General features: G+C 35.2%; 3 protein-coding genes across 10 annotated transcripts; 2 read left to right on the top strand and 1 right to left on the bottom strand.

Annotated features, from left to right (window-relative positions):
* The first annotated feature begins 16,438 nt into the window (after positions 1-16,438).
* Positions 16,439-40,957, top strand: LOC123538654 (proprotein convertase subtilisin/kexin type 5-like). 8 transcript variants are annotated; one of them, XM_053530790.1, is made up of 9 exons: positions 16,439-16,580; positions 18,134-18,390; positions 34,753-34,792; positions 36,997-37,095; positions 38,142-38,259; positions 39,017-39,108; positions 39,272-39,328; positions 40,067-40,114; positions 40,618-40,957. In XM_053530790.1, the coding sequence occupies exons 2-9, from the start codon at positions 18,313-18,315 to the stop codon at positions 40,689-40,691; spliced, it is 606 nt and encodes a 201-aa protein (XP_053386765.1). In that variant the 5' UTR covers positions 16,439-16,580; positions 18,134-18,312; the 3' UTR covers positions 40,692-40,957. The 8 variants fall into 8 exon arrangements, 7 of the variants coding, with proteins under 7 accessions (XP_053386765.1, XP_053386761.1, XP_053386764.1 ...); XM_053530786.1 differs by having other exon boundaries at positions 36,997-37,611; XM_053530788.1 differs by lacking the exons at positions 16,439-16,580; positions 18,134-18,390 and adding exons at positions 29,871-29,938; positions 30,384-30,657 and having other exon boundaries at positions 36,997-37,611.
* LOC128550861 (uncharacterized) lies at positions 19,230-21,518 on the bottom strand. The gene is made up of 2 exons (XM_053530793.1): positions 20,729-21,518; positions 19,230-20,531 (listed from the first exon to the last, which is right to left on the bottom strand). Exon 2 carries the CDS (start codon positions 20,103-20,105, stop codon positions 19,245-19,247), a length of 861 nt encoding a protein of 286 aa, XP_053386768.1. The 5' UTR covers positions 20,106-20,531; positions 20,729-21,518; the 3' UTR covers positions 19,230-19,244.
* An 854-nt stretch (positions 40,958-41,811) lies between the features above and the next one.
* On the top strand, positions 41,812-51,351 carry LOC123538950 (multiple epidermal growth factor-like domains protein 6). Its single transcript, XM_053529768.1, has 8 exons — positions 41,812-44,012; positions 45,162-45,207; positions 47,221-48,330; positions 48,596-48,713; positions 49,542-49,633; positions 49,797-49,853; positions 50,576-50,623; positions 51,124-51,351. The coding sequence occupies exons 1-8, from the start codon at positions 43,995-43,997 to the stop codon at positions 51,141-51,143; spliced, it is 1,509 nt and encodes a 502-aa protein (XP_053385743.1). The 5' UTR covers positions 41,812-43,994; the 3' UTR covers positions 51,144-51,351.
* Positions 51,352-72,089: the final 20,738 nt, after the last annotated feature.

Here is a 72,089-nt window from a genome sequence, read left to right as displayed (position 1 = left end):
CCTAAATGAACTGCCTAAATGAACAGCTGAGAACGTGTATACGTTAACTGCCCAAATGAACTGCCGAGAACGTGTAAACATTAACTGCCCAAATGAACTGCCGACAACGTGTATACGTTAACTGCCCAAATGAACTGCCGAGAACGTGTAAACATTAACTGCCTAAATGAACAGCCGACAACGTGTATACGTTAACTGCCCAAATGAACTGCCGAGAACGTGTAAACATTAACTGCCCAAATGAACAGCCGAGAACGTGTAAACATTTACTGCCTAAATGAACAGCCGACAACGTGTATACGTTAACTGCCCAAATGAACTGCCGAGAACGTGTAAACATTAACTGCCCAAATGAACAACCGAGAACGTGTATACATTAACTGCCCAAATGAACTGCCGAGAACGTGTATACGTTAACTGCCCAAATGAACTACCGAGAACGCGTAAACATTAACTGCCTAAATGAACAGCCGACAACGTGTATACATTAACTGCCCAAATGAACAGCCGACAACGTGTATACGTTAACTGCCCAAATGAACAGCCGAGAACGTGTATACTTAACTGCCCAAATGAACAGCCGAACAACGTGTAAACTTAACTGCCCAAATGAACTGCCGAGAACGTGTATACGTTAACTGCCCAAATGAACTGACCGAGAACGTGTAATACTTTAAACTGCCAAAATGAACAGCCGAAACGTGTATACGTTAACTGCCCAAATGAACTACCGAGAACGTGTAAACATATTAACTGCCTAAATGAACAGCCGAGAACGTGTATACGTTAAATGCCCAAATGAACGTACTGAGAAGAACGATGTATACGTTAAACTGCTCCCAAATGAACTACCGAGAACGTGTATAACATTTAACTGCCTAAATGAACAGCCGAGAACGTGTATACGTTAACTGCCCTAAATGAACGCGAGAACGTGTATACGTTAACTGCCTAAATGAACAGCGAGAACGTGTAAATTAACTGCCAAATGAACACCCGACAACGTGTATACGTTAACTGACCCAATATGACAATGACGAGAACGTGTAACATTAACTGCCTAAATGAACAGCCGAGAACGTGTATACGTTAACTGCCCAAATGAACTACGAGAACGTGTATACATTAACTGCCTAAATGAACAGCCGACAACGTGTATACGTTAACTGCCCAAATGAACAGCCGAGAACGTGTATACGTTAACTGCCCTAAATGAACAGCCGAAACGTGTATACGTTAACTGCCAAATGAACATGCGAGAACGTGTAAACATTAACTGCCCAAATGAACAGCCGAGAACGTGTAAACGTTTAACTGCCCAAATGAACGCCGAGAACGTGTATACGTTAACTGCCCAAATGAACTGCCGAGAACGTGTATACTTTACTGCCCAAATGAACTGCGAGAACGTGTAAACATTAACTGACTAAATGAAAAGCTGAGAACGTGTATACATTTACTGCCTAAATGAAACAGAACTGAGCAACATGTATACGTTAACTGCCTAAATGAACAGCTGAGAACGTGTATACGTTAACTGCCTAAATGAACAGCTGAGAAGTGTATACGTTAACTGCCTAAATGAACAGCTGGAACGTGTATACGTTAACTGCCTAAATGAACAGCTGAGAACGTGTATACGTTAACTGCCTAAATGAACAGCTGAGAACGTGTATACGTTAACTGCCAAATGAACAGCTGGAACGTGTATACGTTAACTGCCAAATGAACAGCTGAGAACGTGTATACGTTAACTGCCAAATGAACAGCTGAGAACGTGTATACGTTAACTGCCCAAATGAACTGCGAGAACGTGTATACGTTAACTGCCTAAATGAACAGCTGAGAACGTGTATACGTTAACTGCCCAAATGAACAGCGAGAACGTGTATACGTTAACTGCCTAAATGAACAGCTGAGAACGTGTATACGTTAACTGCCAAATGAACTGCGAGAACGTGTATACTTAACTGCCCAAATGAACTGCGAGAACGTGTATAGTTAACTGCCCAAATGAACTGCCGAGAACGTGTATACATTAACTGCCCAAATGAACAGCGAGAACGTGTATACATTAACTGCCCAAATGAACTGCGAGAAAGTGTATACATTAACTGCCTAAATGAACTGCCTAAATGAACAGCTGAGAACGTGTATACGTTAACTGCCCAAATGAACTACCGAGAACGTGTAAACATTTACTGCCCAAATGAACAGCCGACAACGTGTATACGTTAACTGCCCAAATGAACTACCGAGAACGTGTAAACATTAACTGCCTAAATGAACAGCCGACAACGTGTATACGTTAACTGCCCAAATGAACTACCGAGAACGTGTAAACATTAACTGCCTAAATGAACAGCCGACAACGTGTATACATTAACTGCCCAAATGAACAGCCGACAACGTGTATACGTTAACTGCCCAAATGAACAGCCGACAACGTGTATACATTAACTGCCCAAATGAACTGCCGAGAACGTGTAAACATTAACTGCCCAAATGAACTGCCGAGAACGTGTAAACGTTAACTGCCCAAATGAACTGCCGAGAACGTGTATACGTTAACTGCCCAAATGAACTGCCGAGAACGTGTATACATTTACTGCCCAAATGAACTGCCGAGATCGTGTAAACATTAACTGCCTAAATGAACAGCTGAGAACGTGTATACATTTACTGCCTAAATGAACAGCTGAGAACGTGTATACGTTAACTGCCTAAATGAACAGCTGAGAACGTGTATACGTTAACTGCCTAAATGAACAGCTGAGAACGTGTATACATTAACTGCCTAAATGAACAGCTGAGAACGTGTATACGTTAACTGCCTAAATGAACTGCTGAGAACGTGTATACGTTAACTGCCTAAATGAACAGCTGAGAACGTGTATACGTTAACTGCCTAAATGAACAGCTGAGAACGTGTATACGTTAACTGCCTAAATGAACAGCTGAGAACGTGTATACGTTAACTGCCTAAATGAACAGCTGAGAACGTGTATACGTTAACTGCCCAAATGAACAGCTGAGAACGTGTATACGTTAACTGCCCAAATGAACTGCCGAGAACGTGTATACGTTAACTGCCTAAATGAACAGCTGAGAACGTGTATACGTTAACTGCCTAAATGAACTGCCGAGAACGTGTATACATTTACTGCCTAAATGAACAGCTGAGAACGTGTATACGTTAACTGCCTAAATGAACAGCTGAGAACGTGTATACATTAACTGCCTAAATGAACAGCTGAGAACGTGTATACGTTTACTGCCTAAATGAACAGCCGACAACGTGTATACATTTACTGCCTAAATGAACAGCCGAGAACGTGTATACATTTACTGCCTAAATGAACAGCCGAGAACGTGTATACGTTAACTGCCTAAATGAACAGCTGAGAACGTGTATACATTTACTGCCTAAATGAACAGCTGAGGACGTGTATACATTAACTGCCTAAATGAACTGCTGAGAACGTGTATACCTTTACTGCCTAAATGAACAGCTGAGAACGTGTATACGTTAACTGCCTAAATGAACAGCTGAGAACGTGTATACGTTAACTGCCTAAATGAACAGCTGGAGAACGTGTATACGTTAACTGCCTAAATGAACTGCGAGAACGTGTATACATTAACTGCCAAATGAACTGCCGAGAACGTGTATACATTAACTGCCCAAATGAACTGCCGAGAAAGTGTATACGTTAACTGCCTAAATGAACTGCCTAAATGAACAGCTGAGAACGTGTATACGTTAACTGCCCAAATGAACTACCGAGAACGTGTAAACATTTACTGCCCAAATGAACAGCCGAGAACGTGTATACAGTTAACTGCCCAAATGAACACCTGAGAACGTGTATAACATTAACTGCCTAAATGAACAGCGAAACGTGTATACATTTAACTGCCCAAATGAACTACCGAGAACGTGTAAACATTAACTGCCTAAATGAACAGCCGAGAACGTGTATACATTAACTGCCCAAATGAACAGCCGAAACGTGTATACTTAACTGCCAAATGAACAGCCGAGAACGTGTATACATTAACTGCCAAATGAACTGCCGAGAAACGTGTATAACATTAACTGCCCAAATGAACTGCCGAGAACGTGTATAACGTTAACTGCCCAAATGAACTGCCGAGAACGTGTAAACATTTACTGCCCAAATGAACTGCCGAGAACGTGTATACGTTAACTGCCCAAATGAACTGCCGAGAACGTGTAAACATTTACTGCCAAAATGAACTGCCGAGAACGTGTATACATTTACTGCCTAAATGAACAGCTGAGAACGTGTATACATTTACTGCCTAAATGAACAGCTGAGAACGTGTATACATTAACTGCCCAAATGAACTGCCGAGAACGTGTAAACATTAACTGCCCAAATGAACTGCCGAGAACGTGTATACGTTAACTGCCCAAATGAACTGCCGAGAACGTGTATACATTTACTGCCTAAATGAACAGCTGAGAACGTGTATACATTTACTGCCTAAATGAACAGCTGAGAACGTGTATACATTTACTGCCTAAATGAACAGCTGAGAACGTGTATACGTTAACTGCCCAAATGAACTGCCGAGAACGTGTATACATTAACTGCCTAAATGAACTGCTAAGAACGTGTATACATTTACTGCCTAAATGAACAGCTGAGAACGTGTATACATTTACTGCCTAAATGAACAGCTGAGAACGTGTATACATTTACTGCCTAAATGAACTGCCGAGAACGTGTATACGTTAACTGCCTAAATGAACTGCCGAGAACGTGTAAACATTTACTGCCTAAATGAACTGCCGAGAACGTGTAAACATTTACTGCCCAAATGAACTGCCGAGAACGTGTATACGTTAACTGCCCAAATGAACTGCCGAGAACGTGTATACATTTACTGCCTAAATGAACAGCTGAGAACGTGTATACGTTAACTGCCCAAATGAACTGCGAGAACGTGTTACATTACGCCTAAATGAACTGCCGAGAACGTGTAGTAACTCCAAATGAACTGCCGACTTATACGTTAATGCAATAACTGCCGAGAACGTGTAAACTTAACTGCCAAATGAGCTGCCGAGAACGTGTATACATTAACTGCCTAAATGAACTGCCGAGAACGTGTATACGTTAACTGCCCAAATGAACTGCCGAGAACGTGTATACCTTAACTGCCAAAATGAACTGCCGAGAACGTGTAAACATTTACTGCCTAAATGAACTGCCGAGAACGTGTATACGTTAACTGCCCAAATGAACTGCCGAGAACGTGTATACGTTAACTGCCCAAATGAACTGCCGAGAGCGTGTATACCTTAACTGCCAAAATGAACTGCCGAGAACGTGTAAACATTTACTGCCTAAATGAACTGCCGAGAACGTGTATACGTTAACTGCCCAAATGAACTGCCGAGAACGTGTATACATTTACTGCCTAAATGAACAGCTGAGAACATGTTAACATTAACTGCTTAAAGGAACTGCCGAGAACGTGTATACGTTAACTGCCCAAAAGAACTGCCGAGAACGTGTATACATTTACTGCCTAAATGAACTGCCGAGAACGTGTAAACATTTACTGCCTAAATGAACAGCTGAGAACGTGTATACGTTAACTGCCCAAATGAACTGCCGAGAACGTGTATACATTAACTGCCCAAATGAACTGCCGAGATCGTGTAAACATTAACTGCCCAAATGAACTGCCGAGAACGTGTATACTTTAACTGCCCAAATGAACAGCCGAGAACGTGTATACGTTAACTGCCCAAATGAACTGCCGAGAACGTGTAAACATTTACTGCCTAAATGAACAGCTGAGAACGTGTAAACGTTAACTGCCTAAATGAACTGCCGAGGAAGTGTATACATTAACTGCCTAAATGAACTACCGAGAACGTGTATACATTAACTGCCTAAATGAACTGCCGAGAAAGTGTATACATTAACTCCCTAAATGAACTACCGAGAAAGTGTATACATTAACTGCCTAAATGAACTGCCGAGAAAGTGTATACGTTAACTGCCTAAATGAAAGCCGAAAACGTGTATACATTTACTGCCTAAATGAACAGCCGAGAACGTGTATACGTTAACTGCCTAAATGAACAGCCGAGAACGTGTATACATTAACTGCCTAAATGAACTGCCTAAAACGTGTATACATTTACTGCCTAAATGAACAGCCGAGAACGTGTATACATTAACTGCCTAAATGAACTACCGAGAAAGTGTATACGTTAACTGCCTAAATGAACAGCCGAGAACGGGTATACATTAACTGCCTAAATGAACTGCCGAAAACGTGTATACATTTACTGCCTAAATGAACTACCGAGAAAGTGTATACGTTAACTGCCTAAATGAACAGCCGAGAACGTGTATACATTAACTGCCTAAATGAACTGCCGAAATCGGTATACATTTACTGCCTAAATGAACAGCCGAGAACGTGTATACATTAACTGCCTAAATGAACTTCCGAGAAAGTGTATACGTTAACTGCCTAAATGAACTGCCGAGAACGTGTATACATTACCTGCCTAAATAAACTGCCGAAAACGTGTATACATTTACTGCCTAAATGAACAGCCGAGAACGTGAATACACTAACTGCCTTAATGAACTGCCGAAAACGTGTAAACGTTAACTGCCTAAATGAACTGCCGAGAACGTGTAAACATTTACTGCCTAAATGAACAGCTGAGAACGTGTAAACGTTAACTGCCTAAATGAACTGCCGAGAACGTGTAAACATTTACTGCCTAAATGAACAGCCTAAAACGTGCAAACGTCAACTGCCTAAATGAACTGCCGAGAACGTGTATACATTTACTGCCTAAATGAACAGCCGAGAACGTGTATACATTAACTGCCTGAATGAACAGCGGAAAACGTGTAAACACTAACTGCCTAAATGGATAGCCGAGAACGTGTATACATTAACTGCCCAAATGAACTGCCGAGAACGTGTATACATTTACTGCCTAAATGAACAGCCGAAAACGTGCAAACGTCAACTACCTAAATGAACAGCCGAGAACGTGTATACATTAACTGCCTGAATGAACAGCGGAAAACGTGTAAACATTAACTGCCTAAATGGACAGCCGAGAACGTGTATACATTAATTGCCTAATGAACTGCCGAGAACGTGTAAACATTAACTGCCTGAATGAACAGCTGAGAACGTGTAAACGTTAACTGCCTAAATGAACTGCCGAGAACGTGTAAACATTTACTGCCTAAATGAACAGCCGAAAACGTGCAAACGTCAACTACCTAAATGAACAGCCGAGAACGTGTATACATTAACTGCCTGAATGAACAGCGAAAAACGTGTAAACATTAACTGCCTAAATGGACAGCCGAGAACGTGTATAAATTAACTGCCTAATGAACTGCCGAGAACGTGTAAACATTAACTGCCTGAATGAACAGCGGAAAACGTTTAAACACTAACTGCCTAAATGGACAGCCGAGAACGTGTATACATTAACTGCCTAAATGAACTGCCGAGAACGTGCATACATTAACTGCCTAAATAAACAGGCAAAAAATGTATACGTTAACTGCCTAAATGAGCTGCCGAGAACGTGTATATATTAACTGCCTAAATGAACTGCCGAAAAAGTGTTTACGTTAACTGCTTAAATGATCTGCCGAGAACGTGTATACCTGAACTGCCTAAATGAACAGCCGAAAACGTGTATACATTAACTGCCTAAATGAACAGCCGAGAACGTGTATACATTAACTGTCCTAATGAACAGCCGAAAACGTGTATATATTAACTGCCTGAATGAACAGCCGAGAACGTGTATACATTAACTGCCTAAATGAACAGCCGAAAACGTGTATACATTAACTGCCTAAATGAACAGCCGAAAACGTGTATACATTTACTGCCTAAATGAACAGCCGAGAACGTGAATACACTAACTGCCTAAATGAACTGCCGAAAACGTGTATACATTTACTGCCTAAATGAACAGCCGAGAACGTGTATACATTAACTGCCTAAATGAACTGCCGTGTACGTGCATACATTTGCTGCCTAAATGAACAGCCGAGAACGTGTATACATTAACTGCCTAAATAAACTGCCGAGTACATACATACATTAACTGCCTAAATGAACAGCCGAGAACGTGTATACATTAACTGCCTAAATGAACAGCCGAAAACGTGTATACATTTACTGCCTAAATGAACAGCCGAGAACGTTTATACATTAACTGCCTTAATGAACAGCCGAAAACGTGTATATATTTACTGCCTGAATGAACAGCCGAGAACGTGTATACATTAACTGCCTAAATGAACTGCCGAAAACGTGTATACATTTACTGCCTAAATGAACAGCCGAGAACGTGAATACACTTACTGCCAAAATGAACAGCCGAAAACGTGTATACATTTACTGCCTAAATGAACAGCCGAGAACGTGTATACATTAACTGCCTAAATGAACTGCCGTGTACGTGCATACATTTACTGCCTAAATGAAGAGCCGAGAACGTGTATACATTTACTGCCTAAATAAACTGCCGAGTACATGCATACATTTACTGCCTAAATGAACAGCCGAAAACGTGTATATATTAACTGCCTAAATGAACAGCCGAAAACGTGTATACATTTACTGCCTAATTGAACAGCCGAGAACGTATATACATTAACTACCTGAATGAACTGCCGAGTACGTGCATACATTTACTGCTTAAATGAACTGCCGAGTACGTGCATACATTTACTGCCTAAATGAACAGCCGAGAACGTGTATACATTAACTGCCTAAATAAACTGCCGAGTACATGCATACATTAACTGCCTAAATGAACAGCCGAAAACGTGTATACATTTACTGCCTAAATGAACAGCCGAAAACGTGCAAACGTTAACTGCCTAAATGAACTGCCGAGAACGCGTATACATTTACTTCCTAAATGAACAGCCGAGAACGTGTATACATTAACTGCCTAAATGAACAGCCGAAAACGTGTAAATACTAACTGCCTAAATGTACAGCCGAGAACGTGTATACATTAACTGCCTCAATGAACAGCCGAAAACGTGTAAACACGAACTGCTTAAATGAACAGCCGAGAACATGTATACATTAAGTGCCTAAATGAACTGCCGAGAACGTGTATACATTAACTGCGTAAATAAACAGCCGAAAACGTGTATACATTAACTGCCTGAATGAACAGCCGAAAACGTGTAAACACTAACTGCCTAAATGAACAGCCGAAAACGTGTATACATATACTGCCTAAATGAACAGCCGAGAACGTGTACACATTAACTGCCTAAATAAACAGCCGAGAACGTGTATACATTAATTGCCTAAATGAACTGCCGAGAACGTGTATAAATTTACTGCCTAAATGAACTGCCGAGAACGTGTATACATTAACTGCCTAAATGAACAACCGAAAACGTGCATACATTAACTGTCTAAATGAACAGCTGAGAACGTGTACACATTAACTGCCTAAATGGACAGCCGAGAACGTTTTTAAATTAACTGCCTGAATGAACTACCAAGAACGTGTATACATTAACTGCCTATTAGTAAATGAACAGCTGAGAACGTGTATACATTAACTGCCTAAATGAACTGCCAAGAACGTGTAAACATTTACTGCCTAAATGAACTGCCATTGCCAAGAACGTGTATACATTAACTGTCTTAATGAACTGTCAAGAACGCGTATACATTTACTGCCTAAATGAACTGCCAAGAACGTGTACACTTTAACTGCCTAAATGAACTTTAATTTGGCAAAATTTCATAAAAGTCCGTTGAAAATCGTTTGATGGGGCATACTACCTTAAGGTAGAGGACCCGTAACGACAGCAGGCCAATTGTATATTCTTCGTATGCGATTTCGGCCATCTTCGGGTTTTACGGAAATCAACGTGCTTACATCCGAAGATTGCCGAATAGCTTAATGAGCATACGTAATCACACGGAAATTGCCGAGTGTCATTTCAGGTCCACTACCTTAGAGTTTTAATTACCTTGGAAAATGAAAAGACTTTCTATCTGACAACGAAATATACATAGAACATGTTGTATCTGCTCTCGCTCGAGACCCAAAACTGAAAAAAATAAGAAAAAAGGCTACTGTAGTTATAGATCTAAATACTGTTTATCAATGACCATTTCGGTATTGTACAGCTAATGTAAACATGGCATTACAATCATTTTACAGTTTTTCGAGACTGAAGCATCGGTATTTCAATTAAGTTTGTTTCTTTATTATTAACTATTAGTATCAATCATTATTATTATTATTATTAGTAGTAGTAGTAGTAGTAGTAGTTAATAGTAGTAGTAGTAGTAGTAGTAGTAGTTAGTAGTAGTAGTAGTAGTTAGTAGTAGTAGTTAGTATAGTAGTAGTAGTAGTAGTAGTAGTATAGTAGTAGTAGTAGAGTATAGTAGTAGTTAGTAGTAAGTTAGCTAGTAGTATAGTAGTAGTAGTAGTAGTAGTAGTAGTAGTAGTAGTAGTAGTAGTAGTAGTAGTAGTAGTAGTAGTAGTAGTAGTAGTAGTTGTAGTAGTAGTAGTAGTCGTAGTAGTAGTAGTAGTAGTAGTTGTAGTAGTAGTAGAAGTAGTAGTAGTAGTTAGTAGTAGTAGTAGTAGTAGTAGTAGTAGTAGTTAGTAGTAGTAGTAGTAGTAGTAGTAGTAGTAGTAGTAGTAGTAGTAGTAGTAGTAGTAGTAGTTAGTAGTAGTAGTAGTAGTAGTAGTAGTAGTAGTTAGTAGTAGTAGTAGTAGTAGTTAGTAGTAGTAGTAGCAGTAGTATTTAGTAGTAGTTAGTAGCATTAGTAGCAGTAGTAGTTAGTAGTAGTTAGTAGTAATAGTAGCAGTAGTTGTTAGTAGTAGTAGTAGTAGTAGTAGTAGTAGTTAGTAGTAGTAGTAGTAGTAGTAGCAGTAGTAGTTAGTAGTAGTAGTAGCAGTAGTAGTTAGTAGTAGTTAGTAGTAGTAGTAGTAGTTAAATAAAAAAACTCTTTTAAATCAGTCTGGTCTGTGGTTCTGATAAACCTACAATAAACAGCCGCAGGATTGTCAATCTGGAATAAATGACATGTCACTCCAGTTTTTATACCTGGCAGCACATAAATACATCAAATATGTATCTGTTTACAGCCAGATTGTTAACGGATACCTAGACAGCCCCATAAGGTAGGACGGGCGTCTGGTTACCGGAATTCTTGAACCGGTTATCAGACGCGGGGCCATTGCCAAATAGCCACTTGAAAGTAAAATATCGCTTCTTCTTTAGACCAGATCGCTGCAAATCTTGCTGACCGCCGAGGCCAGGAACCAGACGGATTCACAGGTACCCATAGAATTCCCCTTAAGGATGAAAATCGGACTGGATCATGTTTCCCGATGACGAGCTCAAGTAAATGACGGTATGTAAACGGAGCATGTGGTGCATGTGGTACTCCTCAGCAGGTAAAAGAGCACGAATTTATACTGGTACATGACCCTTAAATTATAACGGAAAAACATCTTTATTATTCAATGTTATTAATTATTTTGATTGAAATAAGATATCAAATTAAGCGATAATATGTTATGTTTTACAACAAACAAGCAATTAGGCCAAACCAAAGTCTTGGGCGAATGGATATGCGGCTCTTTGAACAGAAAGAAAACATTTTCTAAATGTTAAAAACCAGAAATAAAGTGTATCTTCAGTCCTTTATGCCTTTCATTTAAGAAATGCTTTCTAAGGTTTAAGGAAGTTAAACCCTACTTTTAATTAATTTAGATATCCTTTCTGTGGGTTAATAACCTTTAGCCTGCTGCCGGCAAGTAATTTTGTCTTTGCGACCAGTGTAGACCAAGATCAGCCTGCACATCCTGGTCTGCAGCGTTTGCTTTTCAGTCAGTACATTTTCAGTAGTGAACAACCCTTCGAATAATAAATGGTACTGCCCAAAATGAATGATGGATCAGTCCATTTTAGAAATTTAGCAGGTTAAAGGTTATAAAGCTATCAGAACATTTCAAAGAATGGTCACGCTGAAAAGTTGATAAAAGATCTTTCTCTTTAATTTAGTCATTTACTTTATTATTTTGTTTTTTCGTTTTGTAAATTGGCGTGTTTTCTACGTCTAGTTGTTAAACGTTTTCGTTTGTATCAAGAAAGTTGATAGGAAGACGTTGTAAATGTTTTATCGACTCTTCCTTAATTTTTACTGCCTAGCAAGTATATATGTTTCGAAGACACTCAAATTACATAGATATAATTTTGCTTGGCCTTATTTTACGTGTTTAGACATCGGAATGACTGAGCACATTCATAATAAACAATAACTAAATGAAATGGCTCAATCTTTTCTGTGCAATAACAGTTCCCTCTTTTTTTTGTCTTTTCTTTTAAAAGGAAGTTAATCGTGCAGTTGTGGCGTTTGTTTTTATTATGTCTGCATTCCTTAACCATGTGGTTAAATAAACATATTAATAAAGCTAATGTTGAAAAATAATATCTGAAGATAAATTGTTTATAGTTTATTGTAAGTTGATGAACATTTCTTGAAATATAATGTAAACAAATTAAGGTTACTAACTTTACCTATTTCATGTTCTTACAAAAGATAGCCATTTTAAACCTTTCAAACGATTTTCAGGGGCTTCTTTATAAATAATTCTGGTTGATCTTTTCTGTAGTTTTTTTTAAAATCCTATGTAGGTCAAAATTATTGCTTGTCTTTAGGTACTATAAATGCATCCATATTCAAACGTAGGCATTGCAAAATAATTCCTTCATTTCGGGTTTCTATACTTGCTACAAATAGAAGTTCAAATTCGTTTCACAATGCCTGTGGTCTCTCTTTCGTCTCGGGATCTCTACTGGATGGAAATGGGCACTCATGTCGGGAGCAACAGGCAATTGTAACTTAAACCTTGTTTCGCAAATCAATGACCCAAGATAATTGCAATGTACAATATACAAAAGGGCCCTGAAGTCCTAGCGACCACTATTACCTTACCTTGATCGTTTGACCTTAAATATATAATAATACTTTGTGGCAATAATAAAATATATATCAGTTTCTGGATCATGACAAAATACAATATTTTATGTAAATTACATTTTCTTTCTCTCAAAAAAGAAAATCATATATAGGAAACAATCAATATGATGTTACTTTGTTTATTTCAACCTGAAGTGAATTTTTTTTTTAAAGATAATTTTCTCGTAAGAATGAGATACCAAGCCGTAATAACGAGGTTTCGATATGCGACCGGAAGTCGGAGCACAAAATTCGGGGCTTGTAAACAGAAAACATGTATTGTTTATGGTGTCTAATGAGACACATACAGTTATGTTAATACTGCAATATTTGTATTTTATGTGTGTGGTTACATATTTTTGTGTGGGGTTTTGACAGTCAAGTAGAGAGCTTTTAACACTATTCCAGTCCGTCTCGTTTGGTGTTTTTTTTTGTTTTTTTTTGTAAAAACAAAAACAACGGAAAGACTGACGCTTTGTAAATCCGTTGAGTAGGTCAAATACTAGGACTAAATAGGTAATCGGATAAAGGCAGAAAGAAAATAATCCTCAATATTTTCCCAGTTAATGTGGCATTTTCATGTTTTGTGGAAGCCAGTTCCTGTTTTTATTTCATTGTGGACTTATACTTGACATTTTGGTAGCATTTTCAAGGATTATTTTTGCATTTATAGAAATGTAAACAAACCTTATTACTCATGTGTTCATTACCACATTTGAGCTGTCAGTTTGGAAGATATTCCATAGTGTTGCTAATTTTATATACAACATATAGCAAATTTCAACATATAACATCAACTTTGGCAAAAATTGAGATTTGTCCAGATATGAATATAAATGGGCTACTTTCGTCAGATAGGAAATGAACATTTTATTGCGATTTGCTGAAAAATTTTGAAAAATCACATTTTTACTGTTTTGAGTGTATTATTGTTTTTCAGTAAATGCATATTCAAATTTGATTACAAAACAAAAAAATAGGGGAAAATAAGCTCAAACTAGGAGAAATGGTTAAAAGTAATGTCGCAACAAGTATTTATGAGGAAAATTGCCGCAGTGACACGCGTTACTGAAAATGGCATTAAATATCGAAAAATGATTTTATCAAGCTTTTATGCAAAGAAGCTACTATAAATGAAACTGGCACTTATACATCTAAGGCCACCTATTCTTAAAGGTCAAATAGTACTAACTAGGTAATCAAGCAGCACTTCCGGACTAGTCGCATAATGGCGGAAAGAAAAAATCCTCATTTTTTTTCCAAATTAAAGTGGCATTTTCATGTTTTATGTAACTTAAGCCAGTTCCTTTTTTTATTTCATTGTGGACCTAAACTTGACATTTTAATAGTATTTTCAAGGAGATTTTTTGAATTTATAGAAATGTAAACAAAGCTTTTTACTCATGTGTTCATACCTACATTTTTAGCTGTCAGTGGAAGATTTTGTTTTCTTTTTTTAAGAGCCTGGCTATGTGTTACACCTCTCAGAAGATTGCTAATTTTATGTAGTATAGAACATATAGCAACGTATTTTTCAAATATTTCAGCCTCGATAATGTTGAAGTAGCATATTGCACGAAACCGCCCATGAGATTGGGAAAAGAATTAGTCCAACGGTATCCCTCGCTCACGATTGACCAGGCTGTCGGCCCGGCATACAAAATGTTTTGTGGTTAATAAATTGATTTTAGAACCACGGCGTTTCAAGTTTAATGAAGATCCATCAAGCGGTGTACGACGACTGTGGAAATAGAATATATAGTATAAATATCATTGTATTCAAAAAGGTTTATACATTGTTGAAAAAATCAAAATTTTATTTACATATAATTTCTTTATTACAATATATCTGGTATTTATCATTGGCTTTATATAACATCAACAATTAAATGAAATAATTTATTTATTATGTATTTTATTACCTCCCTTTATTAATACCCAAAACGCAACGGTATCAGATTTTGATCAAGTGGATTTTATACAAATGATCGTTTACACTTTTCTGTGTTAAATGGGTGTTTTATACAAGTTAGATTTTCACTGCAGGTATTTTCTTATCCTGTTTGCCTAACCAAAGTAGGGTTATTTCAGTATAGATCTGTGTATAAATCTAATTAGCAAAATTTGCCAAATGAATTATATCAGTGTACTAGTAAGAACTGTTGTATTATATTTGTCAAAGATTTATATGAGAAATATATATTTAGCCGGAATTCATTAGAAAGGCAAGTTTGTAAAATTATTTGAAACGGTTTGACTTTTATATTTAATATGCTTATTAGAAGAATAGTAACTCAGGCTTAATTCTGGTATTGCATGAATTAATTCCCTTTCATTTTGAACATTTAAATAACATTTTATTTACATTAAATCTTAAATTTGTTAAAATTACAATTAATTCTTAAAGCAATTTAGAGCATCTTTCAGAAAAAAAGGATTTTTGTATTCATTACTACAATGAAAAATTTATTGTTTATAAATTTGTTGATATGCTAATTTTAGACCAGTCTGATTATTATTGAAAGCTTACTTAAATATTTTGTAAATTGTTATTTAACATTCTAATCCAAAGTGCGGGACTTAGTTAATGAGCTATATTAAAACCAAGGTCATAGCTATATAATGAATGGAGGAGTTAGGTTTTACGGCGAATTGACACAAAAAAAATTCATGTATTTCCGAGTAGGTCATAGCTATAACGAAGCGGCCGTTAGCATTAACATGATTAAGTGACATGCATATGGCAGTGTCATCTGCGGATAGACGCACTTTACACTGGTGAGCGTCAGAAGAGACAGCTATTGGCTCTGAGCTTGTACAGTTAAGGATAACGGATGGAAGTCGGTTTTCCAGGAAGCTCTTAATCCATTTTAGTGTTTCGCCATGTATACCATAATCATGCTTTTTTAAACAGGACTTTCTTATGGCTCACTTTATCAGATGCTTTGCTAAAACTCTAATAGTATCGGGCCAACTCGTTGTTTGTTGTACACTGAAGAAGATAGATAGGCAGTTTCGGAAAAAAATTATGTGCGGTTAGAACAGAACCTTACAAAAATATGAAAGGAGTACATGTGGTCTCAGCCCAAATTTCGCTCAAGACGTGAACTTTTCAAAATAGTAATAATTAAGCAATCCAAGCCCATTGCGCTCTGTAGTTTCAGAAATTTAAAAATAAGAAAAAGAGTTTTACAGTATTTGTATCAAGGTACCAAATATATCTTGTTATCTGCCTATTATACATTGTATCTCGCTTATTGTCGATGAAATATATATCAAACACTCACAAACAATATCAGATTGAAACACATCACTTAAACACTTGATCCATTTTGAAGCATACGTTACCATTTACGTCCTGTTGCAATTCATACTTAAAGTAAGTGGTTGAAACTATATGACTTGCTATAAGTACATATTGTATTGTCTTTCGTTTTATTCAAGTGCCGTGCTCGCTCTCTAATTGGACATAGTGCTGTAACCTTGAATAACCCTTTTGGAAGCAGGACTCAAGCTGATGTTATGAGGTATCATTTGGCTTGTTTCAAAGGAAAATCTTGTAAAGAACCTGAAGAAATCAACATTTATTGGACTGAACTGAATGAAAATCAGGAAAAAAATTACTATGAATATCGTCATCTTTTTATATAGTAGTTTCACTCATTCAGTGATCTTTTAGTTTTGAGTATCAATTAAGATCAGTTTAAGTTTCACACATGCATGCTTTTCGAATTTTTGTTTTATGCTGTAAAGGCCTTGTTATTACTGACATATTTAAAGGGACTGTCCTGCAGATCGTTCAAAACAAAAAACTGATATTTTTCAGATATCTGGAAAAAAATGCTATAATTCTTAAGAATGTATTAAAACTTAAATACTTACAAACTATATGTTACGGATACACCTGAGAATTTGCTTTTTTACTACTTTTTACGATGAAAAGCGATAAGCAATTGTAACGCTTTAGTCTAGGTAAACTGTCTAGATTATAAATATCTATATTTTGAAGTCATTATTCACTAATAGTGCTACAGGTTACGACGACGGGAAATGTCTTTATTGCCGCGATGGCTCGGTGTTCGATTCCCGACGCGGTCATCTTTTTCTCTTGATTTGGAAGTTTTAAAACATTTTAGAAACAAAAACTCATATTCTAATGTTAACAATATGACCAAACTTCAATTTGAAAGAAAGATTATTTTTAGTCAAATCTAGTGGTCAGTGCCTTTAAATGACACCGGGATTGTATTTAATCTTTAATTTGTTATTTCGATCATCAATATGCTGTATAAAAGATTGTACGAAAATGTTTATTTCCATCCCAACGAGTAAGTTTTTCAACTTATTTTTAAATATATTTAATCGTTCAATTGTGTCTTTCCTACAATTCAACACGTGTCTTCCTTGTACTAATTGTCCTTACGGACATTTGAAATAGGGATAGGACACCAGTACTTGAGATACATTGTGTTTAAAAGCCATTACTTCCAGTTAGTGATCACGAATACTAAGAAGAAATCAAATTTAGTGGATTGTTTCCAAGAGATAAGAAATGTATTGAACTTATTTATGGATGTATTGGTGAATAATATACTGAATCTTAAGTATTATCTAAGGTCAATAGAGGATTGTTTTCCGTTTAACTGAACAAGGAACATTTTAATCACGTATTGGCTCTTGTGACATCTTAGGCCATACCAAATTGATTAATAGTTCTTCGGAAAATTTTCCAAAAAAATGGGAGCGAGCGAGCAAATTTTTTTTTTCCTCAATTTTGATTTTTTTTTTCAGAGGCGGGTAGCTTTTACATGGAGCGAGCGGGTATTTTTTTTTTTTTTGGGGGGGGGGGCAGTTATGATTATACATGAAGTTAACATTTTGTTTAAGAATAACACAGAACTTAAACATTTACAGTGTGACTAACACAGTAGATAGCTTTTCTATATGTTTTAAAGACTACATGAATGGTTTTGCAAATAAAATCTTGCTAAAACTCACTGAATCACTTTGTTTTTATTTTGTATTTATAATTACTGAAGGATGAATGTCTTACTTTTAATTTTGATTGTTCTACATTAAGCTGAAGGTGTGCCCATTTAACGGCAGAGGATGAGGAATATTTAAGACAAAACGGGCACCCAAGTGGAATAACATATCTTCTGAAACCTAGTTAGATGGCTTCGACACATGAGCAACTTTGTGCCCCTAGTGAAACTACAAATGGTAGAGGTGAGGGGAAAGTAATAAATCACTTGACCTATGAGACCAAACGGAGTTGGGCACACAAATGCTTCGACATTGCTCGAATCTCACTGGAATAATTTCTTAACAGATAAGGTTAGCTTAAGTTTTTGTTGTAGAGGTTCATTTCAGTCAAAAATGATAACAGACGGACAAAAAATGATCCCAATATGGCCACTCTTAAAAGTGTTATTTGTTGTGCTTTGATTGACCAAGAAATTTCGAGTTGGGAAGGCCTGTTTTTTCAGATTCTTTCTTTCAATCAATTCACTGCCAATTAATATCCTAGACTCACCAGTTTCGACGCACTTAACAGGCATCATGGCAGTGCTTTTTCATTCTGTGACATACGTGACTCTCTATGATACTGCATGTGCAGTTACCTTTTATATATTGAAGCATACCATCAATATCTTATTCTAAACAACTGACTGTCAGAAATCAAAAGTAAACAACAGCTAGTGTGGTCAGCCATTTTTTTTCTCACACACCTATTTCAACGCATCTAATATTATATTTGTTACAAAGCATTTGATTGGCTTAGATATTTGTGCAATCACTGTAAGTGATGTGCTACACCATTACTGTCTTGAATGGTGCAATAAAACTTGAAACAACAGTAGATACAAGTAGATAATCAATATTTAGGCCAAATGATAAATGAAAACATTAAAACCTTCCTGAACATAAGTGGTAAAGAACATAAACAATCATTCTGCTTCTTTTTATTACACATTGTCTGAGTTTGTTTTTTTTCATTCTTCTGGACTGCAGTGCTTGCAGAGGAATTTGTCACCCCGCCTAACAACCTTTATTTTAGTACAAAACTTAAGATGTACCCAGTGTTCGCAGCCTACTTGGTCACACTTTACCCACTTCACAAATATAAGAGATGTTCTCTTCCTGACTTCATCTGGACTGAATTTGTTACAGACACAGCACTTGTCATCCTAATCATCATCTGATGATAATGATGCAGCAGGAGACGGGATTTTGCTTTTCTTAGAGGCAGTCTTGTTGGCTCGTTTTGCATGATTCAGTCCAGATGGGCCAGGCAGAGGGGCCTGTGCTGATTTTTTGCGTGGGTTTACTGCCTGTTGGTGTTCTATGATTTTATCTATTATAACTTCCTCAGTAATTGCTTGCCCACTAACAATATATGACACAAGTCTTCTCTTTTTTGTTTGTCTTTTTTTGGTCTTTAGTGGTTTTTCTTTTACACTGAAGAATGCAGCTGATGTATCATCACATGGCATGTCATTTAGCTCCTCTTGATGACAGGAAGTGGCATCTTCTAGATTTTCTTGCTCCTGCACTTCTGCTACTTTAAAGTTAGAGCAATCAACAGCATCTGGATTAAAGGGATATACACCAGACTTTTGGAAAGCAGACTGAAGATTAGCAACAGACAGACCACTTGTGTAAGCTGCACATCCAATAGAACATATATTGTACTTTGTGATGGACTGTCCACAATGTTCACGCATATACCTATGTGATAATTCATTGAAAATTCTCTCATATGGACCAAAGCATCCTACATCTATTGGCTGGAGCACATGGCTAGTGTGTGCGGGTAGTACATATAATATAATATGCTGATTCCTAGCCCATTCAATCAGATTCAAATTCACATGTGACCTGTGTCCGTCAAAGAGCAACAGAACCGGAAGATCATCATTACGTTCAGGTAAGTATTTCATCAAGTGTGTTTCCATGTATTGCTGGAAGACCTCACTATTGCTCCAGCCAGACTCTGAGACAGTACCATTAGCACCAGCAATCTTGCCTTCAAGAAGCTCCTGTCTCATTCGTGTGCCAGGAAATAGAAAAAGAAAGGTGGTACCTGGTATCCCAACGCATTACCACAACCAAGGACTGTCACTGTGACCCGAGAATTGGATGTGATGCTTGGTGGCTTTGTTCCACTTCCAGCAATTACTTGTGGTGGCTTATGGGTTGTTGAGAGACCTTTTTCATCAACATTGTAGATGCGTTCGGGCTTGTCATTGAGATCATACTTGGTAAGTATTCTGCCCAGCTCTTTGTAGTAGTTCCTCACACAGTCAACAGTGGTAGCCTTGGCTCGCTTTATTTCAAGACCTCTGGGCTTAATCAAGTTAAGGTCAGGCCAGCGTGACTTGAACCCCTCATACCAACGGAAACTAAGTGGGTTGCTCTTATCTCTGTGACCAAGAGCAATGGCGTACTCTGCTGCGATATCAAGAACTTCAGATCTGAAATTGAGGTAGGAAGTTTGTAAGATAACAAGAAAAGATGCCACTATTAGCTACCATAATAATTACTATTACTACATACATATTGATTATTGTTATTATTATTATCATTTATTAGATATTATTATATTATTAATTGGGTTCCAAATCATGCATGCATTATTTCATTATTTAGACAAATATGTAACAAAAAATACCTGCTATAACCATATCCAACAGAAGCTGTGAATTTAAGGTGATCTGCAAGCCTAGCCTCTTCTTCTTGCGTGAAAAGTGCTGGAGGACCAGACCTGATATACAAACGGAAAATTGGGGTTACAATACGACAGAAATTATTCTTTATATCTACACTGCTTATTTGAAAAGCTAGACATTTTTTTAAAAATGAATATATGCATTTTGATAGAATATCTGACTGCCGTACTAAAGAAGTTACGTTCAAAACGATTTGGGCCAGAGACAATTAATATGATGGATCAATCGTAGAACGTGCCTACTTCACCACCTACCGGCACAGCGAAGGCCATGTGTGGCACTAGCACAGACATTCTAGATTTAAAACAAATGACGAACAACACCATAACTCCTGACTTTTTGAGTTTGTGTCATCAGCTACATGTATTACGAACGCATGGATTCCGATCAATATCACTTTGACGCATTAAAACGGCGATAAAACCTGTTTTACCGTTATCATTCTGGACCGCGTAATCAGAAAAACAATTTTTTTCGGCGATTTTTATGTACGTGCGGGCGTGTGAATTTTTTTCCTTTTTCTCGGGAATGAAATCATTTATGCGGTAGTTCCGACGAACGACAAATCAATTTGGTATGGCCTTATTGATGTTTTGATATTTTACTTCCTAATAAGAGGTTTGCGGAAGTAAACTAGCTAAAACTACATCATCTCATCAAACATCTAATTTGCAATTTTAGCTGTCAGCACTTACTTATTTGTAATAGAATTCATTTTTCTTTTTCATTCAAACTGTTACGCCCCCTAATATACCATAATTATTTGTATAACAGCGATAAATATTTGTATATTAATGCCACAGAGAGAGAGAGAGAGAGAGAGAGAGAGAGAGACAGAGACAGAGACAGAGAGACAGAGAGATTTCTGTGTAGAAGGTACATGTTTATGGAATACCTAATGACAAACATTTCGAAAGTGCAATATAGAAATTTTACATACTTTGCAATATTACTCGGACATCACTCTTTGAGAACATATTGCTTAAACAATAAATCACATGCTGTCCTTATTTTCGACTTAATAGTGGCTTAAATACTATTATCGCTGAAACCGACTTGTAACCAAACAACCGAGCGTTCAATTACACCAGACAAAGTAATTTGTTAAGAAGTGAGAGGGTAGGACTTATCGAAAGCGCTGGCTTTGCATTTCGTTAAAATATTAATTTGAAATATTGTATAAACTCTATTAGTTTTATCTCTGCAGATTTACACAGTGTGCGTATTATGTCAATGAGTTTTACCGTACCAAAGACGAAAAATTTCCATTCATACGGATATTTCATTCGTAGGGGGCAAATTAATTTACCTTCATTCTGTAATATTTTCTAATGTTATCTGAAAGGATAACAGAGAGCTGTATGACATAATCATTTACAGAATCACGTAGAAATTATAGCATTCTATGTATTTCGGACAGCTGTACATATTTATATGCCATACATGTCATTACTGTTCTGCGGAAATGTTAGGACTATTTCGGGGCGATTGTTTACTGGTTGCTTGTAGAAAGATCATACAATGTATCCGTATTGCTAATTCTGGAGCTAATCGCCCCTAAAAATTGAATGTTTATCTATCTAGTTATTCAGAACGGCAGTCTAAAGACCGATTTTCGACCTACTGTCAAATATATAGATTACGCTGCTACTTTTTCAGCTATGTATATTTCGTGTTTTTTTTTTCATTGACATTAACAGTATAGTACACACCCATCAACAAGCCTGTAATGCAATGCAATATCAAATTTATAACAATTATATATACATGTATTTAAATTTCTGATTTCAGTTCTTCTTCGTCATTCAGCACTTTCTGACGTGCTGGCGACAGATGCTTTTCTGCATGAAAGTGAATCTATTTGGAATAGCTCTCGTCGTACAAATTGTCTTCTTAAAAATTTGATATACTAAAGGTTCTTGACAGTACTCATTTGAACTGAAATTAGAACACACGGTGTCATGATGGTATTTATATATAGGTACAAACCGTCGTTCGGCGGTCTTTCAAGCACGGGCAAAGAAACGATTCGTGGTTAACACTCTTAACACTAGAGAAAACTGACTTTCTAAAATATATCGGTCATTATACACGTTATCTTCATTGTTTATGTTATTAAGTTAAACGTGAACCATGTATGTTTAGTAATAGAAAGATCATTGAGACTCGAGGATAAACGATTTGTTTGAGGGGACGAGAGTTTTAATGTTCTTTCTGTTTTGCATCATAGCCATCCATGTATGGTAGTTCAGTTGGCGTTCCACATTGCCATCTACCTCGTATAACAGGCTATTTTGCTTGTTTTGGTCAAATTTTCGCCGCCTGAGTGGAACGATGCTCTATCTACCATTTTTTGATCGTGGAGAAAATTGCGTCTAAAGTAGTTTCCTTATTTCTGGGCGAAAATGATAATAAATATATCTACTTGTTCCTTGCGTTTAGTTTATTCTGACTATAAATGTTTTTAATACTAGTACTATTCATTTTAACTTTTCTGCAATTGTACATTTTTCGCTTTTGAGATAGATCAAATTTGACAAAAGTAACAAAAAAATGTCAAATGTCTATGCTTTTGACAAAAGCTATGTGTTTGTATAAGTAATAAAATGATAAAATAGTCCTTGTAAGCTATAAAAAGCAATCTCATCTTTGCAGGTTGTATAGATAGGAACTCTAAAGTATATTTCTACGCATTATATTCTCCATATTTTGTTATGATTACATGCATGTAACAGCGCTTTCTAATTAAAATAGAGTTAGTTCAATTCTCAATTAAGTTACGTGGAGATAAAGTACTCCTTTACAAAGCCTAAAGATAATCACGATGCTGTTAGTTTATGTGTATGATTGGTCAAGAATAATTTTAAACATTACAGTACTCTAAGTCCTAGAGATAGAGAGATAGAGTATTTTAATTGTTACTGTAACGTTCGAACGGAGGACATGGAGCAAAGTATTACGTAGGATCTTCCTTTATGACGTAACAAATTACGTTTTCTTGCTACAGAACAATAGGGCTCGGCGAGACAAACAAATTGATGCAAAAATCTCATCCCCCCCCCCCCCCCCCCCCACACACACACACACACAAAATGGAGACAGAGCACTATAAGAATCAGGTGACGATTTAATATTCCTCTTGTTACACTATTACTGATAAAAGAACTTGACAGATTTTTTCTTGAACAAATTGTAAAAATTAGCATTCTTACTCGAGTCATAGCACGACTGTTTACGACAAAAGCAAATCAATTACTTATAATATAAAGAAATAAGGCAAATTTAGTGAAAAGTTAATCATAGAGTCTTCTTCTTCTTCTTCTTCTTGTTAATTCCATTGTTAATGGAACGATATTTCAGTACAGCCACTATGTTAATTGTTTACTTCACAGATATATTTGCAAAAAGATGTTTCTATGATGAGAGATAGGAATAAAAATTGATCTTCAATCCCCATCCTCCCCCTCAGTTGAGAAGTGATCTATACTCATTAAAGATGCACCCATCAAGAGGGTACTAACCCATCCATTACCTCAAAATTTTGGACCCAAAAATGCACCAAAGGCCACCATTCCATGTCTGTATTTCAAACATTTCAAGGGGGAGAGCCCCGTGACCTCCAATAAACATCTTTACAATTAAATAATGAAAAACTATAAAAATGACAAGCTGTGGCAACATGTGCTCTGAGTTGAAGAATGCAACAACTGCACGCACACCCCCACCCCCTCCCCCACCCCGTCACCACAAAGGCTTCACTGACTTGAATATTTTGTGGCTCAAAAAAAATTAGTGCCAGTGGAAACCCTGAATATTATATATGCAGTAAGACATTATACCCCCATATTATACTGTGGATCTCTCGGAAGAATACAAAAACATAAGTATCAACAATGATCACACATATTGCAGACTGGTTTATAAAATTCACGTTGTATATGCATATCGGATCCCTCTCTGTGGAAAATGAGAAAACGGACCCGTCTCTGTTCGCGCACAGGACCTTCTTTTTGGTTAACAATGAAATTTGGCAATGAGGTCGGAAAATCTTTTTTTTTTACCTGAACACAGGTTTGTGCATAAACCATAGGAATCTATCTACCATTACTTTTTAATCGATACATTTGTTTTATCAGTTGACACAAGTCCAAACGAAGATGGAATGTAGACGTAGGGTACTGGCCCGGATGAACATCGTGCCATGTTTATGAAACTTAAATACGACTTTCTTTGAATAAAGCAAGTGTCTAATACCTTAGATGTGAAGCCGTTGATCCTATCTTATTTGTAAATACACTTTATGTGGTTAGTTTCATCATGATACCTTAAAAACGCCCTACTTTCGATTTCGTTTATGCACGGCATCCCTCTCAGTCGGCGCAATTTTGCCTTGACACCGTGACTTAAGTCTTTCACAAAAATCAATTTGAATTCTAACAGCATGAAATCAAACAAAGTCTATACCTAGATCTCTATTGGTGTCAATACGAAAAGTGCCTTTGTGGGCAAGAGATGAGGCACTCGATCATTTTTAGCTTTTTTCATACCTTCTACATTAAATCAATATGTATTACAATGGCGCCAGAGGTGAACACTGTCTGCACACGGTTGTACAGGGTAGAACATATGAGATAAGTAATATCTACCCCGTTACCGGTATCAATAAACAGTGGAGCTTCGATAAAATTTAACTTTAGAACGAAAACATAAGATATTCTATCACGAAAGATCAGCGGGGCATTTTCATGCTTTACTGCCAACCTATCAGTTATGTCATCATTACAAATACTTTGTAATATACAAGAAACTTTCCCACTAGGTTCTATTTGGGCATTTTCAAATAAAATTTGCTCAATCATTTTGGTAAGTGATGGGACAGCGATAATCAAATGTAACCATAATGTCCGTAAACGTCTTATAATTTGATCTACACTTCAGATCTGATTTAGGTATCTATATCGGGTATCACTTTTCCAAACTTCTACATTTCATGAAAGTTGTATCACAAATGAATGAAAAATGGAATAATTTCGGTAAGCGGATAGAGGAGATGGAAATTTTCTAATGAAATGCTGGGCAAAGGTGGTCTGCTACCCATTTATGCTTATAATTTCTTTGAAGAAAGTGAGCAGCTAACATGGACGTTAAATTGCCATTTCTTTGTAGCTGACTTACTTTGATCGTCTCAATCCATAGCATAACTCTAGCTTAATAGAACCGCATGGAAACACTCGAGAAAATATATTATGACATTTCAGAGGATAATGCGTGTGAACCAAGCCGATAGTAAAACGGTAGAAGGAATTTCTCGCAGTTCTGAAAAACCCGTACAATCATCACGTCACACTAGTCTTGACCAACTTCACCATCGCAGAACAACACGTTGTCGGAATCTGAATAAATCTAGAAGATGCATTAAGGCCTAGTAGGTTTAAGGACGTATGCTAGAATTTGGTGCGAAAATTTTCCCAATAACACAATTTCCTCAAACTTTGGATATCGAAGGACAATCATCTAAGAAACAAAAAAATGCAATAAAAATCATAGGTCACCGGTATCGAAAAAGAGTTATCTGCCCTTGAAAACGGCATTTCCCCCAAAAATGACGTTTTCAAGGGCAGATAACTCTTTTTCGATATCGGTGACCTATGATTTTTATTGCATATTTTTGTTTCTTAGATGATTGTCCTTCAATATCCAAAGTTTAAAGAAATTCTGTTATTGGGAAATTTTTCGCCCATCTCATATACAGGGAATTCTAGCGTACGCCTTTAAGCGGATTCATTTGTCTGGTTGACTGTCTCTATCAATGTACCAGCAGATTTTTAGTAATTTCACACTGGAAATGGAATTTGATATATGATCGAAAAAGTTTGTTTTTTTTTTAGGTAAATTTTTTTTAGATGTAACACAAGCAATATGTTTTTTATGGTTAAACTGATGATTTCAATTTACTATAACTGTACCCATCACAAGTGCTTTGTTTTGCTTTCTTTAAAAGTTTTAAGACACTAACTTCAGGCGAGTAAAATTCCAAGATCTTGAACATATTTATTCGTGAAAGTATGGGGCGCCGTTTTACTATTTTCTAGGCATTTCTTGATATCAAGAAATGCTGTCTAAATTTTATATAAAAAATCGAATTTTTGATATCAGGAAATGAATTTTTGATATCAAAAAATCGATTTCTTGATATCAGGAATTCAATTTCTTGAAATCAGAAAATCATTTTTGATATAAAAAAAATAGTTATATTTTTGATATCAGGAAATCGAAGTCTTGATATCAAGAAATCATTTCTTGATATCTAGAAATACGGACTATTTTTTGATATCAAGAATTCGATTTCTGGATATCAAGAAATCATTTTTTGATATCAAGAATTCGATTTCTTGATATCAAGAATTCGTTTTCTTGATATCAAAAATGGCCAGTATTTCTTGATATCAAAATTTCCCGCTATTCTAAAAAAAGACATGCAATTAGGGATAACCTCTAATTCATTCAGTTCGGTGTATGGAACGCCTAGACTGTCTTGACATAATAATAATCAGTTTGTCATGTGCTTTTTCCAATATATTCGGTACAAATCATAATCTTTCTAGTAAATAAAGAAGTTTGTTATGTAGATTTACTAGTTTGTCCGGTACATTTCTTAGTTTAGGTTGTGCATTCACTAGTTTGTGCTGTACAATTAATAGTTCGTCGTGTGCATTTTCCAATATATTTGGTAGAAATTGACTTGTAGATAAAACTGTTTGTTATGTACATTAAAAAGTTTGTCCGGTACATTTCTTAATTTGTGTTGTGCATTCACTAGTTTGTGCTGTCCAATTAATAGTTCGTTATATGCTTTTCCCAATATGTGTTCGGTACAAATCATAATTTGTTATGTAGATAAAACAGTTTGTTATGTACATTTACTAGTTTGTCCGGTACATTTCTTAATTTGTGTTGTGCATTCGCCAGTTTGTGCTGTCAAATTGATTGCTTAAAAATATCCGATTTCATGTTAAACTACACAACGTGTACCCTTACAATATTTGTCTTTACAAGTGGATTCTCATACATACGACAAATATACTACTTATGTTAAATAAGTTCTTGCCGGCAATTATCTATTTTCGGAAACTTTTGAAAAGATAATTAATACATATCTGTTTATTAAAACATAACAAACTGCTTTATCTACGTAAGACAAGTTATGATTTGCACCGAAAATATTGGGAAAAGCACATAACGAACTATTAATTGGACAGTACAAACTAGTAAATGCACAACACAAACTAAGAAATGTTCCGGACAAACTAGTTAATGTACATAACAAACTGTTTTATCTACACAACAAATTATGATTAGTACCAAACATGTTAAGAAAAGCACATGACGAACTATCTGTTGGACAGCACACACTAGTGAATGCACAACACAAACTAAGAAACTTATCGGACAAACTAGTAAATGTACATAACAATTTTTTTAATCTACAAGACAAATTATAATTTGTACCGAATATATTGGAAAATGCACATGATGAACTATCAGTTGTACAGCACAAACTGGTGAATGCACAACACAAACTAAGAAATGTACCGGACAAGCTAGTAAATGTACATAACAAACTGTTTTATCTACAAGAAAGATTATAATTTGTACCAAATATATTTGGAAATGCACATGATGAAGTAATAATCATCATGTCAAGATAGTCTAGGCGTTCCATAGCGGGGATTATACATTTCTATATGATCCTGTTCAATCCATCTATATTTAGATCGGGAAGTGCCGAATTTTTGATATAAAAATAGGCTTGATTTCCTGATATAAAAAAATTTCTTGATATCAAGAAGTCGACTTTTTGATATCAGAAAATCATTTATTGATATCAAGAATTTGATTTATTGATATCAAGAAATAGCACGATTTTTTTTATATCAAAAATTCTATTTTTTGATATCAGAAAATGGACAGCATTTCTTGATATCAGAAAATGAATTCCTGATACCAAAAAAATCGAATTTTTGATATCAGAAAATCGATTTCTTGATATCAGAAAATGAATTCTTGACATCAAGAAATCGATTTTCTGACATCAAAAAATGTGACTGATATTTTGATATCAAGAAATGCTTTTCTGATATCAAGATATCGAATTTTTGATATCAAGAATTTATTTTTGATATCAAAAAATGCCTATAAAATAGTAAAACGGCGCCCCATATGAAAGGAATATCTGAATTGACATCATTAATTTTATTGATTTTTATATTCCTTTCATTTTCTTTTTTGAAAATGTCGACATTTATCATGAGGGACAGACAACATCATACTTTATACCTTCAGTGTCTACTTTTACCTTTCTATGCTTTTCTAATGCGTCTGAAAGGCCTGCATATGTTGACTGAGAGGAAGCGATTGTTAGGTGAAGCTCTGGTGTTCTGGTAATATCATGTAGAATACGACTTGTTGAATCGCTACCATTCATCATAAAATGTATGACAATAGTAGCTTGTATCTGTAGCTGTATTCGGCTTGAGTGGATTTTGGCAGGACGGATCACACGAGAAGCGTAAGCGACGAGTATGGTCCGACCTGGCAAAATCAACGAGAGACGAATACATAATCCCACGTCTAGCTACTGTTATAATGACCCTTTATGATATACCTTTTTGTTTGTTGTTTTGTTATCGAATGAACTGTTCAATGTTTATCAATGTTATTTTTTGTGAGTGTAGTTTTTGTGTGCGCTATTTATAGATCTGTTTCATGCATATTTAATGAAGTCGTTTGCAACCTACAATACAATAGGTACAATACGGATTTCTTTTCTGCCTTTTCATATTTACTTGCAGAATAGAAGCCGAATTTTTGACAGAATTTATACAGGTATATAAAAAATTAAAATACACAATGCGAATAGAGACAAGATGATGGCGACAAGTTAAAATCCCCGCTAATAACCAAAGTACATTTTGTTGGCTTCATTGTTATGTAAATATCACCAGCCATGAAATGAGGAAGTGACCCTTTTATTGAATTTGCATTATTTGTCTATTTTAGTACATTAAGTGTTTAGTTTTATAATAGCTATGATATGAATAAGATTGTATTTCAAGTTTTGGTGCAATTATTGATTTTAAGGATAACATGGTGTAATAGCCATATTTCATATCTTGTAACTGGATGGAAATATTTAAATGAAATTTGGTCACTTTAAAGACATTCAAAATTAAAAACGTTTCACCGAGAGATTTTTCGAATTTTATCATTTTTTGGGGAGATAATCGGTACTGAAGTTAACATTGATGCCTATGGGAAATATATAATTTCTTTGATTATGAGAAACTGAGCTTGAGTTTTGAGAAAATTTTGCGGTAGAAAGCTGCATTATATGATTCTGATACAAACATCAAAAAGAAATCTAAAATTCCCCGTAGGAAAAAAGAAAAAAAATTATTTTTTTCTATTTTTCAGGGGAGATAACTCATGAAAAACCAAAATTATCAGGGGAGGTAATCTAAAGTAATTTTTTGAAAACTTCTGTCATTTTATAACTTGTCAATATGCACCTTATTTCTATCGTTTGACATTTTCAAGCTTACATTATCAAGTTGTATGTACGCTTTTGGTGGAATTGAGGCCTATTACGGGTAGTAATCCTTAATAATGTAGTAAAATGAAACTGGATCACGGTATAGTACTAAACCAACGAACAAATTGAATAGACTAGGGTTAGCCGATAATAGGAAGTAAATATTATGTATTCATAAAGAGAAAACACGAATGGATATTCAGAAATAAAAGAAGTTGGAATCAAATTAAGAATATATACAATTTCGTGCGAACTGTAACAATGATTCGATATGTATTGGTAAGTGAACTTTTTTTTTCAATGTAATTAAAGTCAGTTTCATTTGATCTTAACATTGTAATCTATGCTGATGCTACGAAAGACCCGTGGTGACATTTCAACTTATTTCACGATTTGCTTCATGATTACATTTCCACTCCTGAATCACGATTTCACGATTCCACTTCATGAATTCACGATTTCCACTTCACGAATTCTCGATTTCCATCAAGAATTCACGATTTCACAATGGTGAATCGGATTCATGAGTAAATTCGTGAATTGTACAGTGAAATCGTGAATTCGTGAAGTTGAACGTAATTCTGAATTCGAATGGAAATGTAAATCGTGAATTCATGAAGTTGAAATGTGAATTCGTGAAGTGGAAATCGTGAATTCATGAAGTTGAAATCGTGAAATCGTGAATTCGTGAAGTTGAAATCGTGAATTCGTGAATAGAAATCGTGAATTCATGAAGTGAAATCGTGAAATTGAATCATGAAGTGGAAATCGTGAATTCGTGAAGTGGAAATCGTGAAGTTGAAATCGTGAATTCGTGAAGTGAAATCGTGAATTCGTGAGTGAAATCGTGAATTCGTGAATTGATGAGTGAAATGTGATCGTGAAGTGATTTCATGAAGTTGAAATCGTGAATTCGTGAAGTGAAATCGTGAATTCGTGAAGTGAATCTGAATTTAGTGAAATCGTGAATCGTGATTTGAAGTTGAATGTGAATTGTGGAAAGTGGAAATCGTGAATTCGTGAAGTGAAATCGTGAAATCGTGAATTCGTGAAGTTGAAATCGTGGAATTCGTGAAGTGGAAATGAATCGTGAATTCGTGAAGTTGAAATCGTGAATCGTGAGTGAAATCGTGAATTCGTAAGTTGAAAGGAAAGAATTCGTGATTGAAAGCGTGAAAGTGAATTCGTGAAGTGGAAATCGTGAAATCGTGAATTCGTGAAGTTGAAATCGTGAATTCGTGAGGTGGAAATCGTGAATTCGTGTAGTTGAAATCGTGAAATCGTGAATTCATGAAGTTGAAATCGTGAATTCGTGAAGTGGAAATCGTGAATTCGTGAAGTTGAAATAGTGAAATCGTGAATTCGTGAAGTTGAAAACGTGTGAAAGCGTGAATTCGTGAAGTGGAAATCGTGAAATCGTGAATTCGTGAAGTTGAAATCGTGAATTCGTGAGGTGGAAATCGTGAATTCGTGAAGTTGAAATAGTGAAATCGTGAATTCGTGAAGTTGAAAACGTGTGAAAGCGTGAATTCGTGAAGTGGAAATCGTGAAATCGTGAATTCGTGAAGTTGAAATCGTGAATTCGTGAGGTGGAAATCGTGAATTCGTGTAGTTGAAATCGTGAAATCGTGAATTCATGAAGTTGAAATCGTGAATTCGTGAAGTGGAAATCGTGAATTCGTGAAGTTGAAATAGTGAAATCGTGAATTCGTGAAGTTGAAAACGTGAATTCGTGAAGTTGAAATCGTAAAATCGTGAATTCGTGAAGTGGAAATCGTGAATTCATGAAGTTGAAATCGTGAAAGCGTGAATTCGTGAAGTGGAAATCGTGAAATCGTGAATTCGTGAAGTGGAAATCGTGAATTCTTGAAGTGGAAATCGTGAAATCGTGAATTCGTGAAGTGGAAATCGTGAATTCTTGAAGTGGAAATCGTGAATTCATGAAGTTGAAATCGTGAAATCGTGAATTCGTGAAGTGGAAATCGTGAATTCGTGAAGTTGAAATCGTGAAATAGTGAAGTGGAAATTGTGAATTCATAAAGTGGAAATTGTGAAATCATGAATTCAAGAAGTTGAAATCGTGAAATCAGGAAGCAGAAATCGTGAAATCGTGAATTCATGAAGTGGAAATCGTAAAATCAAGAAATCGTGAAATCATGAAATCGTGAAATCAAGAAATCGTGAAGTTTTTTCGTGAAATCGTGAATTCGTGAAATCGTGAATTCATGAAGTGGAAATCGTGAAATCGTGAATTCTTGAAGTGGAAATCGTGAAATCAGGAAGCAGAAATCGTGAAATAATGAAGTTGAAATGTCACCACGGGTCTTTCGTATGATGCCGACGCAAGTTTTGATGACTTTATCTCAAAATTGCATCTAACCAGAATCCTTCGTGAATAATAGCTGTTGTTTTGTATTTTTCTGGAAAGAACAGAAGATAAACTGTACGTATTGAGTATTGTTCAACTTCGAACATCTGCTTAAACACTCCAAATGCCATGTCAACGTTCAAAGTGAAGAAAAGGTTTCTAAGAAGCCGTCTGTATATTACGTTATATCAATGAAACAATGGAAGATCTTGAAATAAGGTCAGCGGATGACACATCATATTGGGGTCGTATTAATGACACCTATGAGTTTATCATAGAGCTTCGAATTTAGTTTTTACTGCTAGATGTAGCTTTCACTAAAGATTAAAGTTTTCCTGAACACAATGGGTTAAACTATCTTTTTTTCCAGAATAAAGTGTTGTCTTATCTGTAAACCACATAAACCATTATATAATAGATCTTTTTAGGTACCTATCTTCTACAAATGCAAAGAAATATTTCATCTGAATATCTACATTATTATCTACAACAAGCAAACGTATCTGTACACGTAAATATGTTGAAAAGTCCATGAATTGGATATTTGTGCCCCCTTGAGTGGTGGGGCATATGGATTTGGTCTTGTCCACGCGTCCGTCCGTGCGTACGTCCGTGCGTGCGAGTATACGATTCCGACTCTAGTGGTTAAGTGATTTGTAAGGGTTAGGGTTAGGTGGTTACAACTTAATGAAAATACCACTTATGCTGGCTGGGAAATGCCAACTTAGAATATAAATGTGCGGGTGTGCGCCCGTGCGTCCGTCCGTCCGAAGTTCGTGACGCGCCTACCTCAAAAAGAATTTGATATTAATGATAAAACCTTGCATGAGTCTTAATCATGATATAAACTTGCGCACCTTCTATTATTTCGTCTGGCCCCGCCCCCTATTTCCAGACTTATGGCCCCTGAAATAGTAAAATAAATGCACATTTTCACCTTGTGACACGCCTAGCTCAAGAAGTATTACATGTAAATTAATTAAACATTTCATGAGTCTTAATCATGATATGAACTTGCGCACCTTCTATTTTTTGCCTGCCTCCGCACCTTATTTTCAGAGTTATGGTCCCTGAAATAGTAAAAAATGCACTTTTTTCACCTTGTTACGCACCTAACTCAAAAGGTTTATGATATGAATAGATGAAAACTTTCATGAGTCTTTATCATGATATAAACTTGCACACCTCTTATTTTTTGGCTGGCTCCGCCCCCTATTGGTAAAGTTATGACCCCTGAAATAGTAAAAAATGAACATTTTCACCTAATTATTTGCCTAGCTCAAAAAGTGTTTGATGTAAATTCATGAAACGTTGCTTGAGTCTTTATCATGATGTGACCTTGCACACTTGGCATTCTTCTTGCGAATCTTAGCGCTTATTACAGAGTTATGGCCCTTGAAATAGCCAAAATAGTGGATATTTTGTTTGTGATGCTCATTACTCAAAAAGTATATGGCCTAGACTAATGAATCCTTTACATAAAATGTTTGTTGAGGCTATACCCAATCCAATTAAGATTGCAAACATTTGAATTATTTCCCCTTATTTTTGACAAATGTACCAGTTGGGGGCACATCCTGTGTCCTACAGACACATTCTAGTTTTATAAGCCTTCATCCTATAAGTTTATTACCTTCGGGGGCATACAGTAAAAAATCGGCAAACTACCCTCTGCTTTTATACGGTATGTTCCTCTTGCCTTCGGTCTTAGAAACAATAACACTGTATGTAAATTTGTATCTATCTTTATACATTCTTCACTGAGTTAAATTTAGACATATATTGTATACACTACAAAACAAATATAAGTGTTATAAACCTTTTTATCACTTCTACTGTTTACATTCATTGTTTAAATATTTTGAGCGATGTAAAACAACTTATCGAAAGTTTCATCAGGTTTTTCCTTTGTCATGCTGATGGCCCCGGCAGTGTATTGCGGTCATTTTATGTACTTTGAATTTTTGCAATTAGCAGGTACTATAATGACGGGTTTTCAATTGTAGATGTGCTTGGTGTTGGTTGGAATAGACCTATCTCTCACAGGTAATTAATTATATTTATTATTTCATTATTTCGTAGTGATATCTGTGTACGAAATTTATTAGCAGTAATATCTGTGTAGTTCTGTTCTTCAAATTGGCACGGGATATATAACTTGAACAAAAAAGAGATGGTTCCAGGGAATGAATGCGATGATTAAACTGTGCACTTCTTCAATATTTTAACGTAGTGTGATACTATTTTTTTTTTTTTCAATTTTTGTTTCATATAAAAGATTACCCCTAAATATTTCAATACAACATTTCAGTGGTAGAAAAAATTTATTAATAAAGCCAGTTAGTATAACATGTCTACTAAACAAATATCGCTAGATATTGAGATATTATTTAACTAACTTGAGAATATGTAACAAATAAGAATATGTTTTATGAATGAAATTTAGACACCTTTTGCTTTCGTGTCACTTTTTTTTTGTGTGATGCCAGCAGAGAGGTTTAGATTTATCTTACGTACGACGTAGTACATATGGTTGGATTTAGGTTATAAATTTTCAGCCAGGGATTCAGTAAGAAACTTGAAACCTAAATGGCTAAAATGGTATGCATTAAAAGCATTTTTGTTAATAGAAAGTGTGAGGCAATAAACCAAAGAGTTGCACATGCATTTTAGCAAAACTGGACAAAAACCTTGTTAAGCGGTCGGAACTGGTTGTGCCGGGATATATCCTACGTAGGACTTAGTTACTCCTACTTTGGACATAACATCTAGTATGTGGGACATAGTATCTCCTACGTAGGACTTAATATATTGTACGCAGGACTTAGGAAGTGCTAAGAGTTAAGTGCAGTCTGGCGGCCGTAAAAAGTCGCCCCGACTTCCTCTCAGTGTTGTTTTATTTTCTAGTGCTTCGGGATTATTGATTTCAACTCATTTAGATTTGAAAATTGAATACTGCTTAAGCTGGTGCTAGGGGGCGTGGGCAGTTTTGCATTTTCCATTACTGCTCATGAACAGACTCAATCAAACCCAGGCTGCAATTTTCACTTGATTATAGTTGGAATCTCCTACGTAGGAAATAGTATCTCAATGTCATACGTAGGAGATACTTATTCCTACGTAGCAGATACTATGTCCTACGCAGGAGATAGTATGTCCTATGTAGGAGATATTTATTCCTATGTAGGAGATACTTATTCCTACGTAAGAGATACTTGTTCCTACGTAGAAGATACTAAGTCCTACATAGGAGATACTTACTCCTAGGTAGGAGATACTAACTCCTACGTGAAGATACTTTGACCTACGTAGGAGATATTATGTCCTACGTAGGAGATGCTATGTCTTTCGAAGGATATACTAATTTTACAAAGTACTTAAAATCTCCTACGTAGGAGATATTTACCCGTCCGTAGAAGATAGGATCTCCTTCGTAGGAGATACTAAGTCCTACGTAGGGGATACTAAGTCCTACGTTGAGATGCTATGTCCTACGTAGGAGATACTATGTCCTATGTAGGAGATACTAAGTCCTACGTAGGGGATACTAAGTTCTACTTAATATCTCCTACGAAGGAATGACTAACCTTCTAATGAGATACTAAGTCCTACGTAGGAGATACTAAGTCCTACGTGGAGATACTATGTCATACACAGGAAATTCTATGTCCTACATAGAAGATACTAACTTCGTAGGAGTTACTATGTCCTACGTAGGAGATACTAACTTCTACGTAGACTTTGTGTCTCCTATTAAAGAGATACTAACGCCTACTTAGGAGATACAAAGTCTACGCAGGATACACTAAGTCCTACGCAGGAGACACTGACTCTTACGTAGATGATACTAACTCCTACGTAGGAGATACAAGTCCTACGTAAGATCAATTTAAATCTCTGTACTAGCGCCTGGACTCTGCCATAAATACTTGCGTAAGTAAATATGTAAGTTTTTTTAATGCCCATAGTAGGTTTTATGAAAATTAATCCATATAAGTATCACTTGGTAAGATCTTTTATTTATTCGATAGTTTTTTCCAAGCAACAAAATGGCGCTTCTTTATTTTAAAATTACTTTAAGCTGATTTTAAAAGGATATTTTCTTAGGTTAACAGTTATTCTAAAATAACTTGTTTATATCAAATTTCTCTTGTGATATTCTGACATAACTATTGTGTCCAGCCATTTAAGCATTTTTTTCCACCAAACAGGTGCGAATGTAAAAAGAATATACTAATAATCTATTTCAGCATTTTTTTCAAGAGAAGTTATAGACCCACAGTGTCAAGTGAACTGTTCATGCTGTGTTAATCAATTATGTGGACTAAAAGAGAAACGTCACTACTATGGTAATGATAGTTGTCTAAAGGGATGTATAGATGGCTATAGAGGGGCCCGTTGTTATATCAAATGTGCAGAATATTGCAAAGCTTGTTACCATCTCAATTCCAACAACTGCACAAAATGCCATGATGGTTTTTATAATGGAAAGTACAAAAATTGTTCCGAAAACTGTGCTTCTAACTGTAAAGCATGTGGAAAAGGCCCCGACCTCTGTACAAAATGTCACGAGGGTTTTTATAATGGGAAGTACAAAAATTGTTCCGAAGAATGTCCGGCAGGTTGTAAAGCGTGTAAATCACAAGAAAGCTGTTCCGAGTGCAATGAGGGATACTACAATGGTAAAGAGTTTGACTTCGAAAGGTCTACATCCCTTTATAATTGTACACACCGATGCAGAGACACGTGTACACGGTGTATGTCGTACAGTAACTGTACAGGGTGTGTCCGCGGTGCTTTTGGAACCATCTGTGAACACGAATGTTCAGTTGGCTGCGTAAACAGCACATGTCAGCAATCAACAGGTAACTGTTTATGTAAGGATAATTGTCGCGTGCAACAGTGCACTCAGTGTGCATTTGGGAAGTTCGGGAAGTTTTGCGATCGCCAATGCTAACCAAACTGCAAAAATACCATATGTGATAAGGTGTCAGGAAATTGTTCTAATAGATGTATAACCGACGAATTCATAGGGCGCAAGTGCAAGGACTGTGTAACGGGAAATTATGGAACATTTTGCAATAAGTTGTGTCCACCAAACTTTAAAGGCAATAAATGTAACAAAGCGAATGGGTTTTGTCTGAACGGTTGCACGGAAAACTTTGCTGGAGAAACGTGTTACACAGCAAAACATCTTTGAACTGAGAGATTATTTTTCATTAGAGGTTTAGATTTCCCACATGTATGGATAAGCGTTTTATTCTTTTCTTCAATAAAAGTATGAGGTCTTAAATTGCAAAGAATTGAATTTTTAGACAAGTTAGCCTTTCATGTTTAAAGTGTATATTACATATAAAACCTCAGCATAAATTCATATTTTGTAAATATTTTGCAGGTGAAAAAGTGGCGGACATACGCATGTTAATTGGATTCAGTATCTCCACGGTGCTGTTACTTATCTGCATCGCTGTACTTGTCATCATATTGCTGAAGCGGACCAGGCCTTGTCAAAGGTATCAGCAAACATACTGTAAATGATCAAGTGGGAAATAGCAGATACAAGAATTATAACTATTGTGAGCGTTAACTTCTTCCACGTATATGCGTACGAGACCTTATTATAAAATGATAAAATAATAAAGGCCCTAGAGTAATTTGTTGACCGATTTATCACGGTTCCGAGTTTAGATGCGTGGGAATTGAACCACGAGGGCGTTTACCCGAGTGGTTAAATATCTAAGTATCTGAACGATGATCCGTTGTAAATGAGACAATAAAGCACAAGAAGGCCTTGATTGTTTTCATTCTTACATACTCATTGAAATAATCTTTATTATGTTGGACACATCGCTCCGCGCGTGAACAATTGTTTATTGCAGAAAAAAACATAGTTGACATTAAGAAAAATAAAAGCTATTCATATACAGCTCAAATATCAAAACCTTACCATATATCGTAGTTGTCAGTCTTTCATAGAGAAACTATGTAAATTCCGTTTTATGTTGCAGTAAAATATCTAGAATGCTTATCGAATATAAACTCTTTGAAAGTCTTTTGGTCTTTCCAAAAACATGGAGACTTTACTTTGCATTTTTATGTCAACGATGAGCTATTGTCACGAACATAGATATAGCAACCTCAGTATGTTCGAAAATTTACATCTATGAAATACCTTATATAATTCTTAAGATGAATTAATATCAACAAAACCCGTGTGAAATTGTAGAAATTTGTAATACACTTGTTGTTGTAAACGTTTTCATTGCAAAGGCATCGCAAGCAACAGAATCAAGGCGACGTTCATGTCAAAACCAAAGTTGAAATGACTGAAATATCGGCTACAGAAGCTGAAAATGTTAAAGGTAAAATTAATCTGTACGTAGTACGCATTTTGAATTGATTATTATCAAGTAGGATATGCAGTTAGCCAAATAGATAAGTAATTATGGCTTGTGATTATTCTTTAATACCGACATTATACAGCCAGTGTATTTCTTGAAATAAATGTTTCGGAATATACTTTAGGGTGCGCTCGGACTTCATCCTCAGAGAAACCGTATGAAGATCTACATGAAGAAAGAGGTAAGACTTTACTGTAAATTATAGCTGTTACTAGTCCCCAGGTATGTCACAGGCACACATACAAGCGAAAGTATTTTGCAATCAGTACGCTATTATATGTAAATTATGATTAAAAGTTGTTTAGAAGTATACTAAATAGTAATGATATATCCTATAAAATGTTATAAGCTGCTATAGTATTCATTCACCAACATTCAACGTACGAAATACCTAGTTAGAGTACTTATCAGTGGTGTGTCTGTACATGCCGAATGCACATTCAAATAAAATTTCTGTACCATCTGTGCAAATATGACACTGACAGGGCGAAGATGAAATTTTAGTTATTTTAATTCCATGTCCAAGTAAACTTTTATGAATACAGCAGAGCAAACTGACGTCCAAAAACTATAAACAAGATAATAACATTATATAAAAAATCACGATAAAATGTATACAGTTCTATGAAAACCCATCAAATTGTTTAATGAAATTATCATTCGACCCTGTTTGATCTTGACCTAGAGCCGTCTTGAGGCAGAACCATAGCATTTTGCCGTGACCTTGCTAAGACTTTCCACAGTAGCTGTAATGTTCTTAAGGTAAGGCATGGTAATGGTATCAAGGTGAACCATACACTGACTTTTGCTGCAACAAATCAACTCCTCAGTCGATAGTAATGCCGGCTATTTTACCTTCCGGCAACCTTCATTCTCTTTTTTTTTTATAAAAAATCTGAATTTCAATGTCCTATTGCAGATGCCGGGCAGGAGCACCAGTATCTGGGGATTGCGGTCCAAAACGAAGGCAAGTTCCATGTAATGACTTTGATGAAATATAATCGTATCTTTACACATGTCCCTGAATGACGGATTGGAATGTTGTTTGTTAGTGATCCATAATGAAATCGCATTTAAAAGTAATTAAGAAACTACTATACATAGTCTATGAAATACATAAATGCACAATGACTGGTCAAGTTTTCTTAACCTTTAACCTGCTAAATTTCTAAAATGGACTGATCTGTCATTCAATATGGGCAGTAGATCTACCACTTATTATTTGAAGGGGTGTTCATTGAAAATTTACTGACTGAACAGCTAACAGTTCCGACCACGGATGTGAAGGCTAATCTTGGTCTGAGTTGGTCGCAAAGGCAGAAACACATGCCGCCAGCAGGCTAATTGTTAAACTGGAGACAATATTTTTGTTTGATAGTATACTGTCTTTATTTATTATATAATAAGTTACAAACACATAAGTTGTAAATACTCTTCTTATCTTATACATAATTTACATTCATATTTCAGATTCCACAGGCGATCCAAAATATCAGAACACGCCACAGAACAGCGAAATGAAAATCAAATTATGCAAAAATTAAGCAATTCGATATTCCATTTGATTTAATATAAATTGCATTTTAATATATATATGTTCATACATAGCTAACTTTGTAACATGCTAATAAACATTTTCCAGTATCATTTACTTATATAATTATGGCATAAATCAAGTGTAATGTAAAATATGCCATACCTTATATTAAGTATACTATTCCAGCAAAATCAGTAGCTAATTGGTGATATATAGAGGATACTATGTGAATGTTTTTTCATACTGAATTCATTAAATGATAAAGTGCAAGTTCATCAGTTTTATAAATTTAATATGGGAAGACAAAAATGTAATACTCTTTTCATCACAAGTTAGGTTTTCGTGCTGAAACATCAAAGTGTCTTTATTGCTTACCTTTTACAGACCAAGTCAATTCAACAAATGTTTCTTATTACATAATGGCTTTATTTCACTCCAAGGACGTGAAGAATTATGTAATAATTATGCAATATCATTCCGCGAAAGAACGAGTGCATATTTCTCGATGCAAATCTAGTAATCTTTTTATTACATACACATACTACACTTATAATTAATATATAAATGATATAAATTGATTTTTAGCCGGAGTAAAATTGAAAATGTCGTCGTTAAAGAACTCTTAAACGCGACGACATGCATGAAACTGACGTCACAAATGACGTCACGCACCCGATATGAAATTTGGACGTCAATATGGAAACATATTGACGTTTTAGGTTCCATTGTAACTCAACGGAGTTTATGAATCAGTATGTAATAATGTATAGTATTTGAACATACAAAGACGTATTATTTCCTGACGCACATTTACATGTATGAGCCATTTGTGGCGTCTAAACGTCGAAGTCCATTTAGCGCATCGACGTGATTTCCGTATTTCATATATCATTGCCAACTGGAGAAGCTTATTAAAGCGAAACATGTTTTTAAAAAACTGAGTTAGTTTATGAATTTACAATATCACTCCAGCGACGTCAAACTTGTTATAATATATATATATATATATATATATATATATATATATATATATATATATATATATATATATATATATATATATATATATACACGAAACACGAAAAACGCCCTAGTAAAATCTTAGTGAGACTAAGCTAGTTATTAATAGGGGAAAACAGAATGCTTGAAATAGTTTCACTGGTTTAACTGGACATGTTCTTGTTAACGGAATAATGTCAAAATTTCAAAGTGCTGAAAAGTAATCTTCAAGGTTGATTATTATCTATTCGGTAATATCTCCTTGTTAGCTCGACTTTTCGAAGAAAAAGTAGAGCTGTTGCACTCGCCCCGATGAAGGCGTCGCCGTTGGTGAAAGTGTTTGATAAAGTAAAATATCTATGTTATTATTAAAGCTACTGACCTTGAACTTAAAATAGTTACTTAAGATCAAAGTCTAGTCTAGTCAGTTAAAATAAAAAGGGAGTGAGAATTATGTAACGAATTTGAGCTTAATAAAGGACAAAGCAAGGTGTGAAACCCTTAACGACACTTTATAAGATATACCACAACCATCTTCTCACCTCAGTGTCCGGTAGTGGTCTTGGAACATTCATTGGGAACATACGAGTATCTACCCCCACGTGCACTGATAATACATCACTCTTGGCAAACTGTACAGCCGAACTCCAAGCCATATTAGACCTGGTGAAATTTAATACAAATCATGAACTAGTCAAGATCAACCCAGACAAGTCCGAAATACTCACAGTTAAATGCAAGAAACTGTAACACTGGAGGGCAGGAAATTTCTTGCATATCTCACCTTAAGCATTTAGAAATTGATCGTAACAACAGAAACACCGTAGATCCAAAAGCCAGATTGAAAACTGCTCAGAAAAACAATATACGCCTTACTTGGTTCTGGTCTTCACGCCAGACGAGGGATGTCACCAATAGTATCATACCAGATGTGGAATAACTTCATGGTACCCAGATTTATACGGTATAGAAGTCCAGATTCTAACTAAAACAAACCTACAAAAAGCTAGGAAAATCATAAAACAGTTACATTTGTATAATGACTCCCTGAAAGAGCCTCGACGGCAGCAATATACATGTTACTTGGTGCGGAACCTGTAGAGTTGGTCATTGACCTTAACTACCTGTCCCTGTTTCTCAGTATAGCCAGTTAAATTTAGTATTATGAAAAAGACAATTAGCTATGTCAAACTCTAAAGCAACAAATTCACTTCGATTGTCAGAAAGACTTTAGATAAATACAATCTGTCATCACCTGAAGATCTTCTACGGCAATTACCTTCGAAATTTAGATGGAAACTATTGTTTAAAAAGGTAATCAACGAGCATCAGAAGAACATTTGTGAAGATGAGTTAACATCAAAATCATCAATTAAGTATATTTAAATTCAGACAAGTCCTATCGGCCCTCCACATAACCTATGGAAGGCCACACAACCGAAAACTCGTTCAGAATTGAAAGCCAGGTTACTTACCAGTACATACATCTTACAAAGTAATACCGCCAAATTTAATCAGTTCAACGTCTGAGCCACATGTAAACTCTGTAAGCAGAAAGATGAGACGCGAGAACACCATCTTATGAGATATACAACCCTTTCAGACACCAGGAAAGACGACTTGCTCAAACTAAAAGCTAAAATCAACAATGATGATAATCTTATGGTCCAGGTAATCCTAGATCGTACACACTTTCCATCCTGATAAATGCTGCTCAATATACTCATATTGAAAATGGTCTCAGGCCTATTTTGAGAAACCTATGCAGACACGAACCCAGACTACCTGTAGCAATGTGGGTATCTTACAAATGCAAGTCCCTACTTTATACAGGAATGTTCGAAATTATAAGACAACATCAACAACAACAAAATGGCGGGAAGTTAAAATCAACGCTAAAAACGTTTAAATACCGTACTTTTTGTTGGCTTCATTGTTATTTAAATATCCATCAGCCATGCAATCAGGAAGTTGTATACCGCTGCCTTTTTTCATAATTTTTTACATTTGTCAATTTCAATTTCATAAAAAACTTATTTTCATAATAGCTTTTATATGTATAAGATCGTATTTAAGGTTTTGGTGCATTCATTGCACTATTTAATAAAGTATTAATATGAAACACTGCATCATGGTATAGAAAATGAAAAAAGATAAATAGACTAAACTAACGAACAATAGACTCGGGTTTGTCGAATAACTAGGAAGTAAATATTATGTATTCATAAAGAGAAAACACGAATGGATATTCAGAAATAAAAGAAGTTGGAATTAAATTAAGAATATATACAGTTTCGTGCGAATTCTGACAATGATTCGATATGTATTGGTAAGTGGACATTTTTTCAACGTAATTAAAGTCAGGCTCATTGGTATTGATTTTTTATTTGATCTTGGCATGGAAATATATGTTGATGTCGAATTCAAAAATCAAATCTTGATGACTTTATCTCAGATTTGTATCTAACCAGGGAGCTTCGTGAATGATAACATATTTACTAGTCTGTGTCAGTTCACACGTAAGGAAAAATTATGTCAGACGGTAAAATAATGTTATAAGAATGAACTGAAGATAATATATACGTACGGATTATTGTTAAACTTTGCACATCAGGTTAAACGCTCCAGAAGCCATGTCAACTTTCAAAGAACAGAACAGTTCTCTTAGAAGCAGTCTGTATATAACTATATATCAATGGAACAATGGTAGATCTTGAGATATGTGAATAAATTCATCAGTTGGCACAGATACTTTATCATATTGGGGTATTACGCATTTATCATGGAAATTCGAATTTAGTTTTTACTGCTAGATGTAGTTTTGTTTTTCACTGAAGATTGAAATTTTCCTGAAACATAATGGGTTAAAATATTTTTTCCAGAATAAAGAGTTGTCTTATCTGTAAACAACATAAATATATATATATTATATAATCATATAAACAAATGTAGATCTTTTTAGGTACCGATGTTCTACAAATGTAACGAAATATTTCATCTGAATATCAATCAATGTATTATCTATAACAAGCAAACATTCCTGTAAACGTATATCGATGTGATAATTATTATGTTGAAAAAGTCATTAAATTATATATCCTTATATGCCTTCATCATATAAGTTTACTACATTTAGGGGCATACAGCAAAAATGGCAATTTACCCTCTGCTTCTGTATGTTCATATCCCCATTTTGCTCTATGCCTTCGATATTTACATTCTTCATTGAGATAAATTTAGATAATTATGTAATATATACACTACAAAACAACTTCATATGTCATAAACCATTTTAACAAAAAGTGTTTACATCCATCGTTTAAATATTTTGAGCGGTGTAAAACAAACGTATCTAATGCTTCATCAGTTGTAACGTGAGAGGTTTTCTTTTGTCATGCTGTGTATTGTGCTTTATTTTTCAAATACTTCGATGTTTTTGCTATTAGCAGGTACGATAATGACGGATTTTTAATTGTAGATGTGCTTGGCTTTGCTTTTGGTCGGAATAGACCTATTTCTCACAGGTAATCGATTATATTTATCATTTCGTGGTGATATCATCGTGTTTACAAAATTATCAGCTGTTATATATCTGTAATTTTGATAAGAAATGAATATTTTCATACTAGCACCGAAAGGATAACTTGATAAGATTAAAGAATGTTCCAGAGTATGTATGCGACCATTAAGCTGTACGGCTTCTCAACATTTCTTAGGTAGTTTGATACTAAAATATTTCCCTTTTTGTTTCATATAAAAGATTACACCTCAGTATTTTACAACATTTCAGTGATAGGAAAAACTTAAAAAGCAAGTTAGTATAACATGTCTACTAAACAAATATCTTAAGATATTGAGATGTTATTTAGCTAAGAATACGTAACAAATAAGAATGTGTTTTTGAACAGTTGATTAGAATTTAGACACCTTTTGCTTTCGTGTCACTTTATTTTTTGTGTATAAGAAATACCTATGGAAGCATCTTGGTGCCAGCAGAGAGGAGGTTTAAATTTGTCTTACGTACGATGTACTATCTCCTACGTTACACATACAATAACTTACGTAGGACGTAGTTACTCCTACGTAGGACATAGCAGCTCTATTTAGGACTAAGTATATCCTACGTAGGACTAATTATCTCCTACGTAGGACTTAGTATATCCTACGTAGGACTAATTATCTCCTACGTAGGACTTAGTATCTCCGACGCAGTAGGACATAATATCTCCTATATAGGTCAAAGTGTCTCCTACGTAGGACATAGAATCTCATAAGTAGGAGTTAGTTTCTCCTGTGTCTCCTACGTAGGAGTTAGTTTCTCCTACGTAGAAGTAAGTATCGTCTACATAGAAGTTAGTTTAGTATCTCCTACGTAGGACTTATTATCTCCTACGTAGGAAATAGTATCTCAATGTCATACGTAGGTGATACTTAGTCCCACATAGCAGATACTATGTCCTACGTAGGAGATAGTATGTCCTATGTAGGAGATACTTATTCCTATGTAGGAGATACTAATTCCTACGTAGGAGATACTAAGTCTTGCGTAGGAGAAACTAACTCCTACGTAAGAGATACTTTGACCTACGTAAGAGATATTATGTCCTACGAAGGAGATATTATGTCTTTCGTAGGAGATACTAACTCTTACGTAGTAGGACATAATATCTCCTATATAGGTCAAAGTGTCTCCTACGTAGGACATAGAATCTCATAAGTAGGAGTTAGTTTCTCCTGTGTCTCCTACGTAGGAGTTAGTTTCTCCTACGTAGAAGTAAGTATCGTCTACATAGAAGTTAGTTTAGTATCTCCTACGTAGGACTTATTATCTCCTACGTAGGAAATAGTATCTCAGTGTCATACGTAGGAGATACTTAGTCCCACATAGCAGATACTATGTCCTACGTAGGAGATAGTATGTCCTATGTAGGAGATACTTATTCCTATGTAGGAGATACTTATTCCTACGTAGGAGATACTAAGTCTTGCGTAGGAGAAACTAACTCCTACGTAAGAGATACTTTGACCTACGTAAGAGATATTATGTCCTACGAAGGAGATATTATGTCTTTCGTAGGAGATACTAACTCTTACGAAGTACTTAATATCTCCTACGTAGGAGATACTTACTCGTCCTTAGGAGATAGTATCTCCTTCCTAGGAAATACTAAGTCCTACGTAGGGGACACTAAGTCCTATGTTTAGATACTATGTCCTACATAGGAGGTACTAAGTCCTACGTTGGGCTATTATGTCCTACGTAGGAGATACTTACTCGTCCATTATTTATTCAATAGTTTTTTTCCAAGAAATTAAATGGCGCTTCTTTATTTTAAAATTAATTTTAGTTTAGTCTTTAGGTAAACAATTGTTCTAAAATAACTTGTTTTCAGTGACTTACATGCTTAGTATCAAATTTCTGCTTGTCACACTCTGACATTAATATCGTGTCCAGCCATTTAAGCATTTTTGTACTACAAAACAGGAGCGAATGTTAAAAGAATATACTAATAATCTATTTCAGAATTGTTTTTCAGGGGAAGTTATAGACTCACAGTGTCAAGTGAACCGTTCATGCTGTGTTAATCAATTATGTGGACGTATAGAGAAACTTCACTACTTCGGTAATAATAGTTGTCTAAAGGGATGTATAGATGGCTATAAAGGTACCCGTTGTTATGTCAAATGTGCAGAATATTGCAAAGCTTGTTCTTGTCTCAATTCCAACAACTGCACAAAATGCCCTGAAGGTTTTTATAATGGAAAGTACAAAAATTGTTCCGAAAACTGTGCTTCTAACTGTAAAGCATGTGGAAAAGGCCCCGACCTCTGTACAAAATGTCACGAGGGTTTTTATAATGGGAAGTATAAAAATTGTTCCGAAGAATGTCCGGCAGGTTGTAAAGGCTGTAAATCACAAGAAAGCTGTTCCGACTACAATGGGAACAATGGGAAATTTTGCGATCGCCAATGTCCACCAAACTGCAAAAATGTCATATGTGATAAATTGTCAGGAAATTGTTCTTATGGATGTATAACCGACGAGTTCATAGGATCCAAGTGCAATGACTGTGTAACGGGAAAATATGGAACATTTTGCAATAAGTCGTGCCCAACAAATTGTAAAGGCGATAAATGTAACAAAACGAATGGGGTTTGTCTGAACGGTTGCAAAGAAAACTTTGCTGGAAAAACGTGTAGCGCATGCGTTGCTGGTAAATATAGCTTGAACTGTGGTGTCAACTGTTCGCGCAACTGCGAGAATCAGTTATGTGAATTCACTTCCGGAAATTGCTTAAAATGCAAGGACAATTATTTTGGCAAACATTGCGATAAATGTAAAATCGGCTACTATGGATCTGAGTGCAATGGACAATGCCCTCCAAACTGTCTTTATGGCGTTTGCGACAGGGAAACTGGCTCTTGTTTAGCTGGTTGTAAAGACGGTTTCTCCGGCAACAAGTGTTGTTTGAACAATAGCTACTGTATCGAATGTTCTTCTAACATAAACTGTTCGCGATGTTTAAGCGGTTTCTACTCGCACAACTGCCTTAGCCGTTGCCCATGTGACGGAAATCCATGTGAGCAAATTAATGGAAAATGTATAATTGGAAAAGGAACTGACAGTGAAAAGACTTGTTCACCGTGTAAGTATATGTTTAACCACCATAAGTAAAGAAGTTAAACAGTAAAACATCTTTAAACTTAGAGATTATTTTTCATGAGAGGTTTAGATTCTATTCTCCTCCTTTGTAGATAAGCGTATGATTTTATTTATTTGTTTCAATAAAAGCCTTAGGTCTTAAAATGCAAAGCATTACATTTTTTTTACATAAGTAAGCCTTTCACGTCCAAAGTGTAAACTACACATAAAACCTCAACAGAAATCTATATTTTGCAAATATTTTGCAGGTGAAAAAGTGGCGGACAGACGCATGTTAGTTGGATTCAGTATCTCGACGTTGCTGTTACTTATCTGTATTGCTGTACTTGTCATCATTTTGCTTAGAAGGACCAGACCTTGTCAGAGGTATCAAAAACATACAGTAAATAATTAAGTGGGAAGTATTATGACTATATTTCTTGCACGTATACGCGCACGAGACTTAATTATATATTTATCAAAACATAAAGGCCTTAGGGTGATTTGTCGACTGATTTATCATGGTTCCGAGTTTAGATGCGTGGGAATTGAACGCGTAGTTAAATTTCTAAGCATCTGAACGATGAACCGTTGTAAATGAGAAAATTAATCACAAGAAGGTCTTGATTGTTTTCACTCTTACATGCTCATTGAAATACTCTTTATAAAAAATATGCTTGATTTACCGCTCCGCGCGTCAACGACTGTTTATTGCAGAAAATAATATAGCTTGACCTTATTTTTGTTTAACTTGCAATGAAATCTGGTCATGTTAGAATTCCTATGTACATTCGAGTGCACGTAAACGTACATAAAGTAATGCTAATAACTAGCGCATACGTTTATTGAAATTGACATGGAGTCGATCGCTGATTAAGGGATAAAAACTTACCATATATTGTAACAGTCAGTTTTTCATAGAAAAAATATGTAAATTTCGTATTGTCTTACAGTAAAATGTTTAGAATGCTTATCGAATATAAACTCTTTAAAACTCTTTTGAACTTTCCAAAAACATGGAGATTTTACATCGCATTTTTATGTCAACGACGGGCTATTGTCACGAACATAGATATAGTAACCTCAGTATGTACGAACATATACATCTATAAAATACCTTTTATAATTCTTAAGATTAGTTCATGTCAACAGAACACTTGCGAAATGGTAGAATGTTTTAATAAATATATGTAAGTAACTGTTTTCATTGCAAAGGCATCGCAAGCAACAGGACCAAGCCGGCGGTCACGTCAAAAACAAAGTTGAAATGACTGAAATATCGGCTACAGAGGCTGAAAATGTTAAAGGTAAAAATTAATCTTTACGTAGTATGCTTTTTGAATTAATATTATCAAGTAGGATGTGCAGTTAGACAAACAGATAAGGAATTATGCCTTGTGATTATTCTTTAATACCGACATTATACAGCTGGTGTAGCTTGTGAAATAAATGTTTCGAAATATACTTTAGGCTGTGGTCGGACTTCATCCTCAGAGAAACCGTATGAAGATCTACATGAAGAAAGAGGTAAGACTTTACTATGAATTATAACTAGTACTGTCACAGGCACGCATACAAGCAAAAGTATTTTGCAATCAATACGCTATTATATGTAAATTAAGATTTAAAGTTGTTTAGAAGTGTACAAAATAGTGATGATATATCCTATATAAAGTTATAAGCTACTATAGTATTCATTCACCAATATTCCACGTACGAAATACCTAGTCAGACTTAGGAGAGTACTTATCAGTGGTGTCTCTGTACATGCCGAATGCACATTCAAATAAAATTTCTGTACCATCTGTGCAAATATGACACTGACAGGGCGAAGATGAAATTTTAGTTATTTTAATTCCATGTCCAAGTAAACTTTGATGAATACAGCAGAGCAAACTAAAGTCTAAAAACTATAAACAAGATCATAACATTATATAAAAAATCACGATAAAATGAATACATTTCTATGAAAAGCCATCAAATTGTTGAATGAAATTATCATTCGACCCTGTGTGATCTTGACCTAGAGCCGTCTTGAGGCAGAACCATAGCATTTTGCCGTGACCTTGCTAAGACTTTCCGCAATAGCTGTATTGTTCTTAAGGTAAGTCATGGTAATGGTATCAAGGTGAACCATACACTGACTTTTGCTACAACAAATCAACCCCTCAGTCGATAGTAATGCCGACTATTTTACCTCCTGGCAAAGCTTTTTATGAAAGAGTCTGATTTTCAATGTCCTATTGCAGATGCCGGACGGGAGCACCAGTATCTGGAGATTGCGATCCAGAACGAAGGCAAGTTCATTGTAACGATTTTGATGAAATATAATCGTATCTTTACAAATGTCCCTCAATGACGGATTGGAATGTTGTTTGTTGGTTACTTAGTGATCCACAATGAAATTCCGTTTAAAAGTAATTAAGAAACTATTATACATAGTCCATGAAATATATAAATGCACAATGACTGGTCAAGTTTTCTTAGTATTGAACCAGCTAAATTTCTAAAATGAACTGATCTGTCGTTCAATATGGGCAGTACATCTACCACTTATTATTAGAAGGGGTGTTCATTGAAAATTGACTGGCTGAACAGCGAACAGTTCCGACTACGGATGTGCAGGCTAATCTTGGTCTGAGTTTGTCGCATAGACAGAAACATATGCCGCCAGTAGGCTAAAGGTTAAACTGGAGACATTATTTTTCTTTGATATATACTGTCTTTATTTAAGTTACACAAACATACATTGTGTATAATCTTCTTATCTTATACATAATTTACATTCATATTTCAGATTCCACAGGCGACACATAATACCAGAACACGCCGCAGAAAAGCGAAATGAAAATCAAATTATGCAAAAATTAAGCAATTTGATATTCCATTTCATTTAATATAAATTGCTTTTGAACATATACATGTACATACATAACTAACTTTGTAACTTGCTAATAAACATTTTCCAGTATCATTTACTTGCTGTAATTATAACATAAATCAAATGTAATATAAAACATGGCATAGCTTATAAGTATACTTTACCAATGAAATCAGTAACCTACTGGAAATATATAATGGACACTATGTGAGTGTCTTTTCATATTGAATTTTTTAAATGATAAAATAGAGAAAAGTGGAAACTTCACAGGTCGCTCAACACGACAAAAATGAAAATGTTGCAGGCTCGGTTTGATTGAGCCTGTTCATGGACGGTAGTGGAAATGCATGCTACCGTCCACGCCCTCTAGCCCCGGGTTGAGCAGAACTCAACATTTACACATGCTAGAAGTACAAAAAGCAATTTAGAGACGTTTATCAGTTTTATTCAGCGGGTTCATTAAATTCAATATGGGGAGACACAAATGTAATATTATTTTTATCAGATGTTAGCTTTTCGTGCTGAAATATCAAAGTGGCTTTATTATGTTCCTAGACTAAGTCAATTCCACAAACGTTTCTTATTACATAATGGCTATATTCCACTTCAACGACGTCAAACATGTAATAATTTATATACGAAAGACACTAAAATTTTAATGACACTAATCTACGTATAAATATCATAGTGATGTGATATGTCTTATTATGACTTCCAAGAATTCTTACAAAAATGTGCTTCTTAACAGATAGAAAAATTTAAAAGGACTGTGATACAACTGTTGTATTGCTTTGCAGTGAATTATTGAAATATAAGAGTGAAATATATCTGGTATTTTCGGTGAAAAATGTCAAATATATTTTTCACTAGGTAGAAACTACAAAATGGGCAAATTTAGTCAAAACATGAAATGAAAAAGAATTTTTATGCCACTCGTGAAAATATAGCATCTGTTGTTCACTCGTGAAAGTTATTTCAATCACAAATTGAAAAATTGTGCCTGTATGTATATAAGACAACTTGACAAATAACAGTGCATCTTTAACCCCTTGTGTAAGTTGGAAAGCAGTTAGTACAAACTCCAGAAACACTGATTAGGTTAACTGAACCGGATAGGTTAAGCATTTGAGACAATTATTATTGGAAGTGAAACAAATTGGATCTTATAAACCCAAACAGTACATTAGTTTCTACATGTTAAACATGAGACAATGACTTCTTTTATTACTTGACTTGAACAAAAAGTTAGTGCTATAGAGGTAGGGCCGATCAATAGTTTGGTTTCCGGTCAATGTTTTTCAAATTTATTACTCATTTATTTCTGGTTATTACGTAGACAAAAAAGAATGAATGTGACCGGGACTCGAAGAATTGTGAATTGTTAGGCGTATGAATGTCTGACAGTTTGTAAAAAGAGACATATCATTTGAAAAAGCAATGAAATTAGCGAGTGACCAAAAGGTCGATCAAAACAGATTACAAAATAGTACAAATCCTTGAAATAATGGTACTGATGCTTATCTATTTCTTGTTTTTCTTTGTTGAAGCCGATTTTAAGAAAAATGTGGGGGTTTTTTTGCTACCCATACTTTTATGCTCAGTCAACACAGATTTGCAATAGGCTAAAACGAAACTTTAAAGAAAAATAGAAACTATTTTCCTCGGCCTTTTCTGTGATATACATCGTGATACATATGAGTGAGATGATTTGTGACAAAAACCTTGCAATATACTATCTTAAAGTTTTGCAAATTAAGGATTTGTGTTGAAATAACAGCTTAAAACATCGTTTAAAAAAACCTTCAGTACATGATTTTGGTATTGTTGGTGATTTGCGGGCCCCGATTATGGATATTTAAAGCATGCTTACCGTTTCCAAGAAAAACAGAATGGTAATTAAACTTATACCGGACATGTAAAGTCATCACATATGAAAATAATTCAATTAGTCTTCGTGTCATGTTTTAATGCTTGTTTTGTAAATTAAACTCTGAAAAAGCCTTTGGGATATGTTTTTGACCTCGATCTTCGGTCACGGGCTGGCCTCTGCAAACGTTAATTCACAACAAAACGTGTATTATTCAAATTGGAGCGATATAGAAATTTAGGAGAAGCATATCATAACATATATTATCGGTGATATGAGAGAGTTGATGAACGTGATTGGTGAAGTTTGTTGTGATAGTGATATCATATCGAGTGTCATCTTTTCCTGTTGGGAACTTTACGATTTATCATGACATACAAGATAAGGCTGACAAGTTAAAATTCACATGCTCATATACATTTCTGTACAACGCAATTAGCTGCGATGTAAACAAAGGTATCCAATTTTTCATCAGTTGTACCACGAACGGCAACGGGCAAAGATCGTCCTTTGTCATGCTGATGGCCTCCCATTGAACTGATGTCTAGTAGTCTCAATGTAACAGGTTGTGTGCCAGAGCCTTTAAACGTCTCCTACTAAGCTTTGTAGCCATTTATGTCTGTCTTGGTTACCTGTCGTTGTTAAAGTTCCAGTATCGTTTCTGTATTTTACTGTGGATATTGGATTTGATGTACATGTATGTTTCAGTTTACTATAAAGTTAACGATTGCAAGTGCTATTGCCTTGCATCCCTATAGACACGTATCTCCCAGTCAGTATCCAAGAAGGATAGCTAGTGACAAGAGGTGACTTTAATACTTCCGTGTTCATTTTTTTCTAAACATATGTAGCTCTGCTTATCTTTGTGTTCAGATGGCCTGCATATGTTATAATAATATAACTGGTGATTGGCGGAGCGATTTACTGAGCTGTGTGAACCTTACATGTAATGTTTTACCAGATCGAATGTCACATTTTCCTGAGCATTCTCGCAGCACATCACATGTTTACCATGCTTCCCTAGTTGAACTCTCGAGATTTTGACGAACCTCTGATGAAGGAGAATAAGTCTTATGCAGGACGATGCTATTTATTGCGATCAAACTTTAATGATATGTCAAAATAACTTGTAATACACGATGAGAATAGTGTCAGGATCATGGTAGAAAATTAAAATCCCCGCTAATAACCAAAATAAATTTTCTTGGCTTCTTGTTCCATTCTGTTCCATCTTCAATGCAAGGAGTGAGTAATACCCATTTGGTTTTTTTCTTCAATACTGTATTTAATGTATTGTAGTTGTGATGAAAAATAATTGTAAATAAACGCTTTGGTAAAAATACTGCCCTATAATAATATATAAAATTAAAGTGAATCATAGTACAGAAACAAAAAGATACGCAAAGATCAATTGACTAAACAAACGAACAAATTAAATAAAAGCAACCTCGGGTTTGCCGAATAGGTAGGAAGTAAATACCCAGGATGAGTTATTTTCCTTGTTGAAATACTAAAATAGTACACTATGGATATTCAGAGATAAAAGAAGTTTGAAATAAATTCAGAATATATGCAATATCGTACAAACTGTAACGATGATTCTATATGTATTGGTAAGTGGTGATATTATAGTATTTTATAATAAGACATTTTCTTCTATATAAGTAAAGTCAACATCATTGGTATTGATATTTCATTTGATCTTGACATTTGTGAAAACTGTATGTAACATTGTAGCTTCGTGAATGATAACTATCGTTTTGTATTTTATCTGGTCTGTGTCCGTTCACACTAAAGGAAAGATATGTTAGCAGGTAAACAGATTTATAAGGATGAGCTAAAGTTAAACAGTACCTGTACCTACTGGAGCCCCATGTGGTTCTGGGACGATCTGTGTATGAAAAGAATTGGAACCACTGCCTTACCCTTGCATGATCGTAAGAGGCGACTAATAGGGTCTTAACACTTGGTTTTGCTGTAACTCTGTGATTCCAGCAGGTACGCAAATTTTGATTCCATACCTCATGTTTTTATTTCGATGTAAAAGAGATGTGAAACCAAAATTTGTAGTCCTGTTTACTGTGTTGGTGCGCTGTAAAACCCAAATAAGTAAATAAATAAATAAAGTACCTACTGGATATTGTCTTACTTGGAACATCTGGTTAAAGCAGTATGTATATTACGGTATATCAAGGAAACATTGGTACACCTTGATGTGACTAAGTTCCGCGGATGGTACAGATACTTTATTATTTTGGGGCCGTATTAATGACACTTACTTATTTATCATGGAGCTTCGAATTCAGTTTTCAATTTTAAACGCAGTTTTCAAACACTTCTGTTTCTAAAAAGTTTTCCTAAAACATAATGGGTAAAAATGTTTTCCTAGAATAAAGAGATGTCGTATCTGTAAACAACATAAATCATTATATAATAGGTCTTTCTAGGTACCGATCTTCTAGATATTTCATCTGAATATCTACCGTATTATTCATAATAAGCAAACGTATCTGTACATGTATATCGATATAATAATTATTATGTCGAAAATGTCCGTGAACTGGATAATTTTAACAGCCTTATTACTTTTGAGGGCATACAGCAAAAATCGACGATCTACCCTCTGCTTTTTATATGTTTATATCCCCATTTTTTCTACGCCTTCGATCTTAGAAACTATTACACCATATGTAAATTTGTATCTGTCTATATACATTTTTCATTGAGTTAAATTTAGACATGTATTATATATACTACAAAACAAATTTAAATGTCACAAAGCATTTTACACCGAAGTACATCATTTCTACTGCTAACATCCATCGTTTAAATATTTTGAGCGATGTAAAGCAAACGTATCTAATGCTTCATCAGTTATAACATGAATTGCAACGGGCAAAGGTTGTCCTTTGTCATGCTGATATCACCGGTAGTGTATTGCGGTCTTTTTTATGTACTTTGATGTTTTACAATTAGCAGGTAATATAATGATGGGTTTTAAATTGTAGATGTGTTTGGTTTTGTTCGGAATTGACCTATCTCTCACAGGTAATTAATTATATTTATTTTTTTTTATTTCGTGACGATATCATCGTGTGTACGAAATTTAGCAGTTGTAATAAATCTGTAATTTTGTTCAGAAATGATTTTTTCATACTGGCATCGGATAGATAACTTGGTAAAATTAAAGATTGTTCCAGGGTAATGTATGCGATGAGGGATTAAGCTGTGCAGCTTCCTCAGTATTTTTTGAGGTAGAGTGATACTAATTCATTTCCTCTTCTGTTTCAAATAAACGATTACACCTCAGTACTTTACAACATTTCAGTGGTAGGAAAGAATTATATAGCAAGTTATTATAACATGTCTACTTAAAATATATCTTAAAGTACTGAGATGTTATGTTTGTTTCCGGTATCCCGACCTACCCTAAATTTTTGGCCCGACCCTAAATGTTTTTATGGCCGTGGAGAATATTTTTTTCAACATTTTAATAAAAAGTTGCAAAACTGCACTTTTTATGCTTTAAACTTGGTCAGTGATGTTAGAAATCGACTTACTGATGCTCAAAAGGCACAACACCTTTATTTGTATTTATTTTTTGACACAAAAGTCATTTCCGAAAAGTCTCACTTAAAAAAAATCCGACCTACCTACCCATAATTTTTTGAGCATGTTACCGAAAACAAAGAATTTTTTTAAGCCTTATACGGTTGAACAGGATAAGACACTGTTTGCTTTCGTGTCACTTTATCTTTGTTGTACAAGAAATACCTACGTAAGAAATGTGTAAGCTTATAGTGCTCATAGTAGGTATATCATAAAAGATAATTCATTAGATGTACGTATCTCTAGGTCAGCACCATTATTCCAAAGCTTTATTCGAAGCAGGAAAATGGCACTTCTTTATTTTGAAATAAATTTTAGCTGACTTTGAAAGGAAAAAAGCTATTCTAAAATGACTTACATGCATAGTATCAAATTTCTACCTGTGATATTCTGGTGTTAATTTTGTTGCCAGTCACTTAAGCAATTTTGTATCATCTACCTGGTGCAGATGTATTAAGAATATCCTGATAGAAAAGTCTATTTCAGAATGTTTCACTTCAGGAGAAGATATAGACCCACAGTGTAAAGTGAACTGTTCATGCTGTGTTGATCAATAAAGTGGACTAATAGAGAAACTTGACTACTTCAAAAATGATAGTTGTCTAAAGGGATGCAAGAATGGCTACAGAGGTGCCCGTTGTTATATCAAATGTGCAGAATATTGTAAAGCTTGTGATATCAGTTCCTACAACTGCACAAAATGTCACGATGGTTTTTATAATGCAAAGTATAAAAATTGTTTCGAAAACTGTGCTGATAACTGTAAAGCATGTAGAAAAGGCCCGGACCTCTGTATAAAATGTCACGAGGGCTTTTATAATGGGAAATACAAAAATTGTTCTGAAAACTGTGATTCTTACTGTAAAGCATGTGAAAAAGGTCCTGACCTCTGTACAAAATGCCACAAGGGTTTTTATAATGGGAAATATAAGAATTGTTCCGAAGAATGTCCGGCAGGTTGCAAAGCTTGTAAATCACAAGAAAGCTGTTCCGAGTGCAACGAGGGATACTACAATGGTAAAGCGTTTGACTTCGAAAGGTCTACATCCCTTTATAATTGTACACACCGGTGCAGAGACACATGTACACGGTGTATGTCGTACAATAACTGTACAGGGTGTGTCAGTGGTGCTTTTGGAACCATCTGTGAACAGGAATGTTCAGTTGGTTGCGTAAACAGCACATGCCAGCAATCAACAGGGAACTGTTTATGTAATGATAGTTTTCGTGGGCAGCAGTGCACTCAGTGTGCTATAGGAAAATTCGGGCACTTTTGCGATCGCCAATGTCCACTAAACTGCAAAAATGCCATATGTGATAAGGTGTCAGGAAATTGTTCTAATAGATGTATAATCGACGAATTCGCAGGGCGCAAGTGCAATGACTGTGTAACGGGAAAATATGGAACATTTTGCAATAAGTCGTGTCCACCACATTGCAAAGACAATAAATGTAACAAAGCGAATGGGGTTTGTCTGAACGGCTGCAAAGAAAACTTTGCAGAAAAAAACGTGTAGCCAATGCGTTGCTTGTAAATATAACTTGGACTGTGACTTCAACTGTTCAACCAACTGCGAGAATCAGTTATGTGAATTCTCTTCCGGAAACTGCTTAAAATGCAAGAAAAATTGTTCCGAAGAATGTCCGGCAGGTTGCAAAGCTTGTAAATCACAAGAAAGCTGTTCCGAGTGCAACGAGGGATACTACAATGGTAAAGAGTTTGACTTCGAAAGGTCTACATCCCTTTATAATTGTACACACCGGTGCAGAGACACATGTACACGGTGTATGTCGTACAATAACTGTACAGGGTGTGTTCTCGGTGCTTTTGGAACCATCTGTGAACAGGAATGTTCAGTTGGTTGCGTAAACAGCACATGCCAGCAACCAACGGGGAACTGTTTATGTAATGATATTTTTCGTGGGCAGCAGTGCACTCAGTGTGCTGTAGGAAAATTCGGGCACTTTTGCGATCGCCAATGTCCACTAAACTGCAAAAATGCCATATGTGATAAGGTGTCAGGAAATTGTTCTAATGGATGTATAATCGACGAATTCGCAGGGCGCAAGTGCAATGACTGTGTAACGGGAAAATATGGAACATTTTGCAATAAGTCGTGTCCACCACATTGCAAAGGCAATAAATGTAACAAAGCGAATGGGGTTTGTCTGAACAGCTGCAAAGAAAACTTTGCAGGAAAAACGTGTAGCTAATGCGTTGCTGGTAAATATAACTTGGACTGTGACTTCAACTGTTCAACCAACTGCGAGAATCAGTTATGTGAATTCTCTTCCGGAAATTGCTTAAAATGCAGGAAAAATTATTTTGATAAAAAATGCGATAAATGTAAAATCGGCTACTATGGATCTGTATGCAATGAACAATGCCCTACAAACTGTCTATATGGCGTTTGCGACAGGGACACAGGCTCTTGTTTAGCTGGATGTAAAGACGGTTTCTCGGGCAACAGGTGTTGTTTGAACAATAGTTATTGCATCGAGTGTTCTTCTAACACAAACTGTTCGCGATGTTTCAGCGGTTTCTACTCGCACAACTGCCTTAGCCGTTGCCCATGTGATGGGAATCCATGTGAGCAAATTAATGGAACATGTATTATTGGAAAAGTAACTGACAATGGACAGACCTATTCACAATGTAAGTATATGTTTAACCACTATAAGTAACGAGGGGCGCGGTGGTCTAGTGGATAACGTGTCGGCCGCACAGTCCCACTGGGTCACGACAGGACTTCTTATATGACAGCAGTACTGGTTTTTCCAGGAAGTGGACTCGAGAGTGGTTCCAGTTAGCTTTAAGCTTTTATCACAATCGAGCTAAAACAAATTAGTATAAACTAAAATTAAATAATCTTTAAACTAAGAGACTATTTTTCATGGGAGGTTTAGATTTCCCACCTGTGTGTATAAGCGTATGATTTTGTTTATTTGTTTCAATAAAAGTCTAAGGTCTTAAAATGCAAGGAAAAACATTTTACACACAAGTTAGCCTTTGACGTGCAAATCGTAAACTACACACCAATCTTCAGCAGAAATCTATATTGCAGCTGAAAAAGTGGCGGACATACGCATGTTAGTTGGATTCAGTATCTCCACGGTGCTGTTACTTATCTGCATTGCTGTACTTGTCATCATTTTGTTGAAAAGGACCAGACCTTGTCAGAGGTATAATGAAACATACTGTAAATAATTAATTGGGAAATAGCAGCTACAAGTATTATAACTACTGTGAGCTTTAACTTCTTGCACGTATACCGGTAAGAAACTTTCAAAAATGTAATTACATATTTTTCAAAAATAAAGGTCTTAGAGTAATTTGTCGACTGATTTATCACGGTTCCGAGTTTAGTTGCGCATGAATCGAACCACCAGGGCGTTAGCCTGAGTGGTCAAATATCTAAGCATTTGAACGGTGAACCATTGTAAATGAGAATATAAACCACAATAATGCCTTGATTGTTTTTATTCTTACATGCTCATTGAAATAATCCTTAAAAAAATTATGCTGAACTTACCGGTCCACGCGTCAACTGTTGTTTATTGCAGAAAAAAACATAGCTTGACCTTCTTCGTTGTTTTACTTGGAATCAAATCGAGCTATTTTAGAATTTCGATGTACAACGAGTTAAAGTAATACTGAATACGAATGCATATATTTATTGAACTTGGCATGGAATCGGTAGCTGATTAAGGAGAAGTTAAATAAGATAAAAGCTACAATGTATTGATCTACAGCTCAAATTTCAAAACCTTACCATAATAGTCTTTCGTATAAAAAATATATAAATTACATTTTGTGTACGACAAAAGGTCTAGAATACTTGCTGAATATAAACGCTTTGAAACTCTTTTTAATTTTCCAAAACCATGGAGATTTTACCTAGCATTTTTATGTCAACGAAAGAGGGTTATTGTGACAAAAATAGAAATAGCAATCTAAGTGTTTACGTAAATTTACATCTAGAAAATACCTTATATAATTCTTAAGATGAATTCATGTCAACAAAACACGTGTGAAATAGTAGAAAATTGCAATAAATTTGTAGTTGTAACTGTTTTTATTACAAAGGTATCGCAAGGAACAGAATCAAGCCGGCGTTCACGTCAAAAACGAAGTTGAAATGGCTCAAATATTAGCTACAGAGACTGAAGATATTAAAGGTAAAAATATAATATTTACATAGTATGTATTTTGATTTAATTATTGTCAAGTAGGATGTGCAGTTAGAAAAATTAGTTATACCTTATACTAAGTTTACGTAAGAATATATACCGTAATTATCCTTTAATGCCGATATTACACAGGTTGTAATTTATGACAAATATTCTGGATTCGGCATATCGTGAACATCGTGCAGATGTTTTTAAATGATTTTTAAATCACATACAAGCGGTGTAGTTTTTAAATAACTGTCTCTCAATATACTTTAGGGTGTGGTCGGACTTCGTCCTCAGAAAAAACGTATGAAAATCTACTTGAAGATAAAAGTGGTAAGACTTTTCTGTACATTAAAGCTATTACTAGTCGTTAGTACTACTTACAAGCAAAAGTATATTGCAATCAATAGGTATTTTCATGTTAATTAAGATTTTAAGTTGTTTAGAAGTAAACTAACTAATGATGATATATCCTATATAAAGTTATAAGCTATATATATTATTCATTCACCAACATTCCACGTTAGGCTTAGGAGTGTACTTATTGGTGATGTGTCTGTACCTGCCGAATGCACATTCAAATAAAGTTTCTTTACCTTCTGTGCAAAAATTTAAATGATAGAGCGAAAATAAATTTTCGAAATTTTAAGTTCGTTTTCCTACTTAAAGCTTTGATGAATAGTGCAGAGCAATCATAAACAAGATCATAATGTTATATTATATAATCACGATAAAATGACTACAGTTGTATGAAAATCCATCAAACTGTTACATAGATTTATCATTCGACAGAACAGAACAGAACAGAACAGAACAGACTTTTATTAAGACTTATACATAAGTACATAGTCTAAACACATCTTTAAACATTTTTAACATGTCACGTGTATATACATGGTAATAGTGTATCATATAAATGAAACATCCGACCCTGTGTTACCTTGGCCTAGAGCAGTCTTTGGTTAACTATAATAGCTTTTTGCCGTGACCTTGCTCAGACTTTCCCCAATATATTTAAGTGGAAAAAGAAGTGGTGTATATAATTATTTTGTTGGACACGATTAATTCTGCCTTTACCATCAGTGTAGGTTATGATCGGCCTGCACATCAGTGCAGTCTGATCAAGACTTGCGCTGTCCGCTATTCGGTCAGTATTATTTTGGTAAGCACCTCTTTTAACAGTTAATGGTACTGTCAAAATTGAAAGATGGACAAGTTCATTTTAGAAATTTAGCAGGGTAATGGTTAAGGTAAGTCATGGTTATGGTATCAAGATAAACTGGACCGGATATTGACTTTTGCTGCAATGCAACAAATCAACCCCTCGTTCGATAGTTATGCCGACCATTTTACCTCCCGGCAAACTTATTTTGAAAAAAAATCTGATTTTCAATGTCGTATTGCAGATGCGGGGCAGAAACACCGGTATCTGGGGATTGCGATCCAAAACGAAGGCAAGTTCCAAGTAACGACTTTGATGAAATGTTATTGTATCTTTACAACTCCCTGAATTACAGATTTGGCTGTTGTTTGTTAGTGATCCTTGATGAAATCGCGTTTAAAAGTAATTAAGAAAGTACTATAAGGGTAAAGGTTAAACTGGAGACATTTGTTGTTTTTTATTTTTTATTTGATATATGCTGTCTTTATTTACGTTTTACACATACATTAATTAAATTGTATATACTTTCTTATCTAACACATAATTATGTCTCCCGCCACACAGTGGTGTGGAAGACATATTGATTTACTCCTGTCTGTGTGTCTGTCAGTCTGTCTGTCTGTCTGTCACAAATCTTGTCCGCACTCTTAGCCAAACAATTCTCATCCTATCTTCACCAAACTTGAACAAAATGTGTTTGACCATAAGACCTCGGCCAAGTTCGATAACTAGCCAAATCGACATACGCACTTCAGAATTATGGCCCTTGAATTACCGAAAAACGCTCAGGTCTTGACACACAAAAGGACCCCTATACTACTAATCATTAGTAGCATAGGGGTCCTTTTAGGGTCCTATATGTGCGCTCTAAGTCCAATCTTCACTAAACTTGAACAAAATGTGTTTGTCCATAAGTCCTTGGCCAAGTTCGATAACTAGCCAAATCGGCTCAGGTTTTCGGAATTATGGCCCTTGAATTACCGAAAATCGGCCTTTTTACTCTTGTCCGCACTCTAAGTCGAATATTTCTCATCTGATCTTCACTAAACTTAAACAAAATGTGTTTGACCATAAGTCCTCAGCCAAGCTCGATAACTAGCCAAATCGGCCCAGGTTTTTCAGAATTATGGCCCTTGAATTACCGAAAATCGGTCTTTTTTCTCTTGTCCGCACTCTAAGTCGAACATTTCTCATCCGATTTCCACTAAACTTGAACAAAATGTGTTTCACCATAAGTCCTCAGCCACATTCGATAACTAGCCAAATCGGCCCAGTCACTTCGGAATTATGGCCCTTGAATTACCGAAAATCGGTCTTTTTACTCTTGTCCGCACTCTAGGTCAAACAGTTCTCATCCGGTCTTCACCAAACTTAAAATGTTTCTGACCATACCTCCTCGTCCAAGTTCATTTACTAGCCAAATCGCCCGAGGCACTTAAGAATTATGGCACTTGAATTACCCAAAATCTGCCTTTTTTCTCTTCAAAGGTTTATTTGTAGTGGGTAAACTGTATATAAAGCCTGACTTTCTATTTAGATGATTAGGCAGTTGTGGGAGACGTGCGCTTTTCTCAAAAGCAGCTCTAGTTTATATTCATACTTGATGTATCTTATTTCAGATTCCACAGGCGACCAAGAAATATACCAGAACGTGCCGAAGAACAACGAAATGAAAGTCAAATTATGCAAAAATTAAGCAATTTGATATTCCATTTGGTTTTATATAAATAACATTTCAGTCTATGTGTACAACTTTGTATTCTTGTTAAATATGTCCAGCCTACGTTTTTACTCATGTACTACCATGTACAATTATAGCATACAATTGTAATGTAAAAATGCCATAGCTTATATGTAACTTACTGGGAGTTTCAAGAGGAATTTACGTGAGTGTCTTTTCATACTGAATTTATGAAATAATAAAGTGCAAGTTTATCAATTTTTTTCAACGAGTTTAATGAATTCAATACGGCAAAACACAAATGTAATATTCTTTTCATCACATGTTAGCTTTCCGTGCTGAAACATCAAAGTGTCTTGATTTATTATAATTTACCTATTATATACCAAGTCAATTCCACAAACGTCTCTTAGTACATAATAACTTTATTTTATTTCTGTGATAAAATATCATATGAAAAACACTCCATTAAAATTTTAGAGAGACAAAGCTAAGCATAGAGGAAATATCGTAGTGATGCAATAATAATGATAACAATAATAATGATGATGATAATAGTAATAATAATGACTTTATATAAAGAGGATACCATATTTGGCTTTACAGCCGGTCTAACATATGGTCCTCGAACATTATAATGTAAAATTCATCCCAAGTACGTAACATAGACAGTGAAGTGAAATACATCAATCAAAATTACGTATGAGGAACAGATTGATTCTTAGTGGCATAAACGGTATGTAGAGCAATGAACAGGTATTAAAATAAGATAAAGTTAAGTACAAGTGGTGAAATAATAAATGTTATTTGCAATCTGCGCACCAAAAACGATGAAAACGGTAAAACGTTGAATTACATTTAAAGAAATAATATTGTTATCATGTCACACATGTAATAACAGAAATACACTAAAACTATTAACACACATGATATAAAAATGTGAAAGTTGCAATGCTATTGCACATTATGGTAAGACATAAACAGAGAAAAATACATAAGAAAGAAAGAAAGACAGAAAGAAAAAGAAAGAAAAAAAACAAATAAGACAAAAAAGAAATGTTGTGACAAATTGTCATATGAATTATATATAACTAATTAAATAAGAAGTGAATAAAACGAAAACAATGCTTCTAAGTAAACTAAGTAAAAAACAAGTAAACAGTCGAATGAAGATGTACAGAGAACGATGAATATATCTATTTTTGTCAATGTATATCAGAATGACTTTTCATGAAATTTATCATGTCTGTGAACTCATGGGTGGTAAGAATGAACAGTATACACCTTTGATATTGTGGATGTTAAGGGTTAGAGAAGTTGAATCAGCACAAAGAAAATAATGAAACGAACAGCCAAAACATTACTGTTCCCCCCTGAAGCTATCTTACCCCTACTGCCAGATACGAGTATTACTCTGTTTTGGTGAACTAAAATCTTTGCGGCAAAATTATCGCAACTTTTCATTTTGGGAAAGGGTATAAAGATTAATATACAGTTTTGGGACATATTTTGTGAGTAATTTGAGTAATGTTATCTGATAAAAAAAGTACGGGAAACATTGATGCACAGTTGATCTATCTGTTTATTCCAAGTCAAGTGGTTATCAATATAGATTCCTAACAATTTTTGAGTTTGTACGTGTAGTTGTATTTTATCATCGTATGAAATATCAATTTGTGGTGTTAATGTGTTAATTGTACAGTGCCTAAACTCGATCATGACTGATGATTTTTTCTACATTAACCACCGTATTGTTTTCAATGCACCATGTTTTTAAATTCATATGCAGTTTTGTGAACTTGTATTGACAATTGTATGGTCTTCATTATGGGTGTGTATCATGATATCCAAAGAATTTTATGAAAATGTGCTTCTTACATGTACTCAACAGATGGAGAAAAATTGAAAAGGATTACCATACAAATGTTTTATTATATGTTTTGCAGTAAATCATCGATCGTCTATTTATCATCTAGAGTGAAATATATCTGTGAAAAAAATACTTTTTACTAGTAAGAAACTATGAAATGGGTAAATTTAGCAAAAGTATGAAATAAAATGTTTTACATGAAAAATCAAAATATCTGTCACTTATGAACACCATATCTTTCATTTTCACACGTGGCTATGCCATGATGTTCACTCGTGAAATATATTTAAAACCACAAAAAACGACAGCAGTCTTTTGAAATCATCTCCTGTTTATGACAGATAAATTATAGTCTCTTCTGTTAACTACAATTTTTAGTATTCATATTAATTACCGGACCTCTAGACAGCCCTAAACGTTTGTTTAGAGGTCCGTTAAGCGGACCGCTAGACTTTGGATCTAGAGGCCCGATACTTTGGATCTAGAGGCCCGATTACTGAACCCCTAGCCACTGTCGGCATATTATGATTGCACTGTAAGTAGCTTTATTAATTTACAAAATGTCACGAATGTACCATTACCTATCAGTTTGCTAGTATTTAGCCTGTAACATTTTATTACCTCTTGCCGTTCGGTTGTCTAATTACGATTTATTCAGCATATATACAGAAGTTTTGTTTGTTTGTTTTGGGTTTACCACCGTTTTTTCAACAGTATTTCAGTTACGTGACGGCAAACAGATATATTAACCAGTGTTCCTGGATTCTGTACCAGTACAGACTTGTTCTCCACAAGTAACTGCCAATACCCCAACATGAATAAGAGGTTGAGGACGAATAATTTTAGACATAATGTCTTTAAACCAAATCGTCACGGAGAACATACGGATCGAACTCACGACCCCACGATCCGTAGATCTGCGCTCTCCCTATTAACCGAAATAGAATCCATTTTCTGTAACGAAAGACAGGAAAAATATGAAAAAAATTTCTCCGAAAATATAATAAACTAATAAAACTGACGCCAAAATATTTTCCGCGAAAATGACGTCAACTTGTTGTCGCAACGTGCGCGTGGACGCCATGGACGTCACACGATCCTTTCCATTGCAACGGCTTTAAAACTTAATTATGGACAAACTTTATGTTACGGAAACACATGAGCATTTGCTGTTTTTACTACGATGAAAATCGAAAAGCGTTTGTCACGTTTTTACTCCCGGTAAACTGTCTCGATTATAAGTATCTATATTTTGAAACCATTATTCACTATTCTTGCACACCGGACTGGCGTTTCCGGTTTTTTTACCCATGCCGGAAAAAACCCATCTGGCACCCCTATGCAGATGACTCTCGTGCTGTTAAGGGCAATATTGGTTCATGCACTGATAATATATTGTTTATGTAAAATACAAAAAAAGCAGTACCTTGATAGTTCTCTCCATTCCTTATAGTAATTTCTCGATTCAAAATACGTTTATTTTTTACCGTAAGAATAACGTAACGCTACAAAGATTAAAACTTAAGTGGAACTTTGTTATTGTGCGTAACGCAAAACACATGACGTCACTTTCCTGCTTTCAACGTTAAATTTCCCGCGCTCTGTTTCTTTCTCTACTATAAGAAAAAGTGCTACGTAAGTATTTCTACCTGTAGTTTGTAAAATACGGTATGCAAGAAAAATAATCTACCAGAATAAAATGCTAGAATGTATAAGATATGCAAGCCTCATTACCGCCCAATGCGCAGGTGCCCTCGGGACGGATATTTCTATCCGATTCGTAAACACATGACAGATATTATTATTTCAGCTATAGCTCTTATTGGTTACGAAGACGGGAAAATGTCTTTATTGCCGCGGCGGTCCGGGGTTCGATTCCCGGCGCGGTCATATTTTTTTTCTTGATTTGGAACTTTTAAGATACTTTAGAAACAAAAATTCATATTCTAATGTTCAACTGGTCTGTAAATGATTGTGGTCTAGTCCTGTTCCTTCCCTAATACGATGGTAACCTGGTACCCGACTGTTTTTCGAGAATCATTCTCTCCAAACTTTATGTAACGTGGAGAGTAAACACGGGCACCAGTCTAATACATGTACGATGGTTAGGAAAATAGTCTGTTACACAGATCTGTCTTAGCGAATACAGTTAATATGCAGTATGAACGCGTGGAAGAGTCTAGTTAGGAAAATATACCGCCTGAAATACTGTTGAAACGGCTGTTTAAATAAAAATCGCTTACACCTACTCCCTACAAAGCACTTTTTATAATATTATTCAGCATTCGTCAGAATGTATCTAAAACGAACTTATTTAGTGTAAAAATTGTCAAAAATGTAGTTAAATCAAATAATAATAGTTTCTGTTGCAAATGTAAACATTATCTCTCTAATAAAATATATCATGTATGCTGTCTCAGAATGTGGTCATTTGTTTCTTCTCACGTTACTGTGACAATTCCACGCAGTACTTACCTCCCCTAGAACCTAGGAACTGATCTGGAAGCACTGATTTGTAAAATTTATGCTTCCCTTTTACATTCTACATATTTTGTGCTCATTATTTACTGTATTATATGTAGAATCATACCTAGTAAAAGTAATACTTGCATTAAGAATATAACTATTATGCACAGTATAATCATATCGACGTTTCTCATGAATGAAACCTGGTTGATTTCGTAATGTTTGTTTGATGAGCTATTCATAGACCGAGGTCATAGCTATAGAATGAATGAATGAGTTGGGTTTTACGGCGAATCGACACAAAAAGGTCATATATCGCCGAGTAGGTCATAGCTATAACGAAGCGATCGTTAGCATTATGTAAGTGTTTCGATAAATTTTTAATTAGAAATATTGTATTTAATGTTAAATACATCGTAAATATCGCATGATTTATTAGTTTTATCTCTGCATATACTACACAGTGTGTGCACTATCTCATTGAGTTTTACCTTAAAGACGAAAAAGTTCCATTCATACGGATATTTCATTCATAGGGGACAAATTAATTTACCTTCATTTATATATGTAATATTTTCTAATGTTATCTGAAAGGATAACAGAGAGCTGTATGACATAATCATTTACAGAATCACGTAGAAATTATAACATTCTATGTATTTTGGACAGCTGTACATATTTATATGCCATACATGTCATTACTATTCTGCTGAAATGTTAGGACTATTTCGGGGCGATTGTTTACTGGTTGCTTGTAGGCAGATCATATTAAAGCAGCATGCCTCCAGATTTGGCTAAAAAAAAATTTCTTTCAAATTGGAGTTTTGGTCATATTATGAACATTAGAATATGAATTTTTGTTTCTAAAATATGTTAAAAGTTCCAAGTCAAGAAAAAAAAATGACCGCGTCGGGAATTGAACCCCGGACCGCCGCGGCAATAAAGACATTTTCCCGTCGTCGTAACCAATAGCGCTATAGCTAAGTAGTGAAAAAATGACTTCAAAATATAGATATTTATATCGACACAGTTTACCTGAAGTAAAAGCGTGACAAACCTTTTCGATTTTCATCGTAAAAAAATAGTAAAAACAGCAAATTCTCATGTTTTTCCCGTAACATAAAGTTTGTCAGAAAAATTTAATTTTAAAGCTTTCTTAAGAAAAATAGCATTTATTTAAGATATCTAAAAAAAAAATTTTTTGTTGTTGTCGAGCGATCTGGAGGCATGCCGCTTTATGAGAATCTTAAACGTATTGTTAACTCTGGGGCTAATCGCCCCGAAAATTGAATATTTTCAGAACGGAAGCCTAAAGACCGATTTTCGGCCTACTGTCAAATATATAGATTACCCTGCTGCTATTTCAGCTATGTATAATAATAATGTATATTTCGTTTTTTTCAATGACATTTATAACATGTTCGAAGCTAGAATACACACCCAATCAACAAGTCTGTAATAATTATAAGTATTTCTAATTTCAGTTCTTCTTCGTCATTCAGCACTTTCTGACCTGCCTTTCTGCATGAAAGTAAATCTATTTGGAATAGCTCTCGTCGTACAATTTGTCTTCTTAAAAGTTTGATACACACGGTGTCATGATGGTACTTATATATAGGTCCTTCGGCGGTCTCTCAAGCTTATCTGGCGGGTTATAGAATGAGCAAAGAAAGGATTCGTATAGACTGGCATCAGTCGTTAAAGTCATTAAATGTAAAGCACTTGGCAATAAAATCAATCATCTCTAATGTCACTTTCTGGAAAAAAAACAGTATCTCTTACCTCTGTCTTTAACGTGTTGAGATGAGCCTAGAGAGGAAATGGATTTCTGAGAAAATATCAGTGTCAGTATGAAGAAAGAAATTAATATTATTACATATAATTTAATCTCAACAGACTTCGTAAGTCTACGATTCGTAGTTAACATTCTTTCTTAACACTAGACAAAATTGACTTTCTTAACGTTTAACCTGCTGGCGGCAAGTGGTTTTGCCTCTGCGACCAGTGCAGATCAAGATCAGCCTGCACATCCATGCAGTCTGATCATGGTCTGCACTGTTCGCTATTCAGTCAGTGAACACCCCTTTGATAAATAAGTGGTACTGTCCAAATTGAAAGATGGACCAGTCCATTTAAAAATTTAGCAGGGTGAAGGTTAAATATTTCCGTCTTTATACACCTGTGCTTCATTGTTTATGTGATTAAGTTAAACGTGAAATATGTATGTTATTGTACTATTAAGTTGACCTGTCAAAACATGTTTCTGGCTTTCATTTTAATCTTATTTAGGCTTGAACAGAATATAATGAAAGCCGGGACCAAGTTTTGACAGGTCATATAAATTGCACAATAACATCATTTATAAATACTTTATCACACATGTGAATATTTAATAGATTACTATTCAACATTAAAAAATATACGAATGGTACTAAGTACTACTTTGTACAGCAGGCTATGTTTGCTTGTTTTGGTTACGTGACTAAAACCAGCGCCAAATCAAATGTTTCTGTTGTTACACTAGAAAAAAAATTCTTGAACAAAAATATCAAAACTAGCATTCATAGCACGACTGTGTATGACAGAAGCAAATCAATTAATTAAATGATAAAGAAATAAGACAAATTTTGTGAAAAAATAATGATAGAGTGAAATCATAAAGAAATAGAAGGAAAAGTAATGACCTTGCCTTATTGTTGCTGGCGTATCATTCTACCTTGATAGATTAATTACATTTTCGTATTTGCCTTTTGTAATTAATTATTGAAGGACACATTAATTTACATTTAACTGCCGCTCATGCATGATAAATGTTGAATGCATTGTTAATTAAAATTGCATTTGTTATTCTCAAATCGCTGCATGTTAAAAAACGACGAAACAATAGTTTGTTAGTTTGGCAGTATAGTACGAAATACTATTATTCCTTATTGCCTACACTACAAAATGACTGTAACCTGGTACAACAATAAAATTTGGTCAAAGAAGGAAAGACGGCTGGAATATAGCATGAATTTTTTTAGGCAAGCTACAATATACGCACTTCATCTCTCTCCTTATAAATACATGTATACACCATCCACAACCATAACTCATTAACCCTTACCCTGCTAAATTTCTATAATTAACTTGTCCATCTTTTAATTTGGACAGTAGCATTTACTGTTAAAAGGGGTGCTTACCAAAAAGATATTGACTGAATGGCTAACAGTAAAGATCATGATCCGACTGCACGGATGTGCAGGCTGATCATGACATGCACTGGTTGCAAAGGCAGAATCAACCGTGTTCAGCTTGATATAAGGGTTAAACATACTTTTTCCCAGGTAGCACTCAACATTAACATTTCGATGTATTTCTATAATATAAAATTATTCGACTAAGAAAGAAGGTAGCTGCATAACAACCACAGGACGCCGATTTTCGCTATTACTTCCTTAAGTCAATATATCTGATTCCTTTATAACCTTTGGTTGAAACGGAAAAAGCGAACATCTCTATCCACTTTCGCACTTGCTGACTTTTCCAAAGAAGAACTTTAAGTCTAGGTCGGAGATTGGCTGTTAAACATTTTTTAAGGTTTACAGAATATAAAAAGTCATGAAACGTATTCATTCCTCAAGCCATCAGATACAGGCGGTTTGCATTGACGTTAAACAAAGAGACAACTTCAATTAACTCTCGTATGATCTTAACCAAACCAATGTTCATGAAATGTGCGCGCTTGTTTACCGTCAAAACATTCTTATTAAGAAAGGATCTCTGTACAGTTAGCAGAATAACTCCAGCAGAAAAGCAGAATAGCAGAACGGCAGAATAGCTGAACAACAAAAATAGCAGAATAGCAGAATTACAGAACAACTCCAGCAGAATAGCCTTAAAAAGACAAAAAATGCTAAATAATCTTTTTTTCAAAATTTTACCTCGCATCTGTATGACAATTAATATTAGCCTAAGACTATTTTTGCGGTAAACGTCATGTTACCATTGTGATTTGTTAGAAAACCATTTCTGTCAGTTAAAGTAACTACTTTAAGACCGACTTTATACA

The sequence above is a fragment of the Mercenaria mercenaria genome, chromosome 18 (genome assembly GCF_021730395.1).
Source record: "Mercenaria mercenaria strain notata chromosome 18, MADL_Memer_1, whole genome shotgun sequence".
Classification (NCBI taxonomy): domain Eukaryota; kingdom Metazoa; phylum Mollusca; class Bivalvia; order Venerida; family Veneridae; genus Mercenaria; species Mercenaria mercenaria.
The sequence above is the reverse complement of the archived record's forward strand: the minus strand, read 5'-3'. Positions and strand labels throughout refer to the sequence as shown.

Bases quoted from the DNA above. Each gene is read 5' to 3' on its own strand.
- LOC123538950 (XM_053529768.1), top strand. The intron at 49,634-49,796 runs GTAAAAATTAAT...AATATACTTTAG, and splicing joins AGAGGCTGAAAATGTTAAAG to GCTGTGGTCGGACTTCATCC. The intron at 50,624-51,123 runs GCAAGTTCATTG...TTCATATTTCAG, and splicing joins GATTGCGATCCAGAACGAAG to ATTCCACAGGCGACACATAA.
- LOC123538654 (XM_053530786.1), top strand. From the start codon at position 18,313: ATGAGACCAAACGGAGTTGGGCACACAAATGCTTCGACATTGCTCGAA. The intron at 34,793-36,996 runs GTAATTAATTAT...AATCTATTTCAG, and splicing joins AATAGACCTATCTCTCACAG to CATTTTTTTCAAGAGAAGTT. The intron at 39,109-39,271 runs GTAAAATTAATC...AATATACTTTAG, and splicing joins AGAAGCTGAAAATGTTAAAG to GGTGCGCTCGGACTTCATCC.
- LOC128550861 (XM_053530793.1), bottom strand. From the start codon at position 20,105: ATGAGACAGGAGCTTCTTGAAGGCAAGATTGCTGGTGCTAATGGTACT.